The 72,089-nt window shown below is 38.6% G+C and overlaps 2 protein-coding genes and 1 long non-coding RNA gene across 5 annotated transcripts; all 3 read right to left on the reverse strand.

The window, feature by feature from the left end:
• Window positions 1-29,814: 29,814 nt before the first annotated feature.
• Window positions 29,815-42,033, reverse strand: LOC110799883 (uncharacterized). Of its 3 annotated transcripts, XM_022005150.2 has the most exons (7): window positions 40,212-42,031; window positions 39,725-39,780; window positions 35,715-35,987; window positions 35,396-35,632; window positions 34,862-34,981; window positions 34,512-34,640; window positions 29,815-30,197 (listed from the first exon to the last, which is right to left on the reverse strand). In XM_022005150.2, exons 1-7 carry the CDS (start codon window positions 41,944-41,946, stop codon window positions 30,177-30,179), a joined length of 2,571 nt encoding a protein of 856 aa, XP_021860842.1. In that variant the 5' UTR covers window positions 41,947-42,031; the 3' UTR covers window positions 29,815-30,176. The 3 variants fall into 3 exon arrangements, with proteins under 3 accessions (XP_021860842.1, XP_021860843.1, XP_021860844.1); XM_022005151.2 differs by lacking the exon at window positions 34,862-34,981 and having other exon boundaries at window positions 40,212-42,032; XM_022005152.2 differs by lacking the exons at window positions 29,815-30,197; window positions 34,512-34,640; window positions 34,862-34,981 and having other exon boundaries at window positions 35,455-35,612; window positions 40,212-42,033.
• Window positions 42,034-53,077: 11,044 nt separating this feature from the next.
• LOC130467453 (uncharacterized) lies at window positions 53,078-54,103 on the reverse strand. Its single transcript, XM_056835963.1, has one exon. It carries the CDS (start codon window positions 54,101-54,103, stop codon window positions 53,078-53,080), a length of 1,026 nt encoding a protein of 341 aa, XP_056691941.1.
• Window positions 54,104-64,248: 10,145 nt separating this feature from the next.
• On the reverse strand, window positions 64,249-65,181 carry LOC130467884 (uncharacterized). Its single transcript, XR_008927867.1, has 3 exons — window positions 64,804-65,181; window positions 64,555-64,679; window positions 64,249-64,454 (listed from the first exon to the last, which is right to left on the reverse strand). It is a non-coding gene; the product is annotated as an uncharacterized lncRNA (long non-coding RNA).
• Between the last annotated feature and the right edge of the window lie 6,908 nt (window positions 65,182-72,089).

Here is a 72,089-nt window from a genome sequence, read left to right on the forward strand (position 1 = left end):
TATGGGGAGCGAAATGAAGCGGGAAATGCTATTTTGGATTTTGCATTGGCATATGACTTGGGTATAATGAACACTTGGTTTGAGAAAAGAGAATCTCACCTAGTAACCTATAGGAGTGGAGATAATGCGAGTCAGATTGACTTCTTTTTAGTAAGGATTTCTTTGAGACAGTGCTACACCAATTGTAAGGTGATTCCGGGTGAGAGTACAACAGCCCACATAGACTTGTGGTACTTGATTTTCGAGGTAGAAGTTATATAAGAAAGAGTAGACCACTAGTGGAGCCTAGCTAGGATCAAGTGGTGGAAACTTCAAGGGAGCAACAACTAAAATTCGTGGAAAAGGTGGCAAGTGAAGGTATTTGGGCCGGGGATATGGATTTGGATGTAGACTCATTAAGGACAAGAATGGAGCACACCATAAAGGGAGTGGCGAAAGAGGTCCTAGGGGAATCTAAAGGAATCATGCCACCAAGTAAGGACACATCTTGGTGGAACGAAGTTGTGCAACAAGCTATAAAGAGAAAACGAGAATGCTATAAAGAGTTGGGAAAATGTAGAAGTGATGAGAACTACGAGAAGTACAAGGAGGCTAAAAGGGAAGCAAAGAAGGCCGTAAGAGAGGCTAGAGAAAAGGTGAATCAGGATCTTTACGCAAGATTGGATACAAAGGAAGGTGAAAAAGACATCTATAGACTTGCTCCAATGAGAGATAGAAAGACGCGAGACATCGGGAGGATTAAATGTGTGAAAGATGTTGAACAAAAAGTTTTGGTGGGAGATAAGGGAATCAAGGATTGATGGAGGTTCTACTTTGATAGCTTGTTCAACGGGGATCAAGGGTGCGATATTGGGGATACAAATATCCCTAGGGATATGGTTAACCTAGACTTTATGCGAAGATTCAAAAGAGAGAAGTCGAAATGGCACTGAAAAAGATGGGATGCAAGAGGGCAGTGGGGCCCGATGGGATACCTATCGAAGTCTGGAGATGCTTGGGAGAGAGAGGGGTTGTATGGTTAACAACTCTTTTCAACAAGATTTGGGGAAGTAATAGGATGCCATTAGAGTGGAGGAAGAGTACTATCATCCCCTTGTACAAGAATAAGGGTGATGTCCAGGATTGTGCCAACTACCGAGGAATCAAACTAATGAGTCATACTATGAAACTTTGGGAGCGGATTATTGAGCAAAGACTGAGGAAAACTGTGAGAATTTCGGAGAACCAGTTTGGATTTATGCCTGGGAGATCGACTATGGAGGCCATTCATCTTATAAGACAACTAATGGAGAATTATTGGGATAAGAAGAAGGACTTACATATGGTTTTCATAGATTTGGAGAAGGCGTATGATAAGGTACCAAGGGAAATCCTTTGGTGTGCATTAAGTAAGAAAGGAATTCCGACGAAGTATATTGATATCATCAAGGACATGTATGAGGGAGTTAGCACGAGTGTGAGAACTAGTGTTGGTAAGACCGAAGAATTCCCCATTACGATTGGAGTGCATCAAGGTGCCGCACTTAGCCCGTTTCTTTTTGCTATAGTTATGGACGAATTGACGAGGTCAATCCAAGATGGTATTCAATTCCCTGGTGCATGATGTTTGCAGATGATATTGTGTTGATTGATGAAACAAAAGAAGGAGTGGAAAGTAAGTTGGAGTTATGGAGACAAACGTTGGAATCTCGGGGTTTTAGGCTGAGTAGAAACAAGACAGAATATATGGAGTGTAAGTTTAGTGGAGTCCAAGTTAGAGAGACACGGGAGATTACCTTAGATGGGAAAATTGTCCAAGGCTCTGAAATGTTCCGTTATTTAGGATCTATTATCCAAACGGATGGAGAATTGGATGGCGATGTGGCCCATAGAATCAAAGCAGGTTGGGTGAAGTGGAAAGGTGCCACGGGGTTCCTATATGATTCAGGCATGCCCCAAAGATTGAAGGGAAAATTTTACCGCACGGAAATTCGACCGGCTTTGTTATACGACACAGAATGCGGGGCAGTGAAACATTGTCACGTGCACAAGATGAATGTGGCGGAGATGCGCATGTTACGTTGGATGTGTGGGCATAAAAGAAAGGATCGTTTGAGGAATGAGATTATTAGGAAGAAAGTAGGGGTTGCACCGATTGAGTTTAAGATGATGGAAAATCGTTTAAGATGGTTTGGACATGTGAGCAGAAGACCAAGTGATGCCCCGGTTAGGAGGATAGAAGGGGGGCAAAGTGATAGAATTGCAAGGGGTAGGGGAAGACCTAAGAAAACTTGGAGGAAGGTGATTGAGCACGATATGAGCTTTCCTGGGATTGAGAAAAATATGGAGTTGGATAGGACATAGTGGAGGGAGAGAATATACATTGATGACTTCAGTTGATTTATACAGATTTCATGTTTTTGTTTCTTTCTATTTTTATTTTATTTTTATGTTTATTTTTATTTTTATTTTATTTTTAATTTTTTTTAATTTTTTTTTAATTTACATGCTATTTTGAAATATACTTTTTACTTATTCATTTATTTTAAACTTTACTTATTTTTATTATCTCTTACAATATTTCTTCTATAATATATATACATTTTTCTCTTATCTTACTTTCATTAATTCCACTTTCTCTTCCTTGTTTTTTTGACGATCTCCTACGACGATTCATGTTAGCCGACCCCAAATCATGTTGGGACTAAGGCTTTGTTGTTGTTGTTGTTGTTGTTGTAACGTCAAGGTTTTATATTCATAAAAGTTGCTGGAAATTTAATGAACATGGAAATAATTAAGGTTTCATTATTTTGATGATAGGAGGTGATTTCTAAGTGAGTGATCGTGTTTGCAAAGTGGCCCCTACGCTTAGATATTCAAGGTACGTAGAAGTCTAGGGCGACCACATTAATTGTCAAGGGACATTAGGTGATCATTTATTGATGTGAATCATATTACGTGAACTTGGTGAATTCATATTTGATTTGGTGGACAAGCATGTGAATTATTATTATTGGAATTATCGTTTTGTTGATTGAACAAGCATGTTGGGACTATTGTGAGTATGGATTTCATTGTCAATCATGTTGTTCAATATTTATGCATGTATGGTTTGTTTCACATGCAAGGGATGGATTATTTATTGTTATGCTATTGTACGGGATGTCTAGCATACTTTTGAGCCAATTATGTTAGGTTATGATACATATGACAAAACATAAATCATGTGGAAAAACCATAAAGCCAGGAAAGCATATTATTTACACATAATCATTTAGCATAGTTTAGATGCATACACTTTGTTGCGTGCCTTCCCTAGCTGCGCCCGAACCGAGCAAGAACAAGTCTTTAGGACTTCAAGTGTCGTCCTTCCGTAGATAGTCCACAGTACGTCCGGATCCGCCTCAAGATTGACCAACTAGAATCGCCCTTAAGGTACTAGGATTTTCGGCTAGGTTAGTGCAAGTGTATGGCTGAATTTTTCTTTCAAAAACTTACCTTTTGAATACTTCAATTGTGTGTCAATAAATTATGACCCTAGGCTCTTATTTATAGAGGTATGGAAAGGGAATTGGAATCCTAGTAGGATATGAATTAATTAAACTTAGAATCCTATAAGAACTCTAATTAATTAATTTATCCTTTTAGGAATAGGAATTTAATCATATACCAAATCCTAATAACTTTAGGAATCGTGCATGAACACAAACACACACACGCACGGCAGCCACGAGGGCCGCCCATGCGCGTGCGTGCGAGCAGCAGCCCACGCCACGAGGTCCACACAGCCGTGGCCTTGGCGCGCACTGGGCCTGCCTTGCGGTGGGCCTGGGCGCTGCCTTGGCAGGGCGTGTGGCGCGCGTTTGGCTTGCTGGGCGATGGCCCGGCTTCGTGCTGGGCCTTCGTCCAGCAGGCCTCATCCGATGCTTATTCGTACGATACGCTTCCGATTAAATTCCCGATTCCGGAATTCATTTCCGATACGAACAATATTTAATATTTCCGATTCCGGAATTAATTTCCGTTTCGAACAAATATTTAATATTTCCGTTTCCGGAATTATTTTCCGATTCCGATAATATTTCCGATTCTGACAATATTTCCGTTTCCGGCAATATTTCCGATTCCGGCAATATTTTCATTTCCGATAATATTTTTCGATACGTACCATGTTTCCGTTTCCGGCAACATCTACGACTTGGATAATATTTATATTTCCGATACGATCCATATTTCCATTTCAGGCAATATCATCGTTTCCGGAGTATTCATTTCTTGCTTGTGACGATCTCAGCTCCCACTGAAACCAAGATCCGTCGATTCCGAATATCCATAGATGGAGTATTTAATGCCATTAAATACTTGATCCGTTTACGTACTATTTGTGTGACCCTACGGGTTCAGTCAAGAGTAAGCTGTGGATTAATATCATTAATTCCACTTGAACTGAAGCGGCCTCTAGCTAGGCATTCAACTCACTTGATCTCACTGAATTGTTAACTTGTTAATTAATACTGAACCGCACTTATTAGACTTAACATTGAATGCATACTTGGACCAAGGGCACTATTTCCTTCAAATTATTCGTGCCTCGTTGCACTATTTATTTTACCACATGTAAAGGGTTCGCTCACGTAAGCCACTGCACATGTAGGGTTCAGTTGGGAATATTTTATATGAAATGAATTAGGAATTGTCGTGCTAGGGCACAACCCTCATGTTAACAGACATGATGTGGAATCTCACCTTTTGTGAGAAGGAACTTGGTAGTAATTTCACTACGTCTCGATTTATTGATCACAAGTCCTAAAGGATTTATTGATCACAAGTCCTAAAGGAACTTGGTATGTTTGTTTGAGTCTCGAGTTCGCTATTAATAAAATATTAATAAACGTAAAGTGCAACCAGAACAAGCTTCAAAACTCTTGGAACGTATATACCTCGAGTATGAACAATGGGGGGAGACTTGCCGGAAAACTCGATCTCCTACTAATGATACAAGACGTTGTTTAATTTTATTTATGCGCTGGAATTCCGTCGGTATGGTCCGACATTCGGTATGGTCCAATATTCATTATATTATTTATTATGGTGTTTGGTGGGGCTCCCAACACCCTTCCTTTTATGGAAACTTCTTTTGGCCCGTTCGAAGCTTATTCTAATTAAATTGTGAGTCAAGAGTCGAGTCAAGAGTCGAGTCTTGTATTCATGATTTGTTTGTTATTTATTAAATGGCTTTTGCATTAGTACTTTAGCGAGTGATGAATGATTATAATTTTCTTTCACTTTAGCCTTGTAAGTACTCAACTTTTGCTGACTACGTGCTTTATGTCTCTTGGTCATGGCCTTCGCCTTAATGACCCTATGATGATCCATCATTGCACTTGCATTGTTGGGGAGTAGATTTATTTTAGCAGGTTGGTAGAACAAAGTACGATCGAAATCATGTAGCTTGGGATGGTTGAGAGTTGCATTCTTTTGTGCTTTGGAAACTATTTTAATATTTTAAGTTCGTATTGCCTTCGTGGTTTGAATTATACTTTAATCATGTTTTGAGTTTGTTGGATTTTCAATACGTTGGTTTTGGGCCGTTATGGTTCCAATTTGTAGGAGGCCTCAATTATTAATTATGTTGGTTTGAAAGTTAGTTATCATTGAATTCCGCTGCGTAATTCTGGTACTAGCCTTAACGGTTATCACGGTGGCGGTAATACTTTAGTAATTCCTTTATTTTAAGTTGGAAAATGGTTTTATAAAAGCAAGGAATTATTAGGGTGTGACACTTTGACACTTGTTTGCCTAAGTGAAAGGTCGGAAATGATACCGTTTGGGTTGTGGTAAATAGGTTGACCAAGTCAGCAGTGTTTATACCAATGAAGGAGACCTGGAAAATGGAGCAACTTGCTAAGGCTTACATCAAGTACGTTGTGAGACTACATGGGGTTCCTAAGGATATCGTGTCAGATAGGGATTCAAGGTTTCTTCCAAACTTCTAGAAGAGTGTGCAGAAGAACTTTGGTACGACATATGAGGTACAACATTTCATCCAGCCACAGATGGACAAACTGAGAGAACCATTTAGACACTTCAGGACATGCTTCATGCATGTGTTATTGATTTTCAAGGAGGTTAGGAAGATAACCTAGATTTAATTGAGTTTTCGTATAATAATAGCTATCATGCTACTATAGGAATGACACCATTTGAGGCCCTGTATGGAAGGAAGTGTAGAAGTCCACTAGGTTGGAGCGATATTAGTGAGACAGTTGTGTTAGGACGTCAAATGATAGAGGACACCATGAACCAAGTCCGAACTAACCAATCAAAAATTCAATCAGTGCAATTAAGATCGCCAAAAGAGCTATGCAAATTTGAAACGTAGGGAAGAAGAATTTCAAGTGGGTGACAAAGTGTTACTCAAAGTTTCACCCATGAATGGTGTAATGATTTTTGGCAAGAAAGGAAAGATAATCCCAAATTACATAGGTCTCTATGAGATCTTAGAAAAGGATAGGAAATGTAGCTTATAGATTAGCCTTACCAATGGATTTTCATAGAGTGCATGATGTGTTTCACATTTCTCCACTAAGGAAGTATGTTCCGGATAAGTCGCATGTGTTGCAACCGGAGACAATAGAGCTAGACCAAAGTTTATCTTTTGAGGAAAGACCATTTAAGATCCCAGATAGTAAAGTGCGTAGTACGCGAACCAAGGATGTTATGATTGTCAAAGTTTTGTGGTCTAACCAAGAATCAGAAGAAGCAACCTGGGAAGCTGAGGATGATATGAGAAAGAAATATCCCGATTCCCGAGGTTAGTTGAGTTACGGGGTCGTAACTCGCGTCTTTTAAGGGGGTAGAGTGCGGTAGAATTTCGCACTTTTTGCCTTATTTTCTCGTATTTTATGCTTAATTTAGTGCTTTTTATTGAATTTGCACTTCATGTTTATCGTTTTGTGCACTTTGATGCGTAAAGCTTAGCATGTTTAATCATTTAAAGGGTACAACAACTTTAAAGTTTACAAGGAAAGCAAGAAAGTTTCAAGTTGTTCAAGCAAAAGATTCAGTTATCGTGCCCAAGTTTCGGGACGAAACTTCTTTTAAGAAGGATTTAATGTTATACCCTATACTTTTTAAATAATTATAAATATATTTAATTATATTTATAAAGTATTTTATACATTAAAGTTACATTTAAATATTTATTTAAAAATATTAATTATTTTTAATTGGAGAGAAAATGTTTTTATTTTTTAATTGGGGAACTTAATTGGGTTTTAGAAAAAGCAAAACGAATTCAAAAGGTTCTAGCCCAATCAAATTTCAATTGCTAGCCCAAATAAATTAGCAAACCCATTTCATGTTTAATGAAGCCCATTTTGGATTATTCGTAAGCCTAGCCCATCAAGGGAATCGAAACCTATAAATACCCCCTTGATCTCTCATAAGTTCCCGTGAATAATTTCGTTAAACCCTCATAAACTCTCTCCCTCACTTTCTCTCTCCTCCACTCGAGCCCTTTCTCTCTCTTGCCCGACCGAGCGCACGCAAGCCCAGCCGGCAGGCTGCTTGCCCGCGCCCGCCGTTGCTCGCCCTCCGTGCATTGCACTAGTGTGCCTGCCCCTCTCCCTTTTTGCGCGCCTGGCTTCTCTGCCCCTCGCCGCGCGTCCTAGAAGCAAGCAACAGCCACATCAGTGTTGCGTTGCGCTGTCCCGCCTCTCCCTGCTCCCTCTTTGTTCCGTCCGGTCGTCGACCACCACCACCAGCACCACCACCGCTGCCGTGCTATTTTGGACGGCCGGTATGATTTCTCTTCTTCCTAATCTATCTCTATTAAAATTATCGTTTTTTGAATTATGATTATCTAGTTTGATTGATGATATAAATTATTTTTGGATTGGTTGTGAACATCAAATTATGGATTTTTAATGTTGGATTATTGTTGTTGAAACTAGTTACGGAGTTGGTATTTTTCAGATTTGAATTATTAAGAAAAGCTTTTATTTTTATAAATTTTATGAATGTTAATGATTAATTAGGGTTAGGGTTTTAATTAACTCATATGACTAATTTATTAGCATAATTAGATGTTGATTTTAATTATGATAATCAATATGAATTTTCAGATTCGTCTATAATCATTAAAGTGCCAATTTTTAAGGGTCTATGCATGAAATTAACTAATTCAAGCGAAGGTTTTAAAGATTAATTATAATTAATATTTTCATTAATAAAAATTTAATTCTAATTAATTCTAGCGATTTAAACTTAATAATGTTGCTGGAAATTTAATGAACATGGAGAATAATAAAGTTTTATTTATTTTATGATAGGAGGAGACTTCTAATTTAGTGGATTGAATCACAAAGTGGCCCCATTACTTAGGTACTCAAGGTTACTTACAAGTCTAAAGAAACCTAATTTAATCATGTGAATACATGTTATGTCATGTTGTTGTGATTCATGTATACTTGGATTTTGGATTCATGTTTGAGCATGTGAGCAAGCATGTTATGATTATTTATGTTTGTTGGATTTAATAGCAAACATGTTATCCAAGTATGTTTTATGCATGTATGGTTTATGCGCATGCAAGGAAGTAATTTATGCTATTGTACGTAAGGGCTAGCATACTATGAGCTAAGTCATTCATGTCATGTTGCACTATTTAGTAACCACACGTGCGTCGTCCGTGTAGGGTATACAATTTCAGTAACCACATATGCTTCATCCATGTAAGGTATACATTTTAGAGTCAAGGTGAATTGAATTAGCAATTATTCGTGCCTAGTGCACAACCCGCGTGTTAACAAGCATGTCATGGACTCATCGTGCTAATAATCATGTTGAGAAGGAATAAGGTAGTAATTCATTGGAGTCATGTATGTGTTGATCATAAGTTCTAAAGGATATTAAAAGAAGCATTGTTTGGTCGTTGGTTTATTAATTTTTTTATTTGATTGTGTCTTGAGTCGACTTTTCAATAAATATTAATAAACGTAAAGTAAAACCGAATAAGCTTTATAACTCTTGGAATGTATGCACCTCGAGTATGAACAATGGGGGAAGTACAAGACCTTAGGAAAGTTACTTCTATTTGGTGATACAAGACGTCGTTGTAGGGGGGTTTTTTTTGTGTGTCAAAACTTGTTTCCCGTTCTATAAGAGGGGTGGTTCTTTAGAGAACCGTAGAATTTTGGTACCTCGAAGGAGTCGCCACCAAACATTTTTTAAAGTCTCGTATGGAAAGACCGCAAGTGACTCTATGTTGGATAAGGCCTTGAATCCTTGAAACGGATGGGTGAGATCCGGGCACGGGAACAAAATGCTTATTCGGCGAGCTTTAGAAATATTCAAGTACGTTGGCACAACATTATTTTCGAAAATAAACCCTAGATTAGACTATGTGGGTTTGCATTAAGAGAAAATTGAATCTCTAATTGTATGGTGGTCACTTTGCTTTAAAGATTTATTTAAGGAACCTAAAGCCGGTTTGTCCAAAAATATCTTTGTTAAGTGTGATGTAACCTTTGTATTTTGTTGTATTTAGCATGTTGGTGATGAAAGCAATAAAGCAAATAAAGCAACATCACAATACTAAATAAAGTGCAGAATTAGTAAATACAAGACCCCCTAGAAAAGGACTAGGGAGTAGGTCCACATTGCCTAGAAAGGGACTAGGCAAGTAAAGATGCGGAATTGAAAGTGCGGTATTGAAATTGCGGTATTGAAATTGCGGTATTGAAATTGCGGTATTGAAAGTGCGATATTGAAATTGCGGTATTGAAAGGTGCGATATTGAAATTGCAATATTGAAAGGTGCATAATTGAAATTTGTACTTGGGCACATGAGATTCGAACGCCAAGCGGCTCCTTAAAAATAAGTGCGCCCGACACGAATTCAAAGCCAAAAATCTCAACTTGGGAAAGGTTGCTCAACCCAAATGTCCTAGATTTTGTATGTTAAACTTGAACTTAAAAGCTTGAATATTGAAGTTTTGAACTTGAAATGATTGAAACTTGAACTTGAAATGATCCTAGTTTAGGGAAATAACTATGAATAACCCTAAACATGGTAAGATCTTGAAAATTGAAAACTTGAACTTGTATATTCAAAATGGAGTTTTGAATCTCAAAAAGACTAAACCTTTAAATGTTAAAAGGTGTTATCTTTGATTACCCCATGTTTGGTGGTGATTGTAAACAACTTGGACATCCTTAAATCTTTGAAAATTGTATTTTGTATTTTGGAAAAGTTTGTATTTTTGGAAAACATGTGTGATTGTTACAAGTGGTGTTGTTTAATGATTAAAAACACCAACTTGCTAATCATTTAGAAATCAAAGCAACATAGTAGATTAGAATGGGATTCGGATTTACCTAGTTAGATTTAGGCAAGAGCTCCCAATTGCTTTTTTTTGAATTTAGGAATTTTGTATGTGTTTTTGAGTAGTATTTTGAGGCGTAATGTCGAACTTACGACGTTGTATTGTTGTTCTCCCCTCTCATTATGCTGGAAATGAGGGGTATTTATAGAAGGAATTGGTGCAAGGCACCAGGACACGTCAGCGCAGGGCGCTGGACCAGCGTTGGGCGCTGGTGACGTGGCTTGAATGCCGCCAAAGCAAGGACGGGGAATCGTCCTTGTTTCGTCTTGTAGTGTTGTACCTGTTGTACGAATAGTACTAGGTTTGGCGTTTTGTATTTTCTTGGAGGTTAAGGCATCGTTTAGCGTCTAAAAACAAGCCTTTCTCGGGTTTTTGAATTCCGGTTTTACGGGACGGGGCCCGGCATGCTCGGTTTTGTGGGTCGGCGCCCGAATTTGACTTGCCTTATATGATTTTGAGTGAAAAAGGCCTAGTAAAACCAATGGGATGGTCTACTAGATGAGATTGTACTTGGATTTTGAAATTGATTTCGGAAGATTGTATTTTGTACCGAGAACCGAAAGGGGAACGGTCTCGGGGGTTGGATTTTGGATCTTGAATTTGGAAATATTCTTAGCAATTGGGATTTCCGCCTGGAGTTACTCCAATCACCTAACAAGGATAATGATATCTTCATCATCCCAAAGGGGAGACACAAATTAGGTGTCTACAGTCGTATTGCTATTTTTATGCGCAAGAAATTCCGTCACATGCTAATTAATAATCATGTTGACACAGGGTTACTATTATTTCTTTTAGTGTTGATTGGCTCCCAATATTCGTCCACTGGACATTGTTTTTCAAGGATCCATTTGATGCTTATTCTAATTAATTTATAAAGTCAAGAGTCGTGTCTTGAGTCGAGTTTTGTCTTTATGATTAAATTTTCATTAGTTGGCTTTTTCATGTGATTTCAATTATTGTTGGAATGAAGCATGTTAGTTATAGGATTAGTTTAGCTTTTAGTACTCAGCTCTTTGCTGATTACGTGCTTTATGTCTTTTGGTCATGACCTTTGCCATAATGAACCTATGATGATCCATCAATTTCAATTGCGTTGTTGGGGAGTAGATATTTATAAGCAGGATCTCTAGAGGTGATCGACTTGCAAGCCAAGTAGTCTTTCAGGATGGGGTTGATTGAGAGAGTTTATTTTACTTGCATTGTTATAAACTCTAATCTTTATAACTAGTCTAGACTACTATTACTATTACTTTTATTCTTTAATGGATTATTTTATTAGGATTAAATTGTAATAGATACCATTAACTATTATTTCATAATTTGAAAGTAAGTTATGTTCGCTGCGTAATTCTGGTACTAGCCTTTACCGCTATCACGGTGGCGGAAATATTTTAGTAATTCGTTTATTTAATTTGGATAATTGTTTTATAAAATCAAGGAATTATTAGGGTGTTACATAATGACCTTGGGGAACACTAATCATGAAAGTCCTAGTTAAGATTTCTATTTCTTGTTCATCTCAATTTGTTTACGCTTCAAGGGTAGGACTCGTTCTAATTGTCTTAATCTATCTTCGTGTTCAAATCTGGTTAGGGTCTCTATACAAGGATTAAGGCAAATTTTGGTTGTATAAATCTCATTGATTTTCTTAGTTTTAATTTGCGCCCCAAATTTGATTAGTTTTTACATGTTTAGATCTAGTTTTACGCAACAATATAGCTAATTGTTCTTTGATTTTTTAGTGATTAAAGTTCGAATATTTTAGCTTGTCTGATCATAATTGTGCTTGTGTCACGTGAGACTAAGATTTTTTAGTTTTATTCAGGAATTTTCAAGGTTATATTGGATAACTTTTGCTTAAAGAATTCCTAGTTCGTTTTGGTTTTGGTTGCTTGGCGCACAAGTAGTTGGTGTTTGGGTGTGAACTCCTTGTTATTTCCGGAGTGCTCTTTTTACTGTGATCATAGACGAATCAAAAGGTGATTTGATACACTCAAAAAGTTTAGTGTTGATGCGTCTGTACAAGGGAACACGGTCTATAAGCGACAAATACATGACTCAATGCCTTGACAGCATTGTCTTTGAAAGACCCTAAGGAAAATCACATTGAGATCCTGTCCAACGAGTAGGGTTACATACCTAGGGAGAAGAGACCTACATTAAATGGTGTCGCGGAATTGGATGACTTCATGTGTGACGCAAAACCTAAAGATCTTTTAGATTGGATTCATCAACTTGAGAAGGTTGTGATTATATAGGATTTGGTGATGAGAAAATATACAAGATTGTGTCGGTTAGGCTTACCAAGTACGCGTGTATGTGGGTGGAAAGCTTGAAGGCACAAGAGCTAGATCCGGAAAATCAAAGATTGATTCTTGGATTAAATAGGAGAAGAATTTGCGGGAGAAGTTCATGAATAAGAGAAATACTTCAAACTAACAACCATAATGTAGGACAATTTAAGCATGGCCGCTTATGATAAGTATGACAAATTATGTTTGATTTGTGATTTATTGGAAAAAGAACACCTCGTTTTATTAAGGGATTAAATCTTCTTATTTCTAAGAGACTTGAGGTTGTCTTTTAAAATTCGTTTGATGAGATGTGCATGCTAGCTCTAAATTTGAGTCTCATAACTAGGAGGAAAAGCTAAAGACTACCTATACCACTAGCTACAACAAGGGCTCTATCTCGTACACAATTATTTCAATTCCGCATAGTGACTCTGTTGGGGAAATGTTTAAGAAAGTAGCTCAAAGTAAGCCTCTGTTGTATCAAGGGGAGTCTGACCTCAGTATTATAGAGATTTGGTTAAGGGAATTCGATAAGCTTTTCAATTGATGTGATTTCCCAGAAAACCTTAGGGTATATAGTGTTGTATACTACCTTCGGGGTGAAGCTTATCTATGGTGGAAAAGGAGTGAGACTTCCATGAGTTCCTTACCAAACTTTGGGTGCAATCCTTCAAGACATCTTTAAGGAACAAGTTTTACCCACCATATATGAAGAAGAAGAAAGCTCATGAGTTCATAGAGATAAAGATGGAAGGATTGTCAATCAATGATTACTACTCCAAGTTCATTGAGATGTCTAGGTATGCACCGGAAGTGGTTGCTACATAGGAGCTTCGAGATTTGAGAATGGATTCTCTATGGACCTTTAGTTAATGATGTCTGGAGAGACTTTTACTTCTCTAGATGTTCTGTACAGGAGAGCGGCCCATCTATATGGACTGTGTTAGGTTATGATACATATGACAATTCATAAATCATGCGGAAAAACCATAAACCCAGGAAAACATATTATTTACACATAATCATTTAGCATAGATTCGATGCATACTCTTTGTTGCGTGCCTTCCCTAGCTGCGCCCGAACCGAACAAGAACAAGTCTTTAGGACTCCAAGTGTCGTGCCTCCGTAGATAGTCCACAGCACGTCCGGATCCGCCTTAAGATTGACCAACTAGAATCGCCCTTAAGGTACTATTATTTTCGGCACTTTATAGGCAAATGTGTGACTGAATTTTTCTCTCAAAAACTCACTTTGAATACTTTGAAACTTGTGTTATAAATTGTGAGCCCTAGCCTCATATTTATAGCGGTATGGAAAGGGAATCGAAATCCTATTCAGATACAAATTAATTAAACCTAGAATCCTACAAGAACTCTAATTTAATTAATTTATCAAATAGAATTAGGAATTTAATCATTAACCGAACTCTGCATGTTTTAGGAAACGTGCACGAACACAAACACTTGCACACACACGCACGGCAGCCACGATGGGCCCCATGCGTGCGCGCGAGCAGCAGCCCACTCAGCGCCCGCGCGCGCTGCGCGCTGCGCGTGCTGTGCGCGCTGCGCGCTGCGCGCAGCCTGCTGGGCCTGGCCTTGCGCTGGGCCTGGCGTGGCTGTTTGTGCGGCGCGCTTGGCTTGCTGGGCGATGGCCTGGCTTCGTGCTGGGCCTCGTCCGGCAGGCCTCGTCCGATGCTTATTCGTACGATGCGCTTCCGATTAAATTTTCCGATTCCGGAATTCATTTCCGATACGAACAATATTTAATATTTCCGATTCCGGAATTAATTTCCGTTTCGAACAAATATTTAATATTTCCGTTTCCGGAATTATTTTCCGATTCCGGTAATATTTCCGATTCTGACAATATTTCCGTTTCCGGCAATATTTCCGATTCTGGCAATATTTCCATTTCCGATAATATTTTCCGACACGTACCATGTTTCCGTTTCCGGCAACATCTACGACTTGGATAATATTTATATTTCCGATACGATCCATATTTCCGTTTCCGGCAATATCATCGTTTCCGGAGTATTCATTCCTTGCCTGTGACGATCTTAGCTCCCACTGAAACCAAGATCCGTCGGTTCCGAATATTCATAGATAGAGTATTTAATGCTATTAAATACTTGATCCGTTTACGTACTATTTGTGTGACCCTACGGGTTCAGTCAAGAGTAAGCTGTGGATTAATATCATTAATTCCACTTGAACTAAAGCGGCCTCTAGCTAGGCATTCAGCTCACTTGATCTCACTGAATTATTAACTTGTTAATTAATACTGAACCGCATTTATTAGACTTAACATAGAATGCATACTTGGACCAAGGGCATTATTTCCTTCAGTCTCCCACTTGTCTTTAGGGACAAGTGTGCATTTCCTAATTCCTTTGTCGCTCGATGCTTGCTCTTGAACATAAGGTAAGAGTTGTCATCCTTATTATGTCCAGAGGTGTTCCTCGGTTTCAGAGTTCAACTGATCAAATAAACAGATAATCATAGCCTATGATTCATCCGAGCACGGCCATGCATTTCACAGTTTCTAGCTCTCCGAGTGGCCTTGTACAACTTTTAAGCATCTCATCCCGATTTATGGGAGGACAATCCCAATCTTGCGATCTTGAGATTAGACTTCGTTTGATAGGTGATTACCTGAGCGTTGCCTTTATAGCCTCCTTTTACGGTGCGACGGTTGGTCAACGTCAAAGCAACCAGTTCTCAAACAAGTAATCTTCAAATCACTCAGGTATTGAGGATTTAGTGTCTAATAATTTAATGAAATTTACTTATGACAGACTTTCATCTCTTACAGTAAAGTTTCATAGGTCTCGTCCGATACTAGTCTTCCCAAAGTAAGTATCTATGCAAATGATTATGACATTGCCATGTCCACATAGTTCAAGAAACAGAACTACTAGTCATCTTGCATTCTAATCGTCTAACGTTTTCTATGCGTCCAATTTTATAGAAAACTCCGATTAGGGACCATTTTCAACCTTTGACATTCAAGTTCACTTGATAGACATTACTTAGTCACAGGACTGGTCCTGACAGTCTATCTTGAATATATCGTCAAATTGAAGGGACTTATCATTTAATAAACCACAAATTAAATGAAAAAATGAATTCTTTTCATTTATTGTGAATGATTAACCAATAATGTTTTACAAAAATTTAAACTCTAAAACTTTAAAACATTAAACAGAGACATCAAAGCCATTCTCCAATATGCTTGATTCCCATAGCTGCAGTGTGCGAGTTGTGCTTCGCCTGCGGCAGAGGTTTAGTTAATGGATCTGATATGTTGTCATCAGTTCCAATTTTGCTTATCTCGACTTCTTTTCTTTCAACGAACTCTCGTAGAAGGTGAAATCTACGAAGTACATGCTTGACTCTCTGGTGGTGTCTAGGCTCTTTTGCCTGTGCAATAGCTCCGTTATTATCACAATACAGGGCTATTGGTCCTTTAATGGAGGGGACTACACCAAGTTCTCCTATGAACTTCCTTAGCCATATAGCTTCCTTTGCTGCTTCATGTGCAGCAATGTACTCCGCTTCAGTTGTAGAATCCGCAATGGTGCTTTGCTTAGCACTTTTCCAGCTTACTGCTCCTCCGTTGAGGCAGAAGACAAACCCAGACTGTGATCTGAAATCATCTTTGTCGGTTTGGAAACTTGCGTCCGTATAGCCTTTAACAATTAATTCATCATCTCCACCATAGACCAGGAAGTCATCTTTGTGCCTTTTCAGGTACTTCAGAATGTTCTTGGCAGCAGTCCAATGCGCCTCTCCTGGGTCTGACTGGTATCTGCTCGTAGCACTGAGTGCGTACGCAACATCCGGGCGTGTACATATCATAGCATACATTATTGAACCAATCAATGATGCATATGGAATCCCATTCATTCGTCTACGCTCATCAAGTGTTTTTGGGCACTGAGTCTTGCTTAGAGTCATTCCATGAGACATGGGTAGGTAGCCTCGCTTGGAGTCCGCCATCTTGAACCTATCAAGCACCTTATTGATATAAGTGCTTTGACTAAGTCCAATCATCCTTTTAGATCTATCTCTGTAAATCTTGATGCCCAATATGTATTGTGCTTCTCCTAGATCCTTCATCGAAAAAACATTTCCCAAGCCAAATCTTGACAGAGTTCAACATAGGAATGTCATTTCCGATAAGCAATATGTCTTCGACATATAATACTAGGAAAGCAATTTTGCTCCCACTGACCTTCTTGTATACACAAGATTCGTCCGCGTTCTTGATGAAACCAAAGTCACTGACTGCTTCATCAAAACGTATATTCCAGCTCCTGGATGCCTGCTTCAATCCGTAGATTGAATTCTTTAGCTTGCATACCTTTTTAGCATTCTTTGGATCCTCAAAACCTTCAGGCTGTGTCATAAACACAGTTTCTGTTAAAACGCCGTTTAAGAAAGCAGTTTTGACATCCATCTGCCATATTTCGTAATCGTAATATGCAGCGATTGCTAACATTATTCGAATAGACTTTAGCATTGCAACTGGTGAAAAGGTTTCATCGTAATCCACACCGTGGACTTGCCTGTAACCTTTTGCAACCAATCTAGCTTTGAAAACTTCAAGTTTCCCATCCTTGTCCTTTTTCAGTTTGAAAACCCATTTGCTTCCAATGGCTTGGTAGCCATCTGGCAAATCGACCAAATCCCATACTTGGTTTTCAGACATGGAGTCTAATTCAGATTGCATGGCTTCTTGCCATTGCTTGGAGCTAGGGCTCGTCATAGCTTGCTTGTAAGTCGCAGGTTCATCACTTTCAAGTAATAGAACGTCATAGCTCTCGTTCGTCAAAATACCTAAGTACCTTTCCGGTTGAGATCTATATCTTTGCGATCTACGCGGGGTAACATTTCTAGATTGACCATGATTCTCACCAGATTCTTCTAAAGATCTCTGAGTTTCATCCTGAATGTCATCTTGAGCATTCTCTAGAGTTTGTTGTTCGACTCGAATTTCTTCGAGGTCTACTTTTCTCCCACTTGTCATTTTGGAAATGTGATCCTTCTCCAAAAAGACACCATCTCGAGCAACAAACACTTTGTTCTCAGATGTATTGTAGAAGTAATACCCCTTTGTTTCCTTTGGATAGCCCACAAGGATACATTTGTCAGATTTTGGATGAAGTTTGTCTGAAATTTATCGTTTGACGTATACTTCACATCCCCAAATCTTAAGAAAAGACACATTTGGAGGCTTTCCAAACCATAATTCGTATGGAGTCTTTTCGACAGCTTTAGACGGAGCTCTATTTATAGTGAGTGCAGCTGTATTTAGTGCATGTCCCCAAATTTCTAATGGAAGTTCGGCCTGACCCATCATTGACCTGACCATGTCTAGCAAGGTTCTGTTCCTCCGTTCTGACACACCGTTCCATTGTGGTGTTCCAGGAGGAGTCAATTCTGATAGAATTCCACATTCTTTCAGATGGTCATCAAATTCATAGCTCAGATATTCACCGCCTCTATCAGACCGCAGTGCCTTAATCTTCTTGCCTAATTGATTCTCTACTTCACTCTGAAATTCCTTGAATTTGTCAAAGGATTCAGACTTATGCTTCATTAGGTAGACATAACCATACCTACTGAAGTCATCAGTGAAAGTGATAAAGTAGCTGAAACCACCTCTAGCATTTGTACTCATTGGTCCACATACATCTGTATGGATTAAACCCAATAGTTCATTTGCTCTTTCTCCAACTTTAGAGAAAGGTTGCTTTGTCATTTTGCCAAGTAAACATGATTCGCATTTACCATAATCCTCTAAGTCAAATGGTTCTAGAATTCCTTCTCTTTGAAGTCTTTCTAAGCGTTTCAAGTTTATATGGCCTAATCGACAATGCCACAGATAGGTGAGATCTGAATCATCCTTTTGGCCTTTTTGGTATTTATGTTATATACTTGTTTGTCGTGATCTAATAAATAAAGTCCATTGACTAATCTAGCAGATCCATAAAACATCTCTTTAAAATAAAACGAACAACTATTGTCTTTTATTATAAAGGAAAATCCCTTAGCATCTAAGCAAGAAACTGAAATGATGTTTTTAGTAAGACTTGGAACATGGAAACATTCTTCCAGTTCCAAAACTAGCCCGGAGGGCAACGACAAATAGTAAGTTCCTACAGCTAATGCAGCAATCCGTGCTCCATTTCCCACTCGTAGGTCGACTTCACCCTTGCTTAACTTTCTACTTCTTCTTAGTCCCTGTGGATTGGAACATAAGTGTGAGCCACAACCTGTATCTAATACCCAAGAAGTTGAATTAGCAAGTATACAGTCTATAACGAAAATACCTGAAGATGGAACGACTGTTCCGTTCTTCTGATCTTCCTTTAGCTTCAAGCAATCTCTCTTCCAATGCCCCTTCTTCTTGCAGTAGAAGCATTCGGATTCAGAAGTGGGTTGACTGACCTTTCTCTTTGCAGATTTGGCGCCAGTTTGCTTAGTTGGGCTGGCTTTGTTGCCACCTTTCTTAGCATTCCTCTTCTTTCCAGATTTCTTGAACTTGCCCCCACGCACCATAAGCACATCCTGCTTATCATTTTTGAGCGTCTTTTCAGCGGTCTTCAGCATACCGTGAAGCTCAGTGAGCGTTTTGTCCAGACTATTCATACTGTAGTTCAGTTTGAACTGATCATACCCGCTATGAAGAGAATGGAGGATGGTGTCTATAGCCATTTCCTGAGAAAATTGCTGATCCAGCCGACTCATATTCTCAATGAGTCCAATCATTTTGAGAACATGTGGACTTACGGGCTCGCCTTTCTTAAGCTTGGTCTCAAGAATTTGCCTATGAGTCTCGAATCTTTCGACTCGAGCCAGATCTTGGAACATGTTCTTCAACTCACTGATGATTGTGAAAGCATCTGAGTTGATGAACGTTTTCTGCAGATCCGCACTCATGGTGGCGAGCATTAGACATTTCACATCCTTGTTGGCATCAATCCAACGATTGAGGGCTGCCTGAGTGACCCCGTCGCCTGCAGCTTCGGGCATCGCCTCATCTAGGACATACTCCTTTTCTTCCTGCATAAGAACTATTTGCAAATTCCTTTGCCAGTCAAGGAAGTTTTTCCCGTTCAACTTCTCCTTTTCGAGAATTGATCGAATGTTGAATGAATTGTTGTTTGCCATATTAAAAACTACAATTGAAAAGAATAAACAAATAAATAACCATTCACAGTTTCTCTTAATAAACTTAAATTCTAGCATACATGCATAATTCAATGTTTATTAAGCATTTTATTCAAATTATGTGTTCCGGCAGGTGTGAATAAAATGATTCCAAGATCCTAAAATCATTGAAGAACTAAGCACAGTTTGTCGACTTAATCCTAGAACATCTTAGGTAAGCAAAAGCCTTTTGCTAATAGTCTAGAAACTATTCTTGGTTGATAGGTACGTCTAAGAACTTATTAGGTAAACCTATCGAATTTGCCACGACATAAAAGGACTCCTTACTTATATCGTTGAGTTTCACCAAAACTAACATGTACTCACAATTATTTGTGTACCTTGCCCCTTTAGGACCAATAAGTAACACCTCGCTGAGCGAAAACTATTACTAGATTGATGTAAAGGATATCCAAGCAAGTGTATATTTTGGCATGGCACCTTTTAACTCAATTTTTAAGTTTGGAACTTAAGGCTCTTACTATGTTGGTTAGATTTTAAGTGAACTAAAATCCTTAATCATGCAACATAATCAAGCTTTTGATCTCATGCATTTTAAGACATATTTAAAACAATAAATAACTTAAAACATGCATAAGATATTTGTGATCTAGTATGGCCCGACTTCATCTTGAAGCTTTGACTTCAAAGTCCGTCTTGAAAATCTCCGTGGGAGGCACCATTTTCTTCAAATAGGATAAGCTATAACTAATTACAACTATTTGATGGTTCGCAGACCATATTTGAATTGAAAAATAACTTTGGTACTTTAGACCAATTACATTCAAATTAATGGTACGCAGACCATATTTTCTATCCTATTTGGGCCATACTAGTCACTTCATAACCTGCAAAACAGTACATATACAATATATACCATTCACCCATTCATTATCATGAATGGCCCACATAGCTGGTTAGTAAAACACATTATGCATCACGTAAACATTTGCAGCAATTAATCAAGGGCACCAATAATCTACCAATTATTCAGTCCTTATTAATCCTAATCAAGTTGTTTTAACCTTAAGGATTTGTAGACCTAATCAAGAGTTTATGACTAAAAAGCGCTCCCACTTAAACCAATAAATTCATATGCTTTACCAATTTTAAACATAAAAATGTATTTCTAGTCTAACCGGAAACATACAAATTTAATTAAAATTTAAAGCTCATATAAATTTATAATTGAATCCAAAAAGTTTAATTTAATTTCAGTCGCATTTAAATTAATTCATGATTTTAATTTTAGTAAAATAATTAGAATAAATAACATTTATTATAATTATAATATTCAAAATTAAAATCCAAGAAAATAATTTAAATTATTAATTTTAAAATTAATTAAAATTACGTGAACTGAAATTTTCAAATTAAACATTCAAAACGATCTAATCGTAACGCAAACACCCTACGCGTAGCACGCCCATGGGCCGCACGCACACAGCCATTGCTGGCCATGTGCGCGCAGCCCATGCGCTCGTCGCATAGCTGCTGCATCCCTATCGCAAGCCTCCGCACGCATTGGTGCTCGCTGCGCGCGCCAGCGCTCATCGCACGCGGGCTATCGCTCGCAGTGCGCGCGCGACATCGCTCGCTGTGCGCGCGACATCGCTCGCTGGGCGCGCGACATCGCTCGCTGGGCGCGCGAGCCATCGCTCGCTGGGCGCGCGACATCGCTCGCTGGGCGGGCGACATCGCTCGCCGTGCGCGCGAGCAATGCTAGGCGCAGCGCTCGTGGCACGCGAGCTTGCGCTCGCTGCGCGCGAGGCTGCGCGCTCTTGTGCGAGGCAGCGCGCGTTGTGGCGCAGCTCGCTTGCTGCCCACACGCGACTGCCTTGGCTCGCCCTACGCCCATGCCCATTCGTCCATTGGTCGTGGCACACGACACAAGGCAGGGCTGCTGCCTTGTGCTCGTGCACTACGCCCTTGCTCATTGCATTCGTGCCGCATGGGCGACGAGCTCCCTTGCTCGTCGTCGCATGCCCGCATTATACAACACCCCTTAAGGGTAACACGAAGCGTCCATTGCTTCGTGCGTGCAAGTTATATGAACGAATCGCATAAAAATTTAAAATTTATATTTAAAATTAATGACAAATTAATAAATAATATTAATTTCATAATTTTAGGGCGAAAAATCGAAAATTTATTATCCAATTGATTTCCGATTGTTATGGATTCAAGTCTAGGTCATAAAAATTTAAAATTTATCGTAAATTTACAATTTTTATGGTGGTTTTTAATCATAGGTTTCTAATTAAATTACAATTAATTATGAAAATCAAATTAATTCTAAATTATTCTAATTTTCAACAAATTAATCATAATTACAAATTAGATTGCATAATTAACAAGACTAGGCATTCAAACTTGTTAAACATATGCAGTAGGTCAATCAAAAATTCAAGATTTATCAACAAGAATCGCAAATATTTAATTTAACATCTTAAATTTACGAAAATTTGCATTCGAAAAACTAAAACCTTCGAAAAGTCATAGTTAGGCTTCGAATTTGAGAATTCTGGGTTCGGCAGAAAAATACTGTTTTTGTCAAAATTTTAGAATGCCTTTTACATGCGGAATTGACACAAAAATCACTCAATTCGGATGAGTAACGAAGAAACTGCCGAAAAACTGCGTACGTATAATTAAATAAACGCAATTTGCAATTAATTAACAATTACGAAAATTAATCACCCCTTTTAATTCTTGCAAATTTGTAATATTTAACCATGTTCATGCAATTTAGATTATGAAAATAATAAGGGGCTCGTGATACCACTGTTAGGTTATGATACATATGACAATTCATAAATCATGCGGAAAAACCATAAACCCAGGAAAACATATTATTTACACATAATCATTTAGCATAGATTCGATGCATACTCTTTGTTGCGTGCCTTCCCTAGCTGCGCCCGAACCGAACAAGAACAAGTCTTTAGGACTCCAAGTGTCGTCCCTCCGTAGATAGTCCACAGCACGTCCGGATCCGCCTTAAGATTGACCAACTAGAATCGCCCTTAAGGTACTATTATTTTCGGCACTTTATAGGCAAATGTGTGACTGAATTTTTCTCTCAAAAACTCACTTTGAATACTTTGAAACTTGTGTTATAAATTGTGAGCCCTAGCCTCATATTTATAGCGGTATGGAAAGGGAATCGAAATCCTATTCAGATACAAATTAATTAAACCTAGAATCCTACAAGAACTCTAATTTAATTAATTTATCAAATAGAATTAGGAATTTAATCATTAACCGAACTCTGCATGTTTTAGGAAACGTGCACGAACACAAACACTTGCACACACACGCACGGCAGCCACGATGGGCCCCATGCGTGCGCGCGAGCAGCAGCCCACTCAGCGCCCGCGCGCGCTGCGCGCTGCGCGCTGCGCGCAGCCTGCTGGGCCTGGCCTTGCGCTGGGCCTGGCGTGGCTGTTTGTGCGGCGCGCTTGGCTTGCTGGGCGATGGCCTGGCTTCATGCTGGGCCTCGTCCGGCAGGCCTCGTCCGATGCTTATTCGTACGATGCGCTTCCGATTAAATTTTCCGATTCCGGAATTCATTTCCGATACGAACAATATTTAATATTTCCGATTCCGGAATTAATTTCCGTTTCGAACAAATATTTAATATTTCCGTTTCCGGAATTATTTTCCGATTCCGGTAATATTTCCGATTCTGACAATATTTCCGTTTCCGGCAATATTTCCGATTCTGGCAATATTTCCATTTCCGATAATATTTTCCGACACGTACCATGTTTCCGTTTCCGGCAACATCTACGACTTGGATAATATTTATATTTCCGATACGATCCATATTTCCGTTTCCGGCAATATCATCGTTTCCGGAGTATTCATTCCTTGCCTGTGACGATCTTAGCTCCCACTGAAACCAAGATCCGTCGGTTCCGAATATTCATAGATGGAGTATTTAATGCTATTAAATACTTGATCCGTTTACGTACTATTTGTGTGACCCTACGGGTTCAGTCAAGAGTAAGCTGTGGATTAATATCATTAATTCCACTTGAACTAAAGCGGCCTCTAGCTAGGCATTCAGCTCACTTGATCTCACTGAATTATTAACTTGTTAATTAATACTGAACCGCATTTATTAGACTTAACATAGAATGCATACTTGGACCAAGGGCATTATTTCCTTCAGACTGCAGTTGAGATTAAACAAAGCTGAAGGTGGAGTTGTGAGAAAAGGAAGGATGTTGGTAACCATGGAAATGGGAGAAACTAACAGAATCAAGGTAACTTCAAGAAGCATAAGGGCAATGGAAACTTTCAGTTCAAGGGAAACAACGGTGGAAAACGGAATTTCAACAATGGAAACAAGAACCAGTCTGGAAAAGGAGGAGAAAGAGTTATTTCTGCAAGAAGTGCCCAAGGAATCATCCTGAAAAGGATTGTGATTGTAATCCAGTAACTTGTAGGATATGTGAGAAGTTAGGTCACACGGAATACGAGTGCTTCTCCAAGAATCAAGCTAAACCTGGCAAGAACAACAACTTTCAGAACCGCACTGGTGGGAATTCTAGAGGTATATGGAGGTCAGCAAAGGGGTTACCAAGGAGGTAACAACCATGGAAATAGAAATGGAAAGCCATGAGGGAATAAACAGCAAAATGGGAACAGGAATGGTAATGGAAAAGGAAACGGGAATGACTATGCAAAGGGAAATGCTTCAGGGAAGTTGAACGTCATAAGTCGGAAGGAAGTAGATTCATCTTCTGACGTGATAGCTGGTGATATTTCTATTAACTCGATCTTGGTTAAAGCACTATTTGATTATGGTGTTACTTATTCTTTTATTTCGAAAGAAACTTTGGGAAAGTTTGGGTTGAGTGAACCTGAAACTATTGAAGTACCCACAGTGATACCAACAGGTAGCATAGTTAGCTGTACCAAAATCAATAGAAATGTGCCATTGACTATACCCAGTACTGTATTTCCATCTAACGTAATCGAATTCGAATTGGGAGACTTAGATGTGATTTTGGGCATGGCTTGGTTATCCATGTTCAAAGACAAGATTGATTGTGAAAAAAATAAGGTTAACCCTAGGAAAAGGGTATCCTATCTTCGTTCATGAATGCCTCCCAAGACCTATCGATTTCACATTAGACTTAGTGCCCGGAAGCACATTAATTTTGAAAGCTCTGTATCGTATGGCTCCAGCAGAAATGAGTGAGTTGAAAGGTCAATTGGATGATTTTCTTGATAAGGGTTACATTAGACCAAGTGCATCACCACAAGGAGCCCTAGTTCTGTTTGTGAAGAAGAAGGACGGGAGTATGAGACTTTGTATCGACTACAGGGAACTCAATAAGGTCACAATCGAGAACAATATCCTTTACCTAGGATAGACAACCTATTTTGACCAGTTGAAAGGAGTGGGAATATTCTCGAAGATCAACTTTCGTTAAGGTTATCATCAGTTGAGAATAGCGGACAACGACATACCAAGACCGTGGGTAAGATACGGTCACTACGAGTTCACAGTTATGCATTTCGGGTTGACTAACGCGCCTGCAATTTTCATGGACTTGATGAATTGTGTATTCCATGAATTTTTGGCCAAGTTCGTGGTAGTTTTGATAGATGATATCTTGGTGTATTCGAAGAGCGAAGAAGATCACACAGAACATTTGCGTTCAGGGTTAGGTACACGCAGGGACAACCAATTGTATGCCAAATTCTCAATGTGTGAGTTTTGGTTGGAAAATGTAGCATTTCTAGGCCATTTTGTGTCTAAAGAGGGAGTTGTATTGGATCTTGCAAAGATAAAAATCGTGAGGGAATGGTCTATGCCAAAGAGTGTCACAAACATTCAAAGATTTCTTAGTTTAGCTGGATATTATCGCCGACTCGTACAAGATTTGTCTAGGATAGCTAAACCAATTACCACTTTAATAAAGAAGGATACCAAGTTTGAATGGAGTGATAAGTGTGAGGAAGAGTTTTAATCTTTGAAGACGCGCTTGAAAACTACACCAGTGTTAACTCTACCAAATGGAGGTGATACTTATGATGTCTATAGTGATGCGTCCAACAAAGGTTTAGGGTGTTTGTTGATGCAGACAGGAGGATATTGTGTATGTGTCATGACAGTTGAAGCGTTACGAAGCTAATTACCCTACCCATGATTTGGAGTTAGCAGCAATAGTGTTTGCATTGAAGATATGGAGACACTACTGGCATGGTGTGAAGTGTAAGATATTCACGGATCATAAGAGTTTGAAGTACATTTTCACACAAAAGGATTTGAATTTGCGTCAAAGACGATGGTTGGAGTTGATAAAGGATCACGACCTGGATTTCAAATATCACGAAGGGAAAGCAAATGTAGTTGCGGATGCCTTGAGTAGAAAGTCGAGCCATAATGTAAATGTGTTAGTTGTTTCTGACGAATTGTGCAAGGATATGGAACGATTGAATGTAGAAATCATTAGTTGAGAGTGCCTGGAAGGAATGATGAATGCATTGACGATTCAACCATCGGTGTTTGATGAGATTTGGGAGAACCAAGTTGAAGATGTGAACTTGGAGGAATCAAGGAAAAGAGACGTATTTCAAGATCCACGAGGATGGAAGCTTAAGATACAAAGGAAGGTGGTGTGTGCCTCAAAAGTGTGAGGAGTTTAAGGAGAAACTAATGAGATAAGGCCGCAACACACCATATTTTGTGCACCTAGGAGGTGACAAGATTTAAAAGGGTCTAAAGAAGATCTAATGGTGACCTAGGATGAAGAATGAAGTGGTAGAATTTGTGGCTAAGTGTTTGACTTGTCAGAAAGTTAAAATTGAGCATAGGAGACCACAAAGAAAGATTCAACCATTAGAGATTCCAAGTTGGAATTGGGACTGTATATCGATGGACTTTGTCACTTGTTTTCCTAAATCAAAGGCTAGAAACAACACCATTTAAGTTGTTCTGGATAGGTTAACCAAGTTAACAATGTTTATACCAATGAAGGAGACTTGGAAAATGGAACAACTTGCTAAGGCTTACATCAAGTATGTTGTGAGACTACATGTAGTTCCTAAGGGTATCGTTTTAGATAGAGATTCAAGGTTTTTTTCGAACTTCTAGAAGAGCGTTCAGAAGAACTTTGGTACGACATTCCATCCAGCGACATATGGACAAATAGAAAGGACCATTCAAACACTCGAATTGAAGACATGCTTCGTGTTTCTGTCATTGATTTCCGAAGAGGTTGGGAAGATAGCTTGGACTTGATTGAGTTTTCATACAACAATAGTTATCATGCCAGTATAGGAATGACATTGTTTGAGGCCTTATGGAAGGAAATGTAGAAGTCACTATGTTGGAGTGACATTAGTGAGACAATTGTGTTAGGACCTCAAATGATCGAGACACAATGAACCAAGTTAGGACTATTCAGTCAAATATCCAAGCAGCGCAAGATCGTCAAAGGAGTTATGAAGAGTTAAAGCGTAGGGACGAGGAATTTAAAGTGGGCGTCAAGTTTTTCTCAAAGTTTCACGTTATGAGATTTGGTAAGAAAGGAAAGCTTAGCCCAAGTACAAAGGTTCCTATGAGATTTTAGAAATGATTGATAAGGTAACCTATAGGTTATCCTTGCCGATGGATTTAAATCGAATGCATGACGTGTTTCATATCTCACAACTAAGGAAATATGTCCCGGATAAGTCGCACGAGTTGCAATTGGAGAACATTATGTTAGACCAACTTTTGTCTTTCGAGGAAAGACCAGTGAAAATCCTAGATAGCAAAGTGTTTAGTACGCGAACTAAGGATGTTAAGATTGTCAAACTGTTATGGTCTAACCAAGAATCAGAAGAAGCAATTTGGGAAGCTGAGGACGATATGAGAAAGAAGCCTCCTGAGCTATATTTCGAGGTTAGTTGAGTTACGGGGTTGTAACTTGTGTCTTTTAAGGAGGGTAGAGCGCGGTAGCATTTCACGCTTTTTACCTTATTTTCCCTTATTTTATGTTTTTTAACGCTTTTATTTCAAATTGCACTTCAAGTTTAATATTTTGTGCACTTTGTTGCGTAAGATTTAGTAAAGAATTGAAAGGTTTAATCACTTAAAGAGTACAACAACATAAAATTTTCAAGGAAAAAAGCATAAGCAAGTAAAGTTTCAAGTTTTCCAAGCAAAAGTTTGAGTTATCGAGCCTCGAAGCTTCTTTTAAGGAGTGTAGATTGTAATACCCCGTATTTTTATTAAATTTATAAATATATTTATTATATGTATAAAGTATTTTGAAGGAATTTTTAAATTAAATTTGCATTTAAATATTTATTTAATTGTATTTTATTAATTAGAAATGTTTATTATTTCGAGAAAAATATTTTTAAAATACAATAGGCGAGTTGTTTCTATTTTTGGAAGAGAAAAAAATTTTAAAACACGAGTTTAAATTAGAATTAGAAGCTTCATCATTAAATTTCAAATCAAGGGCGCTCTCGTCTTTTCCTTTATTTAATTAGATTTCAAAAGCCTATAAATACAAATCCTAACCCCTGAAATCCCTCACAAAATTCATTAAAGCTTAAACCTAAATTTCTCTCTTCTCTCTTTTCTCTCTCCCCTTGCCCGACTCTTCCCTCGGCCCCCACCCGCGCTTGTCGTGCTGCGCAAGCAAGCGAGCCATTGTCGCGCACCACTGCTTTATCCCGCTTCCTCTCGTCTCACCAACAAATTAGCAACTTAAACCACTGAATGATTCAAATGGCGGTGTACTACTTTTTACTTGTTTTAGCCAGTTTCTAGAACTGGCGATGTACCATTGGAAAATTGCCAATTAAAATGGCGATATATTAAGGCAAAATCGTCTACTGAAATGGCGGGTCACCTTGTAAAATCTCCATTTTAATTGGCGATTTTTTTGGGTAGATCCCTATTTCAATTGGTGATTTGGTGCTGAACCGGAAAAAAAAAAAAATTATCTTTTAAACCAATGCTGACGTGGACAATAGACTGATATTTTATTGAAAAATAGGCGTATTTCGGGAATTTTGACATCTTTAAGCATTTAAGACGGAAATCGCTCTTTCTTCTTTCCACTTCCATTTCTCTTTTTTCTATAACTTCTTTGTAAAAAAAAAATTTTACTATTTTGTTTTCCCTTAAATTATTTTCCATGAAAATTTATTTTCCATGAAAATTTATTTTCCGCTAAAACAAAAAGAGCCCATACATTTATAGGGTAAGGCAAATAACAAATGAACAAATGTAGTATATAATTATATGTGGTTCAGAAACTCACCGATAAAAGATATAGTCTAGGAGTATATAACAAAGCAAAAAACAGAAAGACAAAAGTAGAGCTGCAAACGAGCCGATACATTCGCTAACAACTCGCTAAAAAGCTTGGCCAAAACTCGCCCAAAACTCGTTTATTAATTAATGAATGAGTATGAACAAAAATTCTAGGTTCGATAAGTAAACGAGTCAAGCTCGAACAACATTACGTTCGGCTCGTAAATGTTCACGAGGACTCGTTTATTGCTCATTAATTACTCGTTTTTAAGACCGTTTATAACTCGTTCTAACTCGAAAAAATACTTTAATGAAATAAACTATAAGTTTTTCTTTTCTAAAATATGATCCTATAGAATATTTTAGTCATACATATATTTTGTGAAGTTTATCTTTGATTATATGATTTAAAAGAATGTGAAGACTTCTCAAAGCTCGTTTAGCTCGAGCTTGAACTCGTGTTCAAGCTCTAGCTAAATGAGCGAGCTTGAACCGAGCTCGAGACATCCTAATGCTTAGCGAACAAAGCTCAAACAACAAATTACTAAGCTTTGTTAAGCTCGAGACAAGCTCGAGCAGTGAAAATCCTTATCAAGATTAGCTCGAACACGGTAAAATTCGAATCGACTCGGCTCGTTTGCACCCCTAAACAAAAGTTAATCTTGAAAGAGTAATTGTTACATTCTGTTGAAAGATTAATTCTAATATGTACATCCATCATATGTACAAATATTTATAATTCTAATATGTACATCCATCATAATTAACCTAGAAAAGCCAGAGCACAGTATTATTAGTAATTTGTGAAAGACAATTTATGTACACTATTTACACGCCTGTGTAAGAGCATGTCAAACAAGAACTAGCTTGGTAATGGAACTCGAGAAAAAGGCATCCCAGTTTCATTCTACTTCCCTTTCTATATGCTCTGGACAAATACAATAATTACATAAGAAAAATGTATTCCGTAATTCATCCTCTATCCAAATCGATGGTGCTTCAAGTTTCGAACTTTCGATCATGCGCCACAATGATACACCTGCCAAGTGATACACTATTTTAGCTTTGAATAGAAAACATTATAGTCAAAAGGGAGAGGTCAGAGAAGTGAAAGTTTTCTAATAGTCATTAGTTTAATTGCTTTCCAAAGAGTATGAATTGAACAATGCAGAGAGTAGTGAATGAAGTCGAACTATTTCACAGTTATGAAAAGCAACCTTCCACACAGGGAATGGTTGCACCAATGTACGTTTTGTCAATCTATCATTCTAGATGGTCTGACAATATTCAAATTGTAAAATCGCTGTCCCGGTTTTCAGTTTCAGAAATTGGGAAGACACCCACAAATGACTCAAATATATGGCACATTGTTTTCATTCAAGACCAACGAGAACAACTCCAGAAAAATTCCATATACTAGATATATGATTTCATTGATAACTTAAAGTTACGGTTTATTAATGAAATACTCCCGGGGTTTCACGAAATTCACCAAATACCCGCTAAGTTTCAAAGATACACCAAATACCCCTGTTTTTTCACAAATATATTCAAATGACCTTAATAGGTAATTAAACCTTAATTAACCCTAATTTAATATTAATGAATCCTAATTAACCATAACCCCCACTTAACATCCACCACCCACCCACCTAACGCCAACAAGCAGCACATCCAGCACCACCGGCGTCCTCGCCTGTGCACATCTCCAACCTTATTCTCTCTCTCTCTTTGCGCACCCACCCACACACCACCATAAACCCTAACGTTTCCCTCAATTTGATTTCATATGCTTACTTTTCAAACAAGTTTATTTCAATTAGAATTACATACTAAGTACGACTCTGATTCATGCATAAATTCATCATAATTAAGCTAGAAAAGCCTGAGCACGGTATCATTAGTAATTTGTAGAAGACCATTTATGTACACCATTTACGCACATGTGTAGGAGAAATTTCAAACAAGAACTAGCTAATTAGGTTAAATCAGGGTTAGTTAAGGATGATTAGACTATTGGGGGCATTTAAATATATTTGTGAGAAAATAGTGGTATTTGGTGTATTTATGAAACCTAGTGGGTATTTGGTGAATTTCGTGAAACCTCGGGGTACTTCATAAAAAGTCCAGATTAGCGAATGCAGCACAACTTATCTAATGCAAGTGGTGGAAACTTCTTTCAAAGAAGAAGCTTACTTACATCAGATTCAGGGAAATGTCAAGATGTTAAACTAAAACAATAGTTTAGCAAGGTCTTTGATGAGCCCACCGATTAACCTCCAGTTAGAAGAGTGTTTGATCATAAAAACAGAATTGAGAAGAGAGAGACAAGTGTTTATTGATTAGATGATCCTTACAACTGAAATTACATCTATTTTTATACATATGTAAACGCAAAGCGTAGCTAAAAAATCAACTAACAGAAGCTGCGTACAAGCTTCCTTAAAAACTGGAAAACAATTGCACATAATTCTAAAAAAAATGATATAGAATTATGCTAAGGCTATTTTTTCCGGCTATTTAAGCCTTGTCGTGTAAATTTATTATTCAGAGTTGAGTTATGTGATAAGGGAGTTTATATTAGCTGAAAGTAGTCAACTTCAGTTAAAGAAACAATCAAACAGTTTTGGCACCAAAATCTAATTAACGGAATTATAGAGGAAAAGCTGGCCTCAACAACACCAACTATGACCGAGATGCATAGAACAACACAACCTAACGTGAAAAAGTCACCGCACAAACTATCACCCTAGATGCAGGTAGTAACATAAATGATGCCGGAGACCAGAGATTCCGCTGGAAAGTTGTAAATTCATTATTTTCTTATTTCTCCTTTCCTTTAAATCCTTTATTCAATTTTTTTACGGATTTTTCATGAAATGACCCCGAGGTTTGCAATAATGCACCAAATACCCCTAATGTTTCCCGAATGCACCAAATACCCCCGACTCCCCGAGGTTTAAAACAATATCATCAAATACCCTTATTGACCGTTTTCCGTCTATTCTGTTAACTTTTCCGTTAACTTAACTCAATTTTTTTTTTTTTCTATTTCCCTTGTCTTTCTTCTCTTCATTTCTTTTTCTTTATTCTTTCCTCTTCCCAGGGAAGTCTCTCTCCTCTTCTTCACCATTACCATTATCTGAGAATCAACCCCCCCCCCCCCCCACCCCCACCCCCTCTTCCACTATCCACATCCCCTCTTTTCTGTCTTCTGTCATCATCGAACCCACGACGTTGGCTTCTCCGAAAGATGAGAAACTCTGGGTGTTTGTTTCGGCGGCGGTAGCGGTTACGGTGGCTGATTTTCTCTCTCCTTCTCGTTCGGCTTCGGCGGCCCAAGAGCCGACACCACCGCAACGCCCAAGAGCCGACACCGCCATCTCCTTCAAATCGATCCACACACCAATTTATTATTTGAGAGTTTTGTGATTTTGTGAAATTGATTTTTGGGAATTTTTTTTTTTCGAGGGTTTGGTGATTTGGGTATTAAATTCTCAATCAATTTTTTCCCAATGTTTGGTGATTTCGGTATTAAATTCTCAATTAAATCGTTATGAGGGTTTTGGGGATTTGGGTATTATCTGAATTGATTTCAGAAGAATTGAGGAAAAATCACAACATTAATAATAAACTGGAGAGGATTAAAAGCTTTGGAAATTTGAAGAAGAAGACATAAATTTTGAAGATGAAGAACAACTTCCATGGATGTGAGGAGAGAGAAATTAAGAGTGAAGGCCAAGGGAAAGGAGGAGAAAAAAGGACGGCCATGAAGATCCAAAGAAAAGAGTAAAAAGGAAAAAAAAGTTTTGGGATTTTTTTAAAAAATAATAGTAGTTATAATTTTTTTGGGATTTAATTAATATAATTAAGTGTTAATATTAGGATTAGTAGAGAAAATGGTTGAGTAAGGGCAAAAAAGTAAATTCATGCTAACAGAGACTTAACGGAATGGACGGAAAACGATCAATAAGGGTATTTGATGATATTGTTTTAAACCTCGGGGGTATTTTGGCGCATTCGGGAAACATTAGGGGTAATTGGTGCATTATTGCAAACCTCGGGGTCATTTCATGAAAAATCCGATTTTTTTAAGTACCCTCGATGTGCTCATTTTAAAATGTAGTTTTTACCCTCGTCCCTTCGCATTTTATGAGTTAATTTGGGATCTTTGGACCTATTCTACTATCAATCACTTCATTTAATGTGTTTCATAAGTGTATTGCAGGTTTTGGTGGTGTTTTCTCCCATTTTCTATTATCACGGATGCAGAATCTTGGGTCTCCGACCTCATGGTTTCGCGTTAGGTTGTATTGTTCAACGCAACTCGACCATAGTTGGTGTCTTTAAAACCAATTTTTCCAATAAAAAAGATAAATAATCTAAACACAATTTCCTAATAACAACAAAATCCAACTCAGACAATAATCCTATGCTCGGGTAATCAAACAATGTAATGAAACTATGAAAACAATTTCAACCGGACTTATGATGAACATAAGAATGTTCAGCTATTAATTAGAAATCACGTCCTGTGGTATCCTAAACTTATAAAATATAAATCAAACCCCACACTTATAAAGTGTAGTCAATTGATTGATCTTCGGTCGAGTATATGCCTTGCATCATGTTTAGATCCTTAGGATGGAGGTGAAAAACAGAACTCGAGTTGCACAACGCATTACCTATATCTGCATTTCTATTACACCGTACCCTACCAATTAATATCTACTCCATTTACTCAACTAATTTTGTCATTTTGCCACACTGACTTGTGAAGCACACACGTGGTTTTTCTGATACAGCTGACCTTATTTATAATTTGGCTGTTCTAAATCATTATGCTGTAATAGCATAACTCGGTAAAAGCATCACTTCAATTTTTTATCCTTCTTTTCTTCGGTTAATTTCCATTTGGTCTCAAAACAAGCTAACACTCCTATTCTAAAAAAGGTCAAAAGGTCTCGTCTGGACAAGTTTTCACTTTTCACTACTCTCTATGTCCTTTCCGCAAAATAGTGGGCCAAGTCAGCTGTCAGCTTCCATATAGAATAAGGGTGTATGGAACAATCCCTTTGAAAATTCAAGGACAAGGCCACATGTACCTGCCTTGCCCTACTGTGCCCTAGACGAGAACCACCTCAGAATGTATTGAGGTAAAAGGGTGTGCTATTGAATGATCTGGTATTCTGATGAATAGATCTCTCAAGGGAAAAAACCACAGGGGAACACATAAATGTCAAATACTACCCTATATGCATGTAGGTGCATTACTATATTTTGCTACTCCGTAACTGTCAAGTGAACCTATGAATAAAAAGAAACATTGCTAATGTCAACAAAAAAGATTTACCTTGATCAATTTGTTAGCACATCCAACAAACAGAACCCCTTGCACACACAATATAGCTGTTATGACAGAATCACAAGCAATTGATCCAACTTCTATAACATTCATTTCAGATTCAGCTCCTGCTATCTCCTACAACATAACATCCATAGTTGTCAGAGAAAATCACGTGGAGTACACGATACATTAATAATTACCTGATTGCAAACAGATAAGCCTACCACTAGCAAACCAATATGATGAACTCAATATGAGTTGCATACAGAATTATAAAAGGGAAGGGAAGGGAGTACAATGAGATGAAACGAATGTCTGTCATGCCTAGCATATAGCATCTACATTCTCAAACATACCTGGACTTTTACAGTCTGGTTCAATCCCCCAAGAAAAAGCGATTTACCATTCATATCAAGGGAGAAAATGGCCCCATTAAGGATTTTTATTGATATTTTTAATACATCATTCATCCATATCTGCAAAGTTTGAAGTCAGTTTGGTGTCGGCAAATAGATAAATTAACAAATACTTCGTAACATTTAAAAACAACTACTTTTTTTTGTAATTGGAGAATACAATTTATGCCACCCATTTAAAACATATTGGCCATGAGAACTACAAAACCTAGAAGAATAATTTCAGTGCTTAAATTTACAGGTTCTCACCTCTAACATATTAATTCACTAAACCATAGACAGATACAATACTTCATCCCTTGCCCAGAAACTTATGGTGCTTGTGTAACAAACCTTGTCTATAGATGTTATGGAGTACCATCATCTCAAACTTTTTCATTTTTCATTTTTATAATTAGATCTATAGATTTTTTTTTAATTTTCAAACTTGCAATTTTAATTGGACCAAAGAATAGTTGGGTCTGAACTCCAAACCTTCATACAACCATTCTCGTGCCCGGCAATGACCATATTTTGATCAGCAAAGAGAGAGAGCACAGATGACATGGTCCCAGGAACGTCTTCACCAAATACTGCTAGAGGACTATGATCATGAAGACACCACAATCGAACGGTTCCATCCCAACTTCCGCTGTAAAGGACCCCGTTGCACAATGCTAGGGTAGATACCACTGATTTATGACCTTCCATACTGCACAATAGGGTATGATCCTGAAGAATGTGAAAAGATGATAAACTGAATTGCGGAGTAACACTATCCCTTAAATTTTAGAACATCTGGAAAGTTCCTCACCCTCAATAACCAAGCTTTTATCAACCTGTCGCCACTTCCAGTGTAGAGACAACCACATTCAGAAACAGCTAAGGCATGAATGCCACTATAACGCCAATCTTTTTCCTCATACCATTTCTTCAAGGGTTTTTGAGCCAAAGTTTCATTTATTTCCCAGGCATATATACCACCTCCTCTGTCGGCGCTGATGCACAAGGGCTTTTCTTGATTTACAAAGACCAAGGCCATAACTCGGTGCTCATGACCTCTAAAGGTATGCACATGCATAAAATCCTGTCCAGTTAAAACATATATGACGAAAATTATAGGTAGGACTGTGGACACTGGGAAAAAAAAAGTCATGAAAGAATGAAGTTTAAAACATAAAACCGTAAATAGTCCCACATACTAGCAAACTGCAAACGCATGACACTAACACAATCATGGCTTTTCCTTCTGGTAAATCTTTACTGCATCTTATTTGCGTAAAAGAAAATTTTAACATGACAAGACATGACCATATACTTTTACAAACTACCATGTTATCCCACTACAGTTTAGGTCATACACGGAAAAAATAAAGGCCAATTTGGGTCTGCAGTTTGGTTCATCGACTTAATCAACCCAAGTCAGACAAAAGAATTGAAGATGGTTTCGGTCAGACAAAAGGGCATAAAAGGCCTTTTTGTTACTCTTGTGCATCAAGTGCAACAATACTGACCGGGCATTGTCGTCTGTGTTTTCTATCTTTACTGATCAAAATATGATCATTGCATGGTAAACTTGGTACATATAACCAATAAGCCTACGAGTAAGGGAACAAAAGTGCTGCAAAGAGCTAGGGAGAACTGTAGAAGAACAGTCTTGCAGCTCAAAGCTGTCATTGTGCTAAGAAAGAATTAAAAGAACTTAAAAAGATATAAAGTGTCAAAGAACTAGAAGCATAGATGAGGACTGAACAACTGAAAAATACATGTCAGATGGGTTAGTCTTGCTAGTAAAACCTGTTTCAGTAATGGTAAGGATGACATGCATGCTTACTAGGAAATTCAAGCTTTGGTAAGTACCACAGCAGGTCCATAAGTGAGTGCAGTGACTGATATGGGAAAGCCTAAGAAAATTTCGATTTTCCTTCGAGTGGTTGAGCCTCCAAGTTGCTATATCTCAAAACGATGTGAGACAGGGATTTGCAATGGGAATTATTTTCATTCATCTAAATTAGTCTCCAAGCCCTTAGGTACAAGTTTCCCTTCATCAACATCAAGCTAACAAATTAAGAGAGAAGTAAATTATATCTATGAAAAGACAAACGTTAAAAAGAAATTTAGCTCAGATTAAGGTTGGTCGAAGGCTAATAACTATAATTTACCTGCACAATAAGTATATTAACTATAAAAGAAAAAAAATATTAAGTAGTAAGTAGATCTTTTTGGAGATTTTATAGAAAATTCAGTTTAAACGCATAAAAGAAAAGGTTCCACTGTGGCTTAGAGTAGCTGAACATGACTAAACAAGAAGCTGGTTAATAAAACAATGCCTGTTGATGGCTGGTCTGGGCGGAGGTGCAAATGGCCTCAGCTTCAAAGGACAGCTCTTCATAAACAAGCATGCTTTAGTATCTGAACTAATACATACTGTATAGGCTGCATTCCTTTTGGAAAGTTAAACATTTTTCATAATCTGTAACCTCCGATATTACTCTGTAAAAGAGAATTCCTCTTAGTTGCACAGAACATTGTTTGTAGGCATTATAGCTATGAAAACAAACATTTTTTACAGTGATTTCCTCAAATGTCTTGATGACTAGTTAGTGTAGCTTAGTGTGATGGTGTAATGAACCAACCTGGTGGCTTGTGTTCCATTGGTTTACAGCAGAAGACAAAAAGCAACACAAAAAGCAACACAAGTCAGAGACTAGGCAAGGCACCAAGCAAGAGGCCGTTTCCACTACTGCTAGCGGACAAAGGACAGCAACAACTCATTAAATGAAATGTACTAGGTAGCAGATTCTAGTGCATGAGTAGTAGAGAGCAAGAGAGATAAAGCTATTGTGTGTTTTGTATTAACAAACAGAGACTTGTGACCTAAAGTCACTCCCTTGAGATTAGTAGCCTCAAGCTACTGTTTTGTATTATCCGTACCTGTTGGTTGAATTCAGAAATCAAAGCTTCCTCTTTTTCGTGTGATGATGAGAGGTGGGGCGTGGGCAAGCAATGCAAGAGGAAGGAGGTTAGTGTTTTGCTCGTCGACGAGGACAACGACCGGAGTGACGAGGATGACCGTGAATTTCAAGCTATTGAGGTCCCAGAAGAGGTGGAGTCTCCAACAACAGTGTGCATTAATTCCATTGTTGGTCTCACTAATCCAAAGACCATGAAATTGCTCGGAAAAATCAGGACAGGAGAAGTGGTAGTAATGGTGGATCCCGGGGCAACGCATAATTTCATTTCCCTTAAGGCCATAGAGCAATTGGGAATTCCTGAAATCAGGGGGGTTTGGTGTTTCCTTAGGGAATGGAGAGGCAATACACGGTACTAGAATCTGTAAGGCAGTGGAATTGAGGCTCAATGACGAGGCAATGGTAATAGAAGCTTCCTGCCCTTAGAGTTGGGTAATTCAGATGCCATTCTTGGGATACAATGGCTAGAAAAATTGGGTTCGGAGACAACAAATTGGAAAACTCAAGTTATGACTTACAAAGCAGGGTATACCATATTGACTGTTTGTGGTAATCCGTCACTAGCTCGGTCGAAAGTCACTCTCAAGGCAATGATGAAGGTCCTGATAAAAGAAGGGGGAGAGATATTGGTGGAGTTTAATCGACTTGAAGGGGAAGAGCTGGCCCAACCAGCCACCGTTTCTGCGGGCAATATTGGAGGAGTACAATGGGGTTTTTAAAGCACCAAAGGGACTGCCGCCGAAGAGAGAACATGTACATGCTATTGTGATGTACCGCCTTACCGTTATCCTCAAGTTCAGAAGGATGAGATAGAGAGGCTAGTAGCTGAGATGCTAGATGCCGGCATCATTCGACCTTCCACAAGTCCATACTCAAGTCCGGTATTACTGGTGAAGAAAAAAGACGGCTCCCGGAGGTTTTGTGTTGATTACCGTTCTCTCAACAAGGAGATGATGCAGGATAAATATCTTATTCCGATAATCGACGAGTTATTGGATGAGTTACATGGTGCGAAAATTTTCTCCCAAGGCAGGATACCATCAAATACTAGTACGACCGGAAGATACCCTTAAAATGGCGTTTCGGACTCATGAGGGACACAATGTGTTTCTTGTCAAGCCCTTCGGTCTCGCCAATGCGCCTACGACTTTCCAATCACTCATGAACGAGGTATTTTGATCGTACTTAAGAAAATTCGTTCTTGTGTTTTCTGATGATATAATTGTGTATAGTTCTTGTGAGGTAGATCATATAGGCCATATGAGGTGGGTATTGGGTAAGTTGGTAAAGAATTAATTGTTTGCCAATTTTAAAAAGTGCGAATTGGGCAAACGGGAGATGGCGTATGTTGGCCATGTAATTTCTGGCCTTTGAGTTTCAGTAGACCAGGAGAAATTAAAGCCATGGAGGAGTGGCCAATTCCACGCAATTTAAGAGATTTTAGGGGTTTTTTGGGGTTAACAGGCTATTACCGAAAATTTATAGCAGGGTACGCCCAAATAGCCCGACCGCTGTTTTTAAGCTCTGTTTGGTCGGATGAAATAGTCAAAAGCTGAAAATTAGTAGAAAGATAAAGTTGTCCGATGAAAACAGGTGTGCTAACAAAACAATGGGTTTTTTATTTGAATAGAAATGATTGGTAAATTACTGGATTTACTAGCTGAAAACGTATATTTACAACAAATGGGGTATTTGATTGATTAGTAGTGAGATAGACTTTAATGGTTAGAATTTTCCTTGTGAAGAAGGAAATGCATCCAACAAGAGAAAAGGAAGGAATGACAGTTTTTACGAAGTTGTCTTCAACCAAAAAAAATTAATTTGACAGAGTCAGAAACTCAAATTTATATACCTGCAAAGACCACACGTTGATTGTTTTATCAAATGAAGAGCTGAAAAGATACCCACCTACAAAGGAAAAGAATATATCTTCAATATTACGCATTCAAAGAAGGAACAGCAGCACATTTTTATTTCCTTACTGAGCTAACCACAATCCTTTGTTACACAAGGTCCTTGTTCCCAACATACATTTCCAGGTTAGCAATTTAAATATACTCTACACGGGATAGTACATCTGGGAATTGAAGAATCTTCTCCATAAAAGACAATTGATATATATCTATGTGTAATCTTATAATTCTCTATCTTAAGAAAGACTAGGATGGCAAGCTAAAAGCTTTGTGTTCAAGTGATCAGGAAAACAAAATAAAAGACTATCATCCTCACCTTCTTTTTCTGTTGATATCCGGAAAGTTCACAATCGCACAGCATTGTTATGGAACTTTATTACTAGAAACCAATATTAAACACAAGATGCACAAAAGTGAAAAAGTTACCTCCAACACATAATCCTGTTATAGAATCCAGATGGCCTTGCAAAACCTTACATTGAATTTTACCTGCAGATACTCCATCAACAACATTATCTACTGTAATTTTCCCCTCCAGACTAAGGTTCAGTTTGCAATCATCATGTTTTTCGGAGAATCTTGTTTCATTTCTTACATCATTTGACATATTGCACAACTCTCCCAAAACCAAGCATTGGCCAACATTCTCCGTCATGGATTGACTGTTAACGGAGACATGATTAATAGAATGGTACAATTTCAATCCTTTGATACACTTCCAGACATCCGTTACAAGTGGTCTAGTACTTGGATCAAAAGCCAAGCATTTGAGCAAAACTTCGTGCACTGATGAATAATCACTACCCAGTGACGGCTCCAACATAGCATTTACAGTTTCTACCCACTGAAGATACATGATCTTATACCCAGAAAGCTCCTCGTTCTTTCCTTGAAAAACAGTTGTCAAGTAATTGTACATCTCTAAAAGAAACTTATTCCCAATAAGAAGAATTATCAAAACACAGGCTAATAACCAGACATCTGATCCATAACTAACTGTATAACTAACATCATTCTTCTCTACCTCAAAATTTTCCCTACCAAGCAACTCCATCCACACTTCAGGGCTCACAAATGCACCCATGTTCAACATCTTTTGAATTAGTACTTGAGCCTCAGAGCCAGTGATTACACGCCCACCTTTGCCTTCCTCCACAAAACACTCACGAAACTTCCTTCCTATCACCAAGGCCTCACCTATGTCAACACAAACATGCCCAAACTCATCAAAGAAAACGCAAGACAGACCCCAACAACCACAAACAAAGCCTTCCAAATGCAAACGGATCAAAGCTTCACATAATTCAACACCAATTGTCCCCATCAACGAACCCCAGTCCGCATTATCTTGATCAATCCCATACCCCGACGACTCCAGATTCAATAACCCATTATTCATTTTCTGAGTAACTAAATATAGAGACCCATCATTTTCCATATCAAGCCACAACCCAAGAACATTGCACACTCTGGAATTTCTCAACGAAATCCTCAGGAGGGAACTTATTTCGTTTCTTTTATCAACATTCATCTGACTTACAATACTCATAATTTTGCCCATATAGCTGTACTCCAACAATTGATCATTCAACTCAAACTGTCCGATTTTAACAAGACCCACCACCTGATTTTCGACTAAATGACACCGCATAATTGCGGACGGCAAACTCAAATTCATAAAAGTAGAACTAATTCTAATCCTACCAGTAGTAGTAACCAATCCATCCTCCGTCGAAACCGCACCATCGGGAAGAATCCAGTCCTTCCAAGCAGCATATAGCTCCTCCGACCATATTCGCGGCGGAAAACGATGTCTTGGAGAGGAATTGACATTGAGTAGCGGGATGTTGGCATTTTCCTTTAGGGGTTTTGAGTTGGGGTCTTGTTCTTGAAGGAGGAGAGAGAAACGGAGAAGGTCGATGTTCTTGGGGAGAGCAGTGGGGCCCTGCGCATGGGGGAACTTGACGAGCTGAGTGCAAGATGGGCAACGCAGGGTGTCCGGAAGGGTAAGAGGGCGGAGGAGATGAAGGTGTGCGAGGCATGTCTCGCACGCTGAATGTCCACACCCGAGTACGCGTGGAATTGCAGAGTCGCCGTCGTAGGATTGCAAGCAAACCGGACATTCCGGTGGCTCCATTGCCGGTGGCGATGTTGATGTCATTCCTCTGTCATCCCTTTCGGGGTGTTTAACACGTTTCAGTAGAAAGTTCGTAACTCATGATATCGGAAAGGCAATGAGTACAAGATTGTAGGTTTAATCCTTCTAAAAGCATCAACATAGAGTTGGCTCTAGTGTCATCTAGCTGCTTAAGGGAGGTCTCGAGTTCGAGTCTCATCGTATGCAGAAACTCATGTGTCATCTCTCATTTCATTCATTATTCGTTTTTTTATTTATTTATTATTGTTTCTTTGTTTTACAACTTTAACTCCTCTTCCACTTCATCTTCCTTATTCAACATAAATTACCAATAGTCTAATATACACATTAATCTCTTCCACTTCAACCCCTTTAACATTCAATATTAACTCAACATATATTTTTTATATTTTTACAACCTTCAAATTAGGGGTGACAATTTCATTAAAGTCCGACGGATATTCGTGTAATCCCCCGTAAATTTACAAACATTATTTATATATTTTAACGTATAGTTAATATATTTAAATAAGAAATTATGAATTTTAGAAATAAATATATAATAACGTATATTTGTTTTATTACATTTGAATATTTTTAACGATTTATGAAATCAAAAGTAATTTTAGAATTTTACGCTGAAAAGAAATCGAATTACGAAAACCAATTGAATTTAGAAAACGATCCTAATTGATTTTGGATTGAAACCCTAAAACTAAATCCTAATCCTAGCCCAATTGGGTGAAGCCCAAAATAATAACCCATAACCCCATAATTGTACTTCACGTAAAACAAAAAAACACCAAACCCCTTCTATCTTTCTACTTCACGTGAAGAATCAAGAACCCCCAAAACCCTTCCCTCCTCACTGCCGTGATTGCTGCTGCCACCCAGCCTCCACCACCGTCGGCGCTCTTCTTCTCCGTCGTCCCTGCCGCCGGTAACCTCTCTTCCCTCTTGTTTCGTTCTTTTTCTTCTTTGGCTTATCCGCACCTCCTGACTTTGTTTCTGCTTGAATTTCGAACCAGTTAGCACCACCGTGCGCGGGCCACGACCACCAGCCACCTTCGTCGTTCCCTCCACGCGGCGCCGCTCACTTGCAGCATCGTTGTTGCGCTGCCAACCATCGATTCCCCCTTCCTCTTCGTCGCAGGCTACCACCACAAGCGCACACAACATCACCACCCGCCGCGTCGCCCAACGCCGACGACCACCCACCTGCCGCGCCGCCTTGCCGCCGGCAACACTCCCTTTATTCTCTCTTTTTGGTTAATTTCTTTAACCCTAAAACTAATTAATATTTTATTTTGTTTATGTAAGTTAATTAATGTTTTCATGCTTTAAATTATGGTTTTAATTGTGTAAATATAGAAACCAAATTATATGCTTTGCATAACGAAATTACTAATTTTCAGATTATATATTTTGATTAAAATAAGGGTTTTAATTATTAAAGCATGGACTTTTAAGGTTTTTATAGTTTTGAAACCATGGTAGGATGATTATAAGTTATTAAAGTTATTGTTTTTATGATTTCAAACATGTTAATTATGTTTTGGAGTAGTTTGAAATTAGTTATATTGCTGGAAATTTAAAGTATGATGCTTTGAAGAGTTTTCAACGAATTTCAATAATTAATATAATAATTATGATGCTAGGAAATCAAATATTCAAGTTTTGATATTGGGAAATGTTCTAATTATGTTTAGGAAGAGTTTGAAGCTCCCTAATGTTGCTGAAAATTCAATATGAATTAATATGAGTCTATATTGGTTGTTGTTAGGTGGAGAATTCTCCGTAGACGACTTTTGAATTATTAAAGTGGTCTCGCATTTTGTTTACACAAGGTACGTATATATCTGTGTGCTTGGAGATGTGTGTTATTTGTTGGAACCATGTTGAAATTGCTGATGAACTTGGTTATGTTGAAATTACATGTTTAATATTGTTGGATGGACATGTTGAACATTTATTTCGTTATGAGAATTATAACATGTTAGTATGGATGATTGATGCAAACATGTTGGTTGGGAACAGTAGATTATTTTATATATATATTGATTCAGATCGATTGATCGTTGTTCCCTTTTAGCTTTTTACTACTTTATGAGGGGCGATGACCTTGTTTAGTAAGTTGAAACCTTATACCCATATAGAGGGGTTATCAGTATTAAAGGAAGGGTTGAATTAATTGGAATAAGTCTTGATTAATACCTCTGTGATCACTTACTTAATTCCAAGATAAAAACAGTTGAGAATAATTGTTGATTGTATGACTTATGTGATTGTTGAGTCATAACAAAGTATTAATATGTAAATCATGTAAAGTGAAACTGAGTAGCAATAGCTTTAGACTGTGCACGTCTGAAGTGACGGACAATCAGGAGTTGGGGTCATAGGTTGCCTATGGCTTTTCCTGGGACCGGATTGATCACCGGTTCTATTTCGGTCAAAAGTTCCTCGATATCGCAGGTCATTGGGGTTACGGAGTCGCGCCCGTACCTCGTCTTCCTTAGTGAAGGCTTCTAGTAGAAACTCGGTCCATTGACTATTTCAATTAAAATAATGTTAATGATACAAATGTTTAGTTTAGTCAAGTATAGTCTTCAAGTCAATATGTTTTGGTTATCCTTACTTATGTTTTATTAGTATCATGTTAGGGTTGCTCGTTTAATAGAATCATGTTAGGATTATTATTGTTTTAGTATGTAGTACTCAGCTTTGCTGATTACGTGCTTTGTTTGTGTGTGTTGATCATGGCTATGCCTTATTGATCCTGTGATGACCCATTTTGGTGAGCAGTCTCTAAGGATCAATAAGCGTTGTCCATCTACAGGTTTGAAGATGATGCATCATTCATTGGGATCGGGATTAGAGAGCTTGTATTTATTTTGTTTTGCTAAGTGACTTGGGTTTGTTAAATTGGACTTTAAATTTGTCGTACTATTTACATTTCCTTATTTTCGTTGATTGGTTTTTGGGATTAAATCTGTAATCGATTATTTATAAACCTAAAGTTTGTTTTATGTTTTCCGCTGCAAAATTCTGAATAAGCCATTACGTTTTCACACGGGCGATAATGCCTTGATAATTCTCTACATTTTATGTTAAAAGGTTATTTTAGAAAAGAGAGAATTGTCGGAGTGTTACAATTCGAACAACCCGAACCGAATATATGGTTGAAACCCGATAAAACACTGATGTTAAACGGGTGGCGCGTGGATCGGGTGATGGGTCGGGTCGGATTCGGGTGGAGCTTCATCCAACCCGTCACCCGATCCATCATTTGATCCATCCATCCGTTAAAATTATTAATTTTGTTTACTACAATTACTTAATTATTAATGGAATCATGTATGTATTACCTAATAATTTTTTATTATTAGTTTTCGGTTATTTTATAATGTAGATGTCAAAATTATAATTCATTGTCCACTATATTAACACATATTACTTTATATTGATTGATATTATAAATAAAGTTGACGATACTTTAAATTACTATCGTTAATCATCCGACCAACCCAATTCATCCGCGGATGCATGATGGATGAGTCGGATGTGGATGGAGGGTAAATGGAGTGACGGATGGGTTGGATCATAGATGAAAAGTTGACGGATGGAGGCGGATCATGAATCTCCACCCAATCCACCTCCGATCCATTGCCACCCCTACTTCAAATTACACCTCTATTTAATTCATATATTACCAAAAATCACAAGTCATCACTAATTAAAACTTTAAAAGACAGTTGAACAACCATTATACAACCGGTCGTTCTATGAACGGGCTCAAAAGCTAGTTAATACTAGTATAGTACCCGTGCGATGCACGATTTACAATCTACTACACAAAATACTCCCTATTAAATTGACATGAAATCCAAACTATATCCATAGACAATTAACCAAAATAAAGCTTGTAGATATTCTTCTAAATTAAAATGAATCGTGGATAGTTTTTACTTTCATTCTCATTCATTACCCGTGTCAAACATAAAGTAATTCTCATATACCCTTTATTTCTATAGAGCTTGTAGAACTAATACACAAAATATACTCACAATATTCTCGCCCCGCATTTATCTCATTACCCGATCACTTATCACTTAGACACATCATGTACATTATTCCGCTAGAGATGACTTTTAGTCAAGGAAAGGCGGGCGCGGAGGATTGTCCCTCCGCACCCGTACTCACATTAAAATATCATCCTTATCCCCGCCACCGACGATATATATGTACTTTACCGACCTACAAAATAAAATTCATTCCCGCTCCATCACTCACCCATTTACCCAAATTCATCTCAAACCAACCATATACCATTTTTTTGGTAGTTTTCAATTTAATTTAAAACCCTATTTAGAGTATTTTTCAATTTGGTTGTCTTATTAGAGTAATTGAATAAATAAATAAAATGTTATAATATGTAGGTTAGTTGTTAAAAATGTTATTCATAATCAATTAGATGAAGGGTATGTGAGGTGGGAGGGTTAAATCTAAAATTCATCATTGCCTTGTCACTCGAGGCAGATACATTTTCTATCCGCATCACCCACCAAATTAAAGTTTTCCACCAACCCTTCCAACTTGGGGCGTTGCATAAGGATCTCCCCAAAACCCGCCCCACTTGACAATCTGACATTCCTATATTTGGTCAATAATTCATGTTACCTTCAGTTAACTTTCTAATAAACTCACTCCGACCCTTTTAATTGCGCCATGGCCAAAATTCAGTTTATTAAGAATTGAGTATAAAATGTGAACATGAGTTGATAAAGTACTCACATGAGAGAAGAGATAGAGAGAGAGCAAGTGGGAAAAATTTTCGTTTAATGTATGGATTAATCTCAAACGGACACACCAAAGATGAATATGAGGAAAATAAAGGGACATAAGAACTATTGAATAAAATATTTGTGAAAGAGTAAAGAAGTGATATTTTTGATATAACTTCCTCCGTTTCTATATAGTTGGAACATACACATTATCATACTTTAAGAAAAAAGAATCAAAATTCTTTAATAAAAGGGTATAAGTGAAAATGAGTTATGTTATTTTATTTGGTGTTTGAGAGGTTATAGTTAATAAAGAGAGTAAAGTGAGGTAGAAATGTCAAATTATACAAAATAGTTTTGCATTTATGGTGTGTTGCAACTTTTCTGTTTTAGAAAAGTGTTGCAATTTTTTCGTTTTAGGGAAGTGTTGTAAATAAAAAAATAGAGAAAATACTATTTAATACATTTAATAAAATAATTGTTGAGACTCTTATAATATTATAAGTACTACGTTGTAAGAGTACCGTACAATTTTGTAATAGTCATATTTTAAATACTACGAAGGCGGAGTACATATGATTGAATAATAGTCATATCGTAATTTCACCAATATTATATTACGCAGTGTATATGGAATGCATGCATGCATATATACCCATTTGGATAAAACATACATTTTAGTACATTTATATATATGTTAATAATAAAAACATACATTTTGGTCTTAACTTTATGTTAAGAAAAAATAAAAAATATACTTCCTCCGTTCATAAACACTCGCAAAGTTTGTCACTTTCACGATGCCAATGCATAATTTAGATCGTCAATATCTTTAATTCTATTCAAGCAAAAATTATAAAAATTTGATGTTTTAAAAATACGTATTGAGACGAATCTAACCAAATCCCACATGACTATGTTTTATTTGACATATAAATCACCAACAATAGTCAAAGTGGAATATGTGAATAGTGTAAAAATATCAAACGTTGCGAGTATTTATGAACATAGAAAATATAATTTTTGAGCAACCTAATAAACATACATTCTAGTACGGAGTATATATATTTCAATTTGATCATAAGTTTTTGTTTAATATCTTTTTAGTTACCGTATAAAAGATGTTAAATAATGATTATATTGTTTTGGTATTGTTCATATACTCTGTCTCTAATATTTTCCATAATATCTTTGTGATAGACAATAGAAGTCAATAACATCTTTAAATTAAATAGTTTCTTGAATTTAGTATATAGATATTATTTTATACCGTATATTCAATAATATAGATTGTATTATCTATATACTTCGAAGTAATATAAATGATATGCTTTTAAGCAATAAAAAGTAAAAGTAAAATTAAAAATGACATGTGTCAACACCACATTGAGATACCCTCTCTTTTAGTATAGTATATAAATAGATAGATACACCATAGGCTCTTGTACTATGTAGCATATATCAATTTTTAGATTAATAATAAAAAAAATTACATGATATGTGTCAGCTTAAGGTAGTGTCTGACAACTTACGTAGTACTCGTATATTTATGCTATATATATTTTGCAGAATATTCATTATAAATGGTAATTTACTTAGTGCACCATATTTACCTAACATTTACATAAGCCGATTGGGAATAGAATAATATGCATATTTTACATCTTCTATTTTTATTTAGTATTAAAAATAATCAAAAATTTTATTTCCATAAGTAAATAAGTATTTCATAGTGTAATTGATTTATTACCAAAGCAATTAGAAGGTTTAAGTAAAAAAATATACGAAGTTTATTATCACATTTATTGCCATATTAAATATTTGAAGTAGATTATTGTTTATTAAAGAGATTATACTTGCAGTAAATGATATGGGTATTACATTTGTATTATGTAAGTATTTAGACAAATCCAACAAAATGATACGGAGTACATGACTATATTCATCATCTATATTAATAGTCACCAAATAACATTAAAATTATATAGATGTGTGAATATAATAGTTAGTGTAAAAATAAAAGAGTTGCATCTAAAAAATTGAGGAGTTACATAATAGAGTAGTACATAGATTAGGTTACGCAAGCTTTTCTCGTGTTTAAGGAAGTTACATACTCCGTACTTTATTTTTTAAAGTAATAGTAAAATATTACTTATAATTATCGAATTTAGTTGTAAAATTATTATACAATATTATAGTAACCTTTTTTATACTATATTAATACTTCGTTGATTTTCTAATTTATTTGTATTCTAATTATATAAGTACAAATCTGTAGATTACATTAATTATTTTTTGTAAATATCCTACTACATAATCAGTATAATGGATATTTTTTTTAATAAAAATATAATCATATATTTATTATGAAAATAGAGAGAAAGGGAGAGAGAGAGGAAGAGAGAAACTGTCAGTTATTCTCTTATTTTATTAGGCATCCATAATATATACATATACATAGTATTATATAGGGGTAAGGGTATAATGGGCATCCACCCTAATATATATTTTATAACACTCCCCCTTGGATGTCCATTATCCAAAACAATACAATGCCTTATAATGCGCATGAAATGCTGCCTGATTAAAAACCTTACCAGGAAAACCTAGTGGGAAAAACATGGTTAAGGGAAAAAGAGTGCATCGCGCATTTACTCCCCCTAATGACAACATCACTAAATATCTTTGAGACGGCGCAAACCAATGAGGTGAATCAACTTTTTAAATGTAGCAGTAGGAAGCGCCTTAGTAAACAAATATGCCAAATTTTCACTTGAACGAATCTGCAAGACATTTATATCGCCATTCTTCTGAAGTTCAAGAGTGAAAAAGAATTTTGGTGATATGTGCTTTGTTCTATCACCTTTGATGTATCCTTCCTTGAGCTGTGCAATACATGCTGCATTATCCTCATATAAAATTGTTGGTGCTTCTTTCCCGGAAAATAAACCACAATCTTCTCTTATATGTTGAATCACAGACCTTAGCCATACACATTCACGACTAGCCTCGTGAATTGCTAAAATCTCAGAATGGTTAGAGGAAGTAGCTGCAATAGTTTGCTTCATAGAACGCCAAGAAATGGCAGTACCTCCACATGTGAATAGATATCCAGTTTGTGATCGGCCATTATGAGGATCTGATAAATACCCTGCATCTGCAAAACCAACTAAACCTTCTTTTGATAAATTAGGAAAGAACAAACCCATATCTTTCGTACCTTGTAGATAACGAAGTACATGTTTAATCCCATTCCAGAGCCTGCGGGTTGGGCATGAGCTAAACCTTGCTAACAAATTCACAGAAAATGATATGTCAGGTCTTGTATGACTAGCAAGATACATCAGTGCTCCAATTGCACTTAAGTATGGTATTTCAGGACCAAGAATTTCTTCATCATTTTCCCGAGGACGGAAAGGGTCCTTATCCACTTCAAGTGATCTTACAACCATAGGGCTACTCAATGGATGTGCTTGATTCATAGAGAACCTTTTTAGCACCTTTTCTGTATATGTTGTTTGATGCACAAGGATTCCATTCTTTAGGTGCTCAATTTGTAACCCCAAGCAAAATTTTTTCTTTCCAAGATCTTTCATTTCAAATTCTTTCTTTAAACATTCCACGGTCATGGAAATCTCTTCAGGAGTTCCAACAATGTTTAGATCATCAACATACACTGCAATTATAACAAATCCTGATCCAAATCCCTTTATAAAAATGCATGGGCTAATAGGATCATTTTTATAGCCTTCTTTCAATAAGTACTCACTAAGGCGATTATACCACATACGCCCAGATTGTTTCAATCCATATAGAGATCTGTTCAATTTGATAGAGAAATGTTCTCGAGAACTTGATTATGTTGCTTCTGGCAACTTAAATCCTTCTGGGAGTTTCATATAGATATCATTATCCAGTGGGCCATACAAATAAGTCGTGACTACATCCATTAAGCGTAAGTCAAGTCCCTCTCTCATTGCCAGACTGATTATATATCTAAAAGTTGTTGCATCTACCACAGGAGAATATGTCTCCTCATAATCAATTCCAGGTCTTTGTGAGAATTCTTGTGCAACTAATCTTGCTTTATATCTTTCAATATCACCATTTTCATTTTTCTTTCGCACAAAAACCCATTTATATCCCACTGGCTTTAACTCTTCAGGTGTACGGACTACAGGTCCAAATACTTCTCTTTTTGCAAGAGATTTCAATTCTGATTCAATTGCTTCCTTCCACTTTGGCCAATCATCTCCATGTCTACATTCTTCGATAGACTTTGGTTCATGATCCTCATCTTCATCCATAACATCTAATGCTACATTGCATGCAAAAACATCATCGACGTCGATTTTGTTTGGTTTCCATGTAATTCCAGACATGATATAATTTATCGAAATTTCTTCATTATCAGGTACCTGAATTTCATCTTCTATCATGTCTAAAGTCTCTTCAGGAGATCCTTTAAAATTGTTTATATCCTCGATTTGACCATCATCAACTATTGCTCCTTTTCTTTTTCGAGGATTCTTGTCTTTGGAACCTATTGGTCTTCCACGCTTCTGGCGTGCCTCAGACTCATTATCAACATCATTTTGTCCTTCTGGGACCTCAATCTTAATTGGAGCATTCACAGCTGGTATATGTGACTTAGTCACTCTCTTTGGGTCAGTAAAAGCATCTGGCAACTGATTTGCTAAACTTTGTAAATGAATTATCTTTTGAACTTCTAGTTCACATTGCTTAGTACGAGGATCAAGATGAGACAATGATAATTCATTCCAACTAATTTCTTTATCCAGCTGTTTGTTTTCTCCCCCTAAACCTGGGAAAACTGACTCATTAAAATGACAATCAGCAAAACGAGCCTTAAATAAATCCCCTGTAGTTGGCTCAAGATATTTGATTATTGATGGGGAATCAAATCCAACATATATTCCCAACCTCCTTTAAGGACCCATCTTGGAGCGTTGTGGTGGAGCTATAGGGACATAAACTGCACATCCAAAAATTCTAAGATGGGATATATTCAGTTCCTGACCAAAAACCAATTGTGATGGGGAGAACTTATGATAATTTGTTGGCCTGATGCGAATCAATGCTGCTGCATGTAATATAGCATGTCCCCAAGCAGAAATTGGGAGTTTAGACTTCATTAGCAATGGTCTAGCAATCAACTGAATGCGTTTAATTAATGATTCAGCAAGACCATTTTGTGTATGAACATGTGCTACAGGACGTTCAACATTTATTCCAATGGACATGCAATAATCATTGAAAGATTGAGAAGTAGATTCACCAGCATTATCAAGACGAATAGACTTAATAGGAGTATCTGGAAAATGTGTTCTTAATTTAATCAATTGAGCAAGTATCTCGCAAACGCCAGGTTGCGAGATGATAACAAACATACATGTGACCATCTAGTCGATGCATCGATTAAAACCATAAAGTATCTAAATGATCCACATGGGAGATGTATTGGCCCACAAATATCCCCTTGTATACGTTCCAGAAAATTGATTGATTCAAAATTTATCTTAGCTGGTGATGGCCGAATTATCAACTTTCCTTGTGAGCAAGCAACACATGAAAAATTATTAGAGAGAATCTGTTGGCTCTTTAATGTATGCCCACAAGAATTTTCAATGATTTTTCGCATCATGATTGAACCGGGATGGCCTAACCAGTCATGCCAAACTATGAAGCTATCAGTAAACTTCTGGTTTACTATAGCATGTGTTTCAATAGAATTAATTCTCATGTAGTACAAACCAGTGGAGAATATAGGTAATCTATCAAAGACAGTCTTTGTGCCATTGGTTATGCTTGTGATTTGAAGGAATTTATCATTTCCTTCATTAATTGTCTCAATATGATAACCATTATTTCGAATATCTTTAAAACTCAATAAATTTTTTTGAGACTTAGGAGAATATAATGCATCAATGATGACAAATTTAGTTCCCATAGGCAACAATATATTTGCTCTTCCGGAGCCTTCTATAATATTTGTACTACCCGATATAGTACTCACACTAGTTTTTCTCATCATCAATTGAGAGAAATATTTCTTATTCTTAAGTATAGTATGAGTAGTTGCACTGTCTGCAAGACACAATTCTTCATCATTTATTTCCCATTGACCTTGAGAGGTATTCATATTCTTCAAGGAAATAAAAATATGTGTCACTAAAACTAAACATGTTTAAAATAACCATTATAAAATAAAAACACCCAGAATAATACAATATCTTAGAAAGAACACAAAATATAAAGTCATAGTACAATCACAAAGTTCACAACATAAACACATAATGTCATATTTACACTACTACAAGTTTATATCAAATCCAACACAATATATTAAAAGCTTAATTATTCCCTTCAGGGGAAGTAAAGAAATCTGCAACTTCTAGGTGAGTTGTATCACCAGATTCAAAATCACCTTCACCATCTTCAAATACAAGATTGGTCTCAACATTCTTTCCTTTCTTCTTTAATGATGATTGATAAAGGTTAACAAGGTGTTTTGGAGTGCGACATACGCGTGACCAATGGCCTTTTCCCCCACAACGATAACAAACACTAGTCACATTGTCACTTTTTCCTTTCCCACCTTTACCATCTTTGCGGTCCCACTTCTGGTGGGAATGTGAGCTCTTGTAATAACCTCCACGACCTCTACCATAGCCACCAAAACCACGTCCATGCCCACGGCCTCGCCATTGGCCACGACCACGACCACTGCTGCTGGCATGGTCTTTATTCTTTGATATTTTTCCACTATGGGATGTCACATTCGCTTCAGGGAATGGAGTTGAGCCAGTAGGGCGTGCTTCATGATTTTTCATTAACAGCTCATTATTTTGTTTAGCCACAAGAAGACAAGATATCAATTCAGAATATTTCTTAAAATCTTTTTCTCGATACTGTGTCTGCAGGACAACATTGTTTGCATGAAAAATGGAGTATGTTTTTTCTAACATATCTGCATCAGTAATTTTCTCTCCACATAATTTCAGTTGAGAAGTAATTTTAAACATGGCTGAATTATATTCACTCACAGATTTAAAATCTTGTAATCTCAAATGCAACCAATCATAACGAGCCTTTTGCAATATCACAGTTTTCTGGTGGTCATACCTTTCCTTTAGATTACTCCAAAGGATTTGTGGGTCTTTAACTGTCAGATACTCAATTTTAAGCCCTTCATGGAGGTGATGGCGAAGGAATATCATAGCCTTAGCTTTATCTTGACATGTTGCTTTATTTCCTTCTTTTATTGTGTCACCAAGCCCTTTGGCATCTAGGTGTATTTCAGCATCTAATACCCATGACAAATAGTTTTTTCCAGTAATATCAAGGGCCACAATCTCAAGCTTTGCTAGGTTTGACATAATTCACTATACAAAATAATAACACTGTTAATTAGGATTCTTGTAACATAACTGTAATACCTCGTATTTTTCTGTATTTATAAATACATTTTATTATATTTATAAAGTATTTTATGATTTTTAGAATTTATTTCGCATTTAAATATTATTTAAATGCATTTTTAATTAATTAGAATATTTATTATTTTAATTAATTACAAAACGAATTTATTATTTCAAGTTGGGAAATTAATTGGATTTCAAAAGTAAAACGATTTTAAATGAATCTAGCCCAATTCAATTTCAAGTTCAAGTCCAAACAAATTAAAGCAAGCCCAGCTTATGTTTTATGAATCCCGTAAGGGAATCCTAAAGCCTAACCCATCTTTGAGTTTCCTAAGCCTATAAATATAGGTGCTCACCCTCAAAATCGCTCCCTATTATTCATTAAACCTAAAAGTAAAACCCTAACCTAAATTCCTCTTTCTTTTATCGAACTTATGTTTGGACGTTTTTCACCTATTTCCTTTCGTTTTCAGAAAATGGTTTCTCCTTCAAAGTTGTAGATCCCGAAAGGTTCTTGAACTTTGCTTCAAGAATCGATCGATTCCGAGTTATAGATTAAACGTTATGAGCATTCTAAATTACTGCTGCAGTATTTCACTTTTCTCTTTCTCTCCTTGCCCGTCGCCCCTCACCCGAGCACTCAGCACGAGCGCTGCTGCTCGTTGCTGCACCCCGTGCCTTTGAGCACCATCCCTAGCACTCCCTTGCTGCGTTGCTCGTGCTTTGTCCCTCACACTCCCTCTCTCTCCCTCGTCGTTGCAACCTACCCGCACAGCCACACCTTGCGTGTTGTGGTTGCTGTTGTTGCCGTGTGTTGTTGCTGTGTTGTGGTGCCCTCGCCCACAAACACTCGCACACTCGCCTCTCTCCTTCCTCTCGTGCCTGCTGCGCCGAGCCCTCACCACCCATGTTGCTTGCTTGTTCGTTGTCCGCACACGCAACACACCCTTCGTGTGTGCTGTGTGTTTGTTTGTGTTCCGTTAATTCTTTTTTTCGCCCAATCACATTCAATTCGTGATTGTACCGTGCTATAGGCCGGATTGGAGTTAATTTCTAGTAAGTTGTGATTCGCACAGTGGCCCCCGTACTTAGGTATTCCAGGTACGTACAAGTCTAGGGCGACCACATTATTTGTCAAGGGACATTACATGATTGTTATTGATGTGAATTATATTATGTGAACTTGGTGAATTCATATTTGGTTTGGTGAACGATCATGTGGATATTTATTTATTGGAATTATTGATTCGTTGGTTGAACAAGCATGTTGGGACTATTGTGAGTATGGATTTCATTGTCAATCATGTTGTTCAATATTTATGCATGTATGGTTTGTTTCACATGCAAGGGATGGATTATTTATTTGTATGCTATTGTACGGGATGCCTAGCATACTTTTGAGCCAATTATTCGTGCCTCGTTGCACTATTTATTTTACCACATGTGAAGGGTTCGCTCACGTAAGCCACCGCACATGTAGGGTTCGGTTGGGAATATTTTGTATGAAATGAATTAGGATTTGCCGTGCAAGGGCACAACCCTCATGTTAATAGGCATGATGTGGAATCTCACCTTTTTGTGAGAAGGAACTTGGTAGTAATTTCACTACGTCTGGATTTATTGATCACAAGTCCTAAAGGATTAAAATGAGACTGTTTTGGTTGTTGTTTATTAAATGTATGTTTGTTTGAGTCTCGAGTTCGCCTTAATAAAATATTAATAAACGTAAAGTGCAACCAGAACAAGCTTCAAAACTCTTGGAACGTATATACCTTGAGTATGAACAATGGGGGGAGACTTGCCGGAAAGCTTGATCTCCTACTAATGATACAAGACGTTGTTTCATTTAAATTATGCGCTGGAATTCCGTCGGTATGGCCCGACACTCGGTATGGCCCGATTTTATTATTTATTATTTGGTGTATGGTTGGCTCCCATCACCTTTCCTTTATGGAATATTTCTTTTGGCCCGTTCGAAGCTTATTCTAATTAAATTGTGAGTCAAGAGTCGAGTCAAGAGTCGAGTCTTGTATTCATGATTGATTGTTAATTATTATATGGCTTTTGCATGTTGATTAGTACTTAGTGAGTGATGCATGTTTTAGTTTCATTCACTCTATGCTTGTAAGTACTCAGCTTTTGCTGACTACGTGATTTGTGTGTTTTGGTCATGGCCTTTGCCCTAATGACCCTATGATGATCTATCATTTGCACTTGCATTGATGGGGAGTAGAATAAAATAGCAGGTTGGTAGATCGGCGTACTATGCTGAAGGGACATTCGCTCCCCCAAGTACCACATATGGTGATACACCCCCGGGAGCAAGACCCGCCGCCTAGACAAGAAGTGGGCCTGCATGGACGAAATAGGTATAGGCGCACCAGCAAAGGGACGCCAAACCACCTCCAGAACAAACGACTCAGACAAATATACAAAGTGCAACAGATACAAAAGACCAAAACAGTACAAAGGCATACCTCCTCAACAGGCAAAACCCGCAAAGCTCTGCGGGAGCTCGCCAAAGAAATCCTACTGCGCATCGCTCCTATCCAAGAGGCACCATACGGGTAAGCCGCAACCCTAGTAAGAGCCGGCGCCAAAGTCGGGAAATGCTCGTACGTCCAAATCTTAAAAAAATACAAGCAAAAGCATCAGTCAAATCCTATGTGTACAAGATTCAAGATACAAACATACAAGTACAAGGAGTCCCAAATACCTCCAGCACGCTCCATAAAGCAGCAATACTCGCCTTGCTCTCCGGTGAAGTCCGCGAGGCGTACTTCATCTCATACAAAAGGTCGCTATATGCCAGACCACCCCAGTTGAAGCCTAAAACAGCCCTCAAATCCCTCAAAGCTTCTAGGAAGCCAACCAGCACCCGACTATTCCTGCTCGGGGCCATCACTCTACTCACAAGAGCCAGAAGGAAGAGCCGAACCCTCTGCTCCGCAGATATGTCCGCACCGCGGATCCCAGCCATGATCACCGTCACATAAGCATGGGTGTCATCATCCATCAAGTCGACAACAGGGCCGATCAACTCCCTGACGCCGCCCGAATACCACTTCAAATCAGAATAAAAAATAACGTTCCTCTTAGATAAAGGAAGGCCCGTGATCATAGCAAACTCGAAAGGGGTAATGGTGATCTCCCCCCATGCCATATGGAAAGTGCTGGTGGTATCCCACCACCGCTCCAGCAGGGCCTGTAGTCGGGCTTTGACACCCGTCCTCCCTTTAGCATCTCCCAAGACACGCCAGAAATCAACCAGGCCCGTCTGCAACCAGATCTCCCGAGCCTCCGCGTTGTCATAGACAACCGAAAAAACATCATGAAGGTCCTTCAGGGACCAAAAAGTGCGCAACGGCTTTCCATCAGCCTACGGATGAGCGGATCAGTTCAAAACCTATACAAGTTCAAAAGACAAAGCACAGTACAAGACTCACCAAACCAACGCGAGGCCGCTGAGACAAATGAAACTCCTGTTGGAACACAAGATCGGAAGGCCTCCAGCCAATGCAAACAAAGACGGGTGCTCTCCGTGGTACCATGCCTGACTCCGTCACGTCTGTTTTAGCCGTTTCTTCATCCGAAGCATCCTCCATGGCAGCTCGAACCGCCCAACATTCGGCAAGCTTTCTCCGGGTGTGACGAGGCATGCTAAGTCATTTGAAATACAAAATATCAACATTCAATATTGGGGGCTATCTTATACTTGCCCTTACAAAGGTCAAAATTCTAAAAAAAAAATCCTCAGTGGCGGTACAAATTAAGCCAAGTATACGAGTTCTACACCTACGCCTAGGCTATCCATGCCGAAGAAGGTATACAAGTTCTACACTAACAACTAAGCATCCTAGCCTATTCTCCCGCGAGACCCAACAAGGTCACCAGTATGATCAAATTCTACAAATATCAAGTACAAGGTTCAAGAAAATTTTCAAATATTCTACAAGTTCAAGAAAATTTTCAAAAATTCAAGATTCTACAGAAATTCAAATTCTACAAAGTTCCAACAGTTCAAGTTCAAGTGGCTATCAAACAATTTTCTACAAGATTCAAGAAGCCTACTATCATACAAGCATCATATCAACAGGAATTTCAAAGTACAAAAATCAAAACTACATGCAATCCTAGAGATTATTTCATAAGCAAAACATGAAATACTTACATGGACAAGGCGAGAACAACAAGATCAAGGGAGAGTATTCGACCTTTGAGAGAGAAAAAGCAAGAGAATGGAAGTATTTTCTCTTCAAATGGCACGGCAAATGGGGCTTTTATAGCCCAACCCCGCGCCAAACGCCGAGCACTGCGCTGGGCGCCAAGTTGCCGCATGCGCAGAATCTTCAGCGCACGGTCCTCCGTGCTGATTGCACGTTCTTTGCTGCTACAGTTTTCTGCACCAGGCATCAAACATCAAATCATGCAACCCTCCCAAATTGCGGGTATATACCTGTGTCTCTAAGCACCAACAGATAAATATCTCAAGAGTACAAAGTCCAAAAAATACAAAAATTCAGGCGTTCGACTCCAAACGGACCCAAGCTCCAGGAAAGTCAGACAAAATTTTAAATTTCAAGAGCCAATAAAAATTTCTACTCCCCAGTGAAGCACATCCCCAGCGGATCAATTCCGCGTATTCAAGATTCAAAACTTTGAGATTCAAAATTTTCGATGCCAAGCTCCGTCCTAAACCAAAGGCGGAAGAGCAGTACAAGTACAAATCAGAGTCGTCATAACCACACGGAGGTAGACTCTATCCTTTTTTCTAACGCCTGTTTTGTGCAGGTACCGGCGTACAAAGAATGGTCTTGATTGCAGAACATCTTGACCATTCTCCGTCCCGAGTCGAAAACTTTGACTTGCGCTTTCCTAACCGGACGCTTAGTCAAAGTGGGGGCCTCTGTAGACACCTAAATCGTGTCTCCCCATTGGGATGATCACGATACCATTATCCTTGCTAGGTGGTTGGAACAACTCCGTGCGGAAGTCCCGATTGCTAGAATATATTCCAAAATCCAAGAGCCAAAGTCCAATACACGAGGTCGTTCCCATTCCGGAACTCGGTACAAAATACAATTTCCAAAAATCAATTTCAAAATCCAAGTACAATCTCGCCCAATGGACCATTCCATTGGTTTTACGAGGCCTTTTCCAGTCGAAATGACACTAAGCAATCCAAATTTAGGCGCCGACCCACAAAACCGAGCAAGTCGGGCCTTGTCCGTAAAACCGAATTCAAAAACTGAAACGACTTGTTTTTAGACGCAAACCAAGCCTTAATCCCAAGCAATCACTACGTGCCAATTTTGTACGATTCGTACAAAGGTACACCCATTACAAGCCAAATACAAGGACGACATCTTCGTCCTTGTTTGGCAGCTTCTGCGCCACGTCAGCAGCGCCTGACGCAGCTGCTGCGCTAGACGCTGGCGTCAGCTGGCGTTTAGCCCTTCATTTTCCTATTTAAACCCCAATTTGAGCATTTTAGGGAGGCGAATCGAAAACATAACGTTGTAATACAAAAATTTCCACTCAAATCAAAATACAAAAACTCTTCAAAATTCTCATACAATCTCAAAGTTCTAAGCAATGCTCCAAAAGGAATTCTAATCTAATCCTAACTAGGTATTTCCGAATCCCAATCCTAATCTACTATGTTTCCTTGATTTCTCTTTCAAAAATGATTAGTAAAGTTGGAACTTTTATTCTTAAAAGTGTCACTTACCACAATCATATACTTTTGCAAAATCCACACTTTATGTGATACAAATACAAAATTTCAAGATTCAATGATGTTTAAGGTTGTTTGTAATCACTTCCTTAAACTAGAATCATCTTCAAAACATGGAGTAATCAAAGGTGAGGCCTTTGTAGTGTTTAAAGGTCTAATCTTTGAGATTCAAGACTCCACTTTTCAAATTTCAAGTTCAAGTTTCAAGATTCAATGATGTTTAGGGTTGTTTGTAATCACTTCCCTAAACTAGGATCATTTCAAAATAGGAGCATATCAAAGATAAAGCCTTTTTAACATTAAAAGGTCCAATCTTTGAGATTCAAGACTCTAAGTTCAATATTTCAAGTTCAACATTTCAAGATCAATTTCTATGTTCAAAATCTAGGACACTTTAGGATGAGCAACTTGCCCTAAAGTTGAGATTTTTAGTTTTGAATCCGTGTCGGACGCACTTATTCTTAAGAAGTCGTTTGGCGTTCGGATCTCATATGCTAAAGTTCAAATTCAATATCGCACCTTTCAATATCGCAATTTCAATAATGCTTTTCAATTATGCACTTCAATATCGCAATTTCAATAACGCCTTTAAATATTGCACCTTTCAATTCCGCACTTTCAATTATGCAACTTTACTTGCCTAGTCCTTCTAGGCAATGTGGTTTCCCACCTAGTCCATTTCTAGGTAGTGATGTACTTTACTAATTATGCACTCATTTTCTATTGTGATGTTGCTTTACTTGTTTATTGCTTTCATCACCTCACATGCTAAATTCAATAAAATACAAGGTTACACCACGCTTAACGAAGATAATTTCTTGGACAAACCGATCTTTGGTTCCCTTAAATTAACTTTAAAGCAAAGTGGCCACGATACAAAGTAGAACTTCTATTTGTTCAAGTACTAAATCCAAACCCATATAGTATCATGACTAGGGTTATTCGAAAATGTTTTGTTCCATGCATTTGAATATAATTTCTAAAGCTCGCGTAATAAGAATCTCGTTCCCTTGTCCGGATCTCACCCATCCGTTTCTAAGATTCAATGCCTTATCCTAATAGAGTCATTTTTGTTCTTTCCAAACGGGACCCTTAAAAATGTTTGGTGGCGACTCCTTCAAAATCCAAAAATACAAAGGTTATAAAGCCACTCTCGTAGGGGATACAAAAAGTACGAGTGGAACTACAAAAAAAACCCCTACACGGAGGCAACGAACGTGCCAGCGTCGGGCATGGTACCACCAGCAGTACCCACCTTCGAGGGCACCGGCTGGCAGCCCTCGAATCTTGCATTTCGACCAGAGTTTCATCTTTCCCAGCGGCCACGCGCTGGCTTGGTGAGTTTTGTACTGTGGTTTGAACTTGTTTTTTTTTGAACTTGTATAGATCTGAATTGATCCACCCATTTTGTAGGCTGACGGGGAGACGATGCGCACCTTCTGGTCTTTGATGGATCTTTGTACTGTTTATGAAGGAAATAATGCCCTTGGTCCAAGTATGCATTTAATGTTAAGTCTAATAAATGCGGTTCAGTATTACTTAATAAGTTAATAATTCAGTGAGATCAAGTGAGCTGAATGCCTAGCTAGAGGCCGCTTCAGTTCAAGTGGAATTAATGATATTAATCCACAGCTTACTCTTGACTGAACCCATAGGATCACACAAATAGTACGTAAACGGATCAAGTATTTAATGACATTAAATACTCTATCTATGGATATTCGGAATCGACGGATCTTGGTTTCAGTGGGAGCTGAGATCGTCACAAGCAAGAAATGAATACTCCGGAAACGATGATATTGCCGGAAACGGAAATATGGATCGTATCGGAAATATAAATATTATCTAAGTCGTAGAAGTTGCCGGAAACGGAAACATGGTACGTATCGGAAAATATTATTGGAAATGGAAATATTTCCGGAATCGGAAATATTGCCGGAAATGGAAATATTGTCAGAATCGGAAATATTATCGAAATCGGAAAATAATTCCGGATACGGAAATATTAAATATTTGTTCGAAACGGAAATTAATTCCGGAATCGAAAATATTAAATATTGTTCGTATCGGAAATGAATTCCGGAATCGAGAATTTAATCGGAAGCGTATCGTACGAATTAGCATCGGACGAGGCCTGCCAGACGAAGGCCCAGCACGAAGCCGGGCCATCGCCCAGCACGAAGCCGGGCCATCGCCCAGCAAGCCGAAGCGCACCAAACACACGCTGCCAAGCCGCGCCAGGCCTATCGCAAGGCCAGGCCCAGCAATGGCCTTGGCGCGTGCGCAGGGCTGCGACGAGTGGGCTGGCGATGTGCGTGGGCCGCAAGGCCTGCGTGCGGTGCTAGCGTGTCACGAAGTGTGTTACTCGAATCCTAAGGCTACCGGGATTCGTCATATGATTAAATCCTAATCCTAATAAAGATAGAATTTGTTTAATAGAGTTTTAATAAGATTCAAATTAAATAAATTAGTATCCTAATAGGATTCCAAGTCCTTTTCCATAACTCTATAAATAGGTGCCTAGGGTCACATATTTAGATCGAGGATTGAAGTATTCAAAGGTAAGATTTTCAACCAAAAATCAGGCACAAACACTTGCCCTATTTAGCCGAAATTTATAGTACCTTAAGGGCGATTCTAGTTGGTCAATCTTAAGGCGGATCTGGACGTGCTGTGGAATATCTACGGAGGGACGACACTTGGAGTCCTAAAGACTTGTTCTTGTTCGGTTCGGGCGCAGCTAGGGAGGGCACGCTACAAAGTGTATGCATCTGAATTATGCTAAATGCTTATGTGTAAATAATATGTTTCCTGGCTTTATGGTTTTTCAGCATGATTTATATTTATTCATATGTATCATAACCTAACAGTTTACCCGACTGTCTACGACGACGAGGAGACTCGAGCGATCTGGACGCAGACGGGTTTGGTTCATTGCTGGAATGCTTTTGAAGGCGTCCAAGGGAAGACGGGCGTCAAAGCCCGGCTGTAGGCCCTGCTGGAGCTGTGGTGGGATACCACCAACACTTTTCATATGGTCTGGGGGGAGATTACCATTACCCCTTTTGAGTTTTCCATGATCACAGGCCTCCCCTTTTCCGAGAGGGAGGTGACTTTCGACCCCAACTTGAAATGGCACTCGAATGGTGTCAGGGATTTGATTGGCCCTATTGTTGACTTGACTACGGAGGACACCCGTGCTCCTGTGACGGTGATTATGGCTGGGATCCGCAGGACAGACATATCCGCGGAGCAGAGGGTTAAGCTCTTCCTCCTGGCCCTTATGAGTAGAGTGATGGCACCGGGCAGGAATAGCCGTGTGCTGGTTGGCTTCCTGGGGTCTTTGAGCAACTTGAGGGCTGTTTCAGGCCTCAATTGGGGTGGTATGGCATACAACCACCTTTTATATGAAATGAAGAACGCCTCCCGGACTGCGCCGGAGAGCAAGGCGAGTGTTGCTATATGTGGAGCGTGCTGGAGGTATTTGGGACTCCTTGTATTTTGTATTTTGTACTTGCATGTTTGTATCTTTAATTTTGTATGCATAGGATTTGACTGATGCCTTTGCTTGTTTTTTGAAGATTTGGGCGTACGAGCATTTTTCGACCTTGGCGTTGGCTCGTCCTAGGGGTGCGGCTTATCCGTTTGCTGCATCTTGGGAAGGAGCGGTGCGCAGTGATGTATCGTTGACGACCTTCCGCAGAGCTTTGCAGGTTTTTCTTGTTGGACAAGTATGCCTTTGTACTGTTCTGGATCTTTGTTTTTGTTGTACTTGTATACTTGTCTGAGCTGTCTGTCTTGTAGGTGGTTTGGCGTCCTTTTGATGGTGCGGCTACACCTGCTTCGGCCATGCGGGCCTACTTTTTGTCTGGACGGCGGGTCCTGCTCCCGGGGGTGCACCACAAGAAAACGACGAATTTCCGACGGCCAAAAGTAGTCGGTAAAAGAGTGTTTTTTGTCGCAAAAAAATTTACTGACTAAAAGTAGTCTGAAAAGGGTTGTCGGTGATATCCTGGTCAGAATTTGGTTGAATTCCGACTAAAAAATATTCGGTAAAAATTAACGACTACTTTACCGACTACAAATAGTTGGAAAATTACCGACTAACAGAGTAGTCTGTAATTTACCGACTACTTTGTTAGTCGGTAAAATACCGACTACTTATTCAGTCGTTAAATTACCGACTAACAAAGTAGTTGGTAATTTAACGACTATTATGTTAGTCGGTAATTTTGCGACAGTACAAGTAGTGGGAAAATCAAGAAGTACAGTCGGTAAATTTGTTTAGAAAAAAAAAAATGAAAGCAAGAACTGGGTTAACCAGTATACTGGTTCCATTTCCACCATTATAAGAAATCATCTTTCAGTTTTCAACTCAAGTTTTTATTGATAGATTTTGCATATACAGTCCATGAACATAAAATACAAAGCCACACAACCAGTTTCCGAGTTTCATCAATTCGAGTTCTTCAGTTAGACTTGGTAGTGCAGAGATGCCACCCTTTTCGGTTGTGCATAGAGCACCACAAGCATTTGACAGATTGAGCGCCTCCTTAAGCCTGCTTTCATCTTATTCAATCAATAATACATAAAACATAATTAATTAATATAGAGGACAACAATAATCTTAATATAGTTAAGAAAATTGGAATATGTTATAATTAATTACCTTTATTCCTCTATGTCAGAATTGAAATATATCAGAATTGGAAGGGTCGCCATATGTTAGAATTCACCAATCCCCATTGTTGCTCACCCCCTTTAATCCTCACCAACTATGTCATTATAACCCTCCTGGAAATCAATGCACCAAATAAAAGTTAATTTTTACCATAAACTTTATAGAATCAATTTCTAGATCCTTCAAAAATTAGAGAGGAAAGATATAAGAAGCAGTGGAAGTGAAAAATATACAAACCTCAAAGAAATCAACAATGAACTCATCCTTCTCCTTCTCAAGAACATCGTAATTCGTTAATACCAAGGAAAAAATTGACAGAAATAAAAAAACAAAAATTAAAACGGAATAAAATTAAAAAAATGACAAAAAAGAAACCAACATACGCCATTGATGAAGATCGATGGAGGTTGAAGAAGATCGAAGGAGGTTGATGAAGATCAAAGGTTGGTGACGGTGATCGATGGAGGTTGATGAAGATCGAAGGTTTGGTGACGAAGATCGATGGAGGTTGATGAAGATCGGTGGAGGGAGATGAGATGGAGAAGGGGAGGCAGGTGAAAGAAAGAGGGTGTATGACAGTTGAGAGAGAAGGGGAGGCGGATGACAGATAGGGGGAGGTTGGGTTATGGGCTTTAGGGTTCTCATTTATGTTGGGTAAATTTTTTGTTTATAAATACCGACTACAATATTCCGACAACAGATTTTATTTATTTTGTTTCAAAAATATTCCGACCACAATTTTGGTCGTAAAAACTTATTTTCAAAACTTTTCAGGTATTATAATATTATGACCGTCATTTTCGTCGGTAATTGGTCAAAAATTAGTTGGAAATTTTTTGGATTTTTTTTTGGTCGTGAATTTACATACTACTTATTTGGTCGGTATAGTGTATAAAGTAGTCGGTAATAAAGTAGTCGTTAAATTACCGACTACTTATTTTTGGTCGGTAAATTTTTTATTTTATGACTACTATAAAAATAGACGGTAAAATAAATTTTAACGCTTATTATTTTAGCAGTCGGTAAATTTAGTCGGAAAAACTCCGTTTTCTTGAAGTGGTGTATCGCCATATGTGGTATCTGGGGGAGCGGGTGTCTCTTCAGCATGGTACGAGAGAGAGGCAAGCTCGTCCCTAAGGATCCTCCGGAGACCATGTTGGCGAAGATTGAGGATGTTGCCCAGCTTTACTCGGATGCCATGGAGGCTGGAGGCGAGCCATCTGTCTCCCTTGGGAGAATTTTGTAGATAAGAGGGGGAGTCATGATGACCTTTTGGCGAGGCTTGCTCCACCTGTACGCTTCGTACCGCTGATGAGCTTTGGATTTGAATCTTGTATTCTTGTATTTTTGTATTCTTGTATTCTTGTATTCTTGTATAATCGGATCATTGTATATGTGCTTGTAGGAGGAGGAGATCGACCTAGAGGATATACCCTATGCTGTCAGGGTTATCCGCTATGTTGACTCGGACGGAGAGCAGGTGGAGGGTACTGTTCCAGTGGATTCCCCTCCACATCGGAGGGCGAACGACAATGTACCAGAGTATTATGCAACTGTAAGTACCTTTGTATTTTCTTGAAATTGATTGTAATCTTGTATCTGGAAATTGATTTTGAATCTTGTATGCAGGCGCCTCAGGAGAGAGTGCGTCGCTGGATGCTTGTGATGGACTCCCTGAAGAGGCATTGCATCAATCTGACCAAGAAGCTTACAGACCGGGATAGAGAGGTGCATTCATTGACTGTGAGGTTTGGTATTCTAGAAACTTGTACATAGATATCTGATTCTTGACTTTTAATTTTGTATAGGAGCGCCGCCGAGGTTGCAGGGATTCCGTGGACAGGGGTTCCCCGGTGGATACTTCGAGAGATTAGGCCGGGCCGAGCTTAAGTCTGGGTCCGGGTCCTAGTACTGGTGCCCGTCAAAGGCATTCGGATGTTGATAGGACAGTTGTTCCCTTTACATATGATGAGCCTACCAGGCATTCTGTTAGAGGTATAGGCAGCCAGATGCCTTTTACGCCTCCTCCTGGTGCTTATTTCGGAGCGAGTAGCTCCCATCCTTGTAGTGCAGAATCTTGGGCCTATTGGTATGAGACGGAGCGGATGTGCCAGGCGCATGATTTTGAGATGCAGCGCCGATTTATGGCGATTCCGCAGCCTTATCAGTATCCTCCCTGTCAGCAGGGAACTCAGCGACCTTCCGGTACCTTTCGCATTTCGGAGCAGGATCCGGCTATCCCTGGGACGGAGCTAGACCAGGATTTGGAGTGCTATATGAGCCGGAGCAAGAACAAGGAGCCTGTGATTGACATTGTGGCTGATGATGACTCGGACTGATCCTGCATGGTAGCGAGTTCCAGCTTTGCCTTGATTGAATTTTTGTATGAGGATTTTTGTATGGATTTTTGCAGCTTGTAGTTGGATTTGTAATTGTATGGTTTGTAATTTTAGATTTTGTATGGTTTATAATTTGTATGGTTTGAATTTTGTATGTGTCTTTGCAGGGTTTGAATTGAATTTTGTATGCGTTGTGTGTGCTTTTGAAATTTGTAGCTATATGTATGCATGCAAAATGAAAAAAAATTGCCCATTTTTTGGGGTGTACATACCCACTATAAGCCCCCACTTTGAATGAGGTTTTTTGGTTAAAAAAAGCGCAAGTCAAAGTATTCTTCTGCATATGCAGACTCGACTTAGGACGCCGATCTAGAACTAGAATGCTTTGAATTTTGAACAAATTGACCCAAAATTGACCCGAAGTGTTAATTCGAACTACTTGAATTTGCGCGGCTTGCGGCCTTTGGAATCTTCTGCATGAATTATTGGGGTTGCACTAGCTGTACAAAGCTATAAAGGGGCGTACTTGGAATCATAAAGGTAACGTTGAGCTCGTCCTTGTTGTAGGCCCTGCGCCTGGCGCAGGCTATGGCGCCCAGCGCAGGTGGTCCTTTCGAGTACCACCATAAGTGCTGGTTTTTGTATAAATAGGGAACTTTTCGATCACATTCTTGCACCAATCCTTCTCTGCTCTTCTTTGCCTTCTACTTCTTCACAAAAAAGAAAGAAAATGGCTATATCTTTTGAAAACGCCTTGAACTCTTGGCTTGGTTCGTTAGGCAAATTAGAGAAAATGGAGCTTGATGGCCTGCATCTTGGGGTGCTCGCCTCTTTCCGGTTTGTGAAACTTGACATGCATTTCATTCTTGCTGCTATCGAGGATTCACATGTTTCCGCTTTGGAAACAATCAGGTATGTCCCCTCCCTGAAGAGTCCAGTGCTATACTGGGATGGCCCCTTATGATAGAACCTTGCATGCCTAGTGTTGAGGAACACTTTTTTTTTGGCTTTTGAAAGATATTTGGGCTTGAAGCCCCACTTTTGAGTGCTGTTGTATATGGCCGAGGGGTGGATTTGTCGCTCCTTGTCACTTACTTTGCTGGGCTTGACGTCCCCAAGGTTTTCCGCTTGAGGGCCTTGAGTTTTTGTATCTTTGCTCGCTTCCTCTTTTCGAAGCAGGGGTTTGGCAATGGCGATGCCTCCCTAATAGAGATTGTAGAGCATTTTGCTAGTGGTAAGGACCCAATGCCGCTCGTGATTGGCGAGACATTGATGGGCCTTTATATGCTGAAGTTGGACCCCTCTTCTTTGCCGTCAGGAAGTCCGGTATTACTCCAAGTAAGGATCTGGAACTTTTTTGTACATTAAAATTGTACTTGTATTTTGAATGTTGAATTTTGAGTTGCTTTTCTTGTATTCTCCCCGAGGTATGGCTTATGGAGAGACTCATTTTGGTGGCACCACCGGAGAACATGGAAAGCTATAATAGGAAAGGACTCATTGTGCGGCCCATGATGTATGGCCGGCTTTCATTGGATGAGTGGCGCTGCGCACTCTCGAGGGTTGAATCTTGTATTAGGTGGGTAGTTCCTTGGTGGGGAATTGCCGTTATGAGATATGCACCTGGCTCTACTGCTTTGAGGGTGCCTAGCCTTACCATGTTAGTCTTTTACTCTCCTGGTCGAGTGATGAGACAATATGGCTTGAAGCAAGAAATCCCGGATTGTGCCGAGGAGCATCCAAAAACTGTTGTATTGAATGCTAATCGTCTTGAAGTTTGGAGGCGGTATTGGGTTGCCAAACCATTCTTGAATATTCAATTCCCACCTGATCCTGTTACTCTGCCTGCGGGGTATATTGTATGGATGAAAAGTCCAAGCCAACGGGACATTTCTCTCTCTACCTGTTCTAGAGCTAGACGCCGTGCATCAACTGATTATGAAGAAGGTGACGGGAGTGTGGCTCGTCCGGTTCTTGACCGTTCTGGGTCCAAAGGAGGTTCGTCATCCTCCCGTCTTGGAAGACTAGCAAGTTCCTTCTCCCGCCGCTTGGGAAAGGGGAAGATTGATGAATGATTGCGGGAAGAGCCAGGAGATAGTACTCAAGCCCCAAGACTCAAGAGCATAGTCACCCGACTCCAGATCTTTGTAGGCTTAATGTGTTTGAAGTTGTATTAGCAAGAAGTGTGTTTAAGAGTGTGTTTAGAAGATGTGTTCAGAAATTGTGTTTAGTGGAAGTGAAAAGGATTTTAACTTTGCTTCACTTGATTCCAACCTTGTACTTTGAATTAGCTCTGATGGAGGCTTTAGAGCCAAATAAAAAGTTGTTGTGTTAAATTCCGTTTGAACATTCTTTTCTTTTTAATTGGCACATTTGGAATAAAGACAAAAACAACAACTGAATTTTGAATTTTGAATTTTGACTTAATTTTTGGATGCCCTAAATTGAGAAAACTTTGAATTTTTTGTATTAAGGTTGTCGGGCCTCGGAATGAGGTTGCCTACGTGTCCCGTTAAGAAATCATGCCGAACGTAGTTCTAACTTACAAATTTTTTTGAATTTGACTTTGAATTTTGAATTTAGGACTTAAACATAGAACTTTTTGAGTTGATCCAGGTTCGTCAAAGAATGGAACTCTGTCCCATCGACATCTGTTAATTCGACTGCTCCCCCGGAGAGGATTTTCTTGACAATGTATTGCCCGACCCAGTTGGGTCTGAATTTTCCCCTTGGGTCCATGACGCTCTTGCGAAGGGCTTTCAGGACAAGCTCGCCTTCCTTGATGTTCCGAGTTCTGACCCTCTTGTTGAAATGTCTCGCCACTCGGCGCTGATAGACTTGTACACGGTGAGCGGCTTGAAGCCGACGCTCATCGAGCATGACCAACTCGTCATATCTTGCTTGTAGCCATGCATCTTCTGGGATTTTGCTTTCGAAGAATATCCTTAGAGAAGGTATCTCTAGCTCAATAGGTTGTACTGCTTCCATTCCATAGACCAATGAAAATGGGGTTGCGCCCGTTGAAGTGCGGATTGAAGTTCGATACCCCCACAATTCAAAGTGTAACTTTTGGGGCCAGTCTTTGTGATTGGTTGTCATTTTCATGGTGATGGCTTTGACATTCTTGTTGGCTGCATCGACTGCCCCATTAGTTTGCGGCCGATAAGGCGAAGAACGGTGATGTTGAATTTTGTACTCGGTGAATATATCTTCACACTCTCCTTGGAAATGGGTTCCCTGGTCACTAATGAACTCGTGAGGAACGCCGTATCTGTATATGATGTTTTCTTGTATGAATTTGGCCACTTGCTTGGAACCCAAGACTTTGAAGGACCTGGCTTCGACCCACTTAGTGAAATAATCGATTGCGACCAATATGAATTTATGACCCCCGGTGCCTCTTGGAGTGACTTTGCCGATGACGTCGATACCCCAAGCTGAGAATGGCCATGGTGATGATTAAGAATATAGCAAGGATGGGGAAACGTGCTTCAGGTTTGCACACTTTTGAAAGGTAGGACATTTCTTGACGAAGAAGTAGCAATCCCGCTCGAGGTCCAACATATTCCCATTCATGTGGGTACCACAGACTCCGACATGCACGGTGTCCATGACTCTTTGTGCTTATCACTTGTCAACACATAGGAGGTTGGGGCCGCTAGGGGACCTCTTGTATAGAACGCCGCCTTCTATGACGAAATTGGCTGATTGCAGGCGCAACGCTCTTTGACTCTTGCTTGAAAAATGCGGGGGGTACTCAGAGTTTTGTAGGTACCTTTGGATGCCTGTAAACCAAGGCTCATCTCTATCAGGCTCGATATCGTCAATATCATGGACATATGCTGCTTCTTGACGTGTTTTAATTATAAGTGGCAATTCAGCCATGCCATTTGGAATGTTGATCATTGATGCCAGTTTTGCCAGTGCATGCGTCGGTGTAGACACCTACTTTTGTCCCCATTCCCGAAAGGGAAGGTTCGATGATGAGAACATAAATCTCCACTTGGCAACGCATCTCCTATAAAATAACGAATCTCAATCACCCTTTCATTTCATCCAAAGCTACTATTTATAGAAACCTACTAAGAATAGTAACTGCCGTAAAAGGTAGTTGTTAAAATTGGCAAAGTCATAAAAGATAGAAACCTGTCAGAATTAGGTGTTGCACTCCGACATAAATCCTAAAAGAGATAGAATTTGCATTCCTGGTATAATTTGGAAATAGGAGTTACGTATTAATTAAATTCCTAACGAACCTAGAGTTCGTAACGGGCCCAGACGCATTCCGTCATAAGTTAATACGCACTAAAAGACTCGGATAAATCTCAAAAGCTCCGTATTCTAAGAGTCCAAATCTGACAAAGAACTCGGCCCAGATCCCATTTTCAACGCCTAGATCTGGGCGCCGAAATCTTCGGTGCCCGGCCCTGGGCGCTGAAAATGCCTGGGGCCGTTTTATCTCCGGATTCTTTTTGGATTCGTATCTTAAAATCTATCTTTCCACACATTCTTTTCCTATAAATACAGCCTAAAACCGACGTGAAAAAGAACACACAATTCCATAATCTGAGTGTTGACTCTAGCCTTAAGCCTAAGCCTCACGCTGCGAAATTGATCCAGCGTTCTGTCGCAATCGGCCCAAAAGTCGAACAGAACGCATCCTGCCCCTTGTAGCTTGATGAATTAAGCCTAAATACTGGAACATTGCTTAGAAACCCGAGATTCGTTAAATAAAAGGAGAAATAGCAAAGCCAAGTGGTTAGTTTTCTGAGAACCACAACGCACCTCTCAAAGGTGCGTTGTAATGTGTCCCTCATATGATTTAATCGCTTTCATCACCCTTTTATAAAATTGTCAAACTATTAATTTGATTGATCTATCACGCCTAATAAGATAATACCTTGGACAATTGAATTATCATGCTAGGTACCTTAAATCAATCTAAATAAGATAATCACGATCGATTTAGTGTTATGTGTTGCATATTGCTAAAATCAATTCAGAATAGTTTAATAGTTTAACGCATGTCCCTTCAATTATTTATGCTGAGCTAGTAAGGATAACCTGCCTCTGGAGTATTACCGATAAGCACTCCTCTCGGTAGCTACAGTCCCCCGAACTCTCAATCTCTGCCATGCGGGTGTACGTTGAGCGATCCCCACACCAGGGATCACAAGGGAACCT

The sequence above is a fragment of the Spinacia oleracea genome, chromosome 2, assembly GCF_020520425.1.
Source record: "Spinacia oleracea cultivar Varoflay chromosome 2, BTI_SOV_V1, whole genome shotgun sequence".
Taxonomy (NCBI): domain Eukaryota; kingdom Viridiplantae; phylum Streptophyta; class Magnoliopsida; order Caryophyllales; family Amaranthaceae; genus Spinacia; species Spinacia oleracea.

Bases quoted from the DNA above. Each gene is read 5' to 3' on its own strand.
- LOC130467453 (XM_056835963.1), bottom strand. From the start codon at position 54,103: ATGTCAAACCTAGCAAAGCTTGAGATTGTGGCCCTTGATATTACTGGA.
- LOC110799883 (XM_022005150.2), bottom strand. From the start codon at position 41,946: ATGACATCAACATCGCCACCGGCAATGGAGCCACCGGAATGTCCGGTT. The intron at 39,781-40,211 runs GTAACTTTTTCA...TTTCCTTTGTAG, and splicing joins AACAGGATTATGTGTTGGAG to GTGGGTATCTTTTCAGCTCT. The intron at 34,641-34,861 runs GTATGTTTGAGA...GTTATGTTGTAG, and splicing joins ACCAGACTGTAAAAGTCCAG to GAGATAGCAGGAGCTGAATC.